The sequence below is a fragment of the Sciurus carolinensis genome, chromosome 8, assembly GCF_902686445.1.
Source record: "Sciurus carolinensis chromosome 8, mSciCar1.2, whole genome shotgun sequence".
In the NCBI taxonomy this organism is placed as follows: domain Eukaryota; kingdom Metazoa; phylum Chordata; class Mammalia; order Rodentia; family Sciuridae; genus Sciurus; species Sciurus carolinensis.
Window position 1 is genome coordinate 66,937,498 of NC_062220.1, and position 72,089 is coordinate 67,009,586.

At 36.5% G+C, this 72,089-nt stretch overlaps 1 protein-coding gene across 1 annotated transcript; it reads right to left on the reverse strand.

Moving 5' to 3' along the window:
* Window positions 1-4,881: 4,881 nt before the first annotated feature.
* Window positions 4,882-37,816, reverse strand: Nampt (nicotinamide phosphoribosyltransferase). The gene is made up of 11 exons (XM_047560596.1): window positions 37,533-37,816; window positions 29,447-29,603; window positions 27,776-27,879; window positions 25,733-25,861; window positions 20,431-20,589; window positions 19,771-19,907; window positions 15,251-15,476; window positions 12,855-12,974; window positions 8,651-8,791; window positions 7,345-7,479; window positions 4,882-5,481 (listed from the first exon to the last, which is right to left on the reverse strand). The coding sequence occupies exons 1-11, from the start codon at window positions 37,587-37,589 to the stop codon at window positions 5,371-5,373; spliced, it is 1,476 nt and encodes a 491-aa protein (XP_047416552.1). The 5' UTR covers window positions 37,590-37,816; the 3' UTR covers window positions 4,882-5,370.
* Between the last annotated feature and the right edge of the window lie 34,273 nt (window positions 37,817-72,089).

Genomic DNA, 72,089 nt, shown 5'->3' on the forward strand with positions numbered 1-72,089 from the left:
AATCCCGAAATAATAGTTGGAGAGAAGACACAGATTATAACACTATTTAGTAGGTAACTCAATAGGACTACATGCCTTATTAAATGTGTGGGGTTAAGGAAAAGGTAGTTTAATTTGTATAGCAGGTCCAAATAAGGCAGAAAATGAGATAAAAATGGTAGGGTGATTTGATAAATTTGGACTTGAGTAGATAGTTAAGTAGAAATGCATCATAGACAGGTGGTGTTTTATTCAGATTTCATCGCTTTGACCAAAAGACCCAACAAGAAGTTTTAGAGAAGGAAAAGTATTAGGGCTCATGGTTTCAGAGGTCTCAGATGGCTCCATTGCCCCTGCTGGGTCCAAGGTGAGGCAGAACATCATGGCAAAAATGTGTGGTAGAGGAAAGCAGGTCAGGACATGGTCATCCAGAAGCACAGACTAAGCTCAGCTCCCCAGGGACAAAATATATACCCCAGAGGCAAAACCCTGTGATCCATCTCCTTCAGCCACATCCTACCTGCCTACAGTTACCAGTTAATTCCATTCGGGGATTCATGCACTGATTATGTTAAGGCTCTAATAACCCAATCATTTCACCTCTAAACTTCCTTGCTTTGTCTCATGTATGAGCTTTTGGGGGACACTTCATATCTAAATCATAACGGTTGAGGGGCAGAGGGCCAGACTGGAGATATGAATGCACTGAGGTTTTAGCAGATAGCTCAAGAGCTGAATGTGAATGGCCAACATCAGCCAAGAAAAACATGGAGACAAGTGGAACATGCCATTTAAGACCAGACAAGGAACTGCAGAGATCAGAAAATACAGCAGCATTGTTGAAGACAAGTGGTTTCAAGGAATAAATTATTAGTAGTGGCAAATGCAAGAGGCCTCAGGAAAGATGAGAACTAAGTTTATCCCATTTGGCAATCAGGAGGTCAATGTTTTGTCTTAATAAGGGTCGAAAACTAGGTGGGAGATGAGTAAACAAGAGTCGAGGCAATAAATGGAAAGAAGCCCAAATTGGAGGAGACAAGAGCTGGTACTATAAAGGGAGTTAGTATTTTTTTAAGAATGCAAGAAACAGGAATATATTTATTGGTCAAGAAGGAAAGGATAGAAAGGGAGGGGTTGAAGATAGAGTTTTCTTCCAGCCTGAGAGATCTGGTAGAACTCTTCCAGCTATTTAGGAAGGTCTGATCAAAATTAAACTTGTAGTCCATTCACTGAGAGCTTGTAAACATAGTAGCTAATCCATTTAAATACAAACTACAAAACGTATTCCCCAATTTGTCAAAGAAATGGCAACTCAGTAGCACATTATAGAATTAAAAAAATAAAGCAATTAGGAAAACTATTTTTTTCTGAAGAATGACTTGCTTTTCTCCGATTGAGCATAAATCAATATAAACCACCTTCAGGTGAGATCCGGCCTCTGCGTCACAGAGATAACTGCACCCATCCTCTTCTTAATTCTACAACAGAAGATGCACCTCCTCCCATTTAAGGCCAGTCCCTCCCTCTCCAGTGCTTTGGATCCTGGCTTTCTCCACCTTGTGTGGAACCCAAACCATCATAGGTCCCCTTTTGCTCTTATTCTCAACAACTCCCTCTTCCCTGGACCCTTTCCAAAGATAAAAGCAGCAACTTCAGGAATGTACTCTTCTCCTTGCCTCCTTTTACACCCCAGACTCTGTTGTGGAAGAGAGCTTCTTTCTGACATCTGCCTCCTCTACTACCTGAATTGTCTCTAAGACATTATTTCCAGGTGGCTAAATCCAGTAGCTGTTTTAAATTCTTCAATCTATCTGATCTCTCCGTAGCATTCAATGCCTGAGCTGAAAAACTCTTCCTGTGGCATTACTCCTGGTTTTCCTTTCAGCTCATTAGCTATTGCTTGTCAGTCTCCATTGCCTGCTCACGCTCTGCCACTTAACCTTCCAGAGTTACCCATGGTTTGGTCCGAGGTCCTCTTTTCTTTATTGCAAATTGGCAGGCTTTTTCTGCACCAGAGAGTAATTATTTTAGGCTTTGCAGGCCATACTTTGTGTTGCAGCTACTCAACTCTGCCAGCGTAGCATGAAAGCAGTCAATGACCATAACAAAACGAATGGCTTGTGGCTATGTTCCAATGAAAAATATTTACAAAAATAGACAGTGGACTGGATTTGGCCTGTGGTCTGGCAACTCCTGCTCTACATCTCCCCAGCAAAGTCTCCTCTAGTGTGTCTCTAATGAGCACCTGTGCAAAGACATACCTTGAGATCTTTCTGGCCCCCAATCCTTTATTTCCAATCACCTATTTAACTACCTAGACTTATGTCTTCAAGGCATCTCAAATCTTAACAGAGGAATTGTGCTCTTGACTCCTAAATGTGGTATCCTCCCCCAGTGTATTCTCCCAGCAAGAGGCTCAGCCATCCCCACAGCTGGGTAAGGTAGGAAACAGCAATCACCCTTCACACTTCCTCCTCTTCCATCCTCTAATTTTCTGAACTGGAAGAAAAGTTAAAAAAGGCAGGTCTGTAAATGGCACTACTTGACGCACACAGTTCAATTTAACATTTCACTAATAGAGCTAAACTTTATTTCCATGTTATTACATGTTTATCTTTGATGTTGAATACATATTAGAATTGATTTAACATACAACTTAGGAGAAAATTTGACATTCTCCTCTGAATGGGTTAAAAAGGAATGTAAAACTACAAAATACTTGTTTAAGTGTGAGTTCTAAATTATGGCAAACAGAACAATAAATACTTTGCTAGTTTTTTCTTTCTAGTTTTCCAAGATGGATTTCATTATAAAAATTTTTCATAACAATTTATCTCAAGAAAGAAAATAAGGGATAATCATAAAAACCATTTTAAGTATAGGGTACAAATAAATTAAAGAGTCTTAACATAGAACTTCTACCTCCTATTTAAAATTATGAAATTGAGGGGGATTTGTTAATGTCAGTGGCAAATCTAATGACTTAAACCCATGTATGTATTTTGCTTTTGTCAGAGAGGCTCATTTAAGGGTGACACCAAGTACAGTCCTATTTGACATTCATGTTAGCCATTTGGTGCACAGAATGGGGATGGCCAAATACTAAGTGCTCAGTGACGGAAATTCAGAATCAATCGGTTTCAAGTGGCTCAGAGATAAGAGAACTAATCATTCCACCTCCCGCTCTACGGTTGTGTACAGACATACAGCCTTTAGCATTCACTGAAAAGACAAAACTCTAGATATTTTGAGCTACGGAAATTCAAAGAACAGAGAATACTGCCTGTAGTATAATTCCAATGTTCAACAGGGACAAAATTATGGTGATTACTGAAGTTACTGGTTATAAATTCAGTTTCTTTCAATTCTCTCTTAGCCCCTTAGCACATTTCTAAAAAAAGGTGTGTGTGGTCTCTAATACTATTAATCTTAAATACATTTTTAAAACGTCATATTAATATTATATCATGGATTACAGAATGAATACTCTTATTAAAAGTGAATGCTTTTGTTTTTCCTTAGAATCAGCAGCAAAAAGCTATGATGCCACTTATAGGACATTGAATAAAAAGAGAACTCACCTTTCATTAGATTTTTTCTAGTGATAAACATTTTCTCATTTGACTGTTTAAGATAGATGATTTATGGCTTTTCAATTTTTAAGATTTCACACTTAATATCATGGTGTTAAAGCTTTTCTATGTCAGTCTTCTAGTATCAGATTCTTAAATAAGAAAGGACAAGAGAGATAAACTCCATAATCAATTATTTAGTCTCCTTTCCTTGAAAATCAATATTTCTCTTAAAATACAAGGCACCCTTCCTTTTCTTAGGACATGGGCCAGCAAACTTTGTCATTTTGTGTAAAGCACCCCATCACAAACATCTCTGGCTTTGTGAACCATTTGGTATCTATCACAACTACTCAGTTCTGTGTTGTAGTGGGAAAGCTGTCCATCAATACAGAATTCCAAAAAAGGGGGCAGTCTACCAAATCTGGCTTCTGGGACAGAGTTGGCCACTCCCCTTGGAACAAACTTAAATATAAGAGAGTTATTTGGAAGAAACTGGCCTCTAGTCAGATGCAATGACTAACTCAGAACCCAGTGGCTAATCACTCTGAAAATTTTCATGTTCACACTTTGAATTTAGCCAACTCTGCATTTAGGCAAAATTCTTTAAACTTGGGTCATCTGCTTTTCATTGGGGATAATTTAGCCTCATTTAAGACTTTTCTTGAGTATTAATTACTGAGGATTTAGTTTAAAATTAATAAATGATGTCCATATAATTTAATATCCAATTTAATTTTTTAAAAACAATGAAAAATAGAATAAAAAATTTAAAATAAGTATACGCACTACCCATTCCAGTAATTCATTTAAGACATACCAACTATAGAATATGAAAAATAAATTCAGAAGTGTAATTACTTTAAAATACACTACTTCCACTTTTGTCAATATTTTACATTTATGTATATATTCTATAGTGGAAGCAGAAATTCTCTCTAAAAACATTATCTCCTTAAAATCTTGAGATGCATATTAGAGCCACAGGCAATATCTGACATATAAAATTGCAGTACAGGCCTTTCAAATTTGGCATTTCACTGGTACAATTCAATGACCAAGGTATATAGCTAACTGTACAGTGCCTAGACATTCCAGTAAGAGCCATTACTTTCTTTAATGTAGAATGATTAATTCATATTCTACAAGGGGCAATGAGGTTAGTAATTCTATAGGGTATTCCTGACATAATTTTCAAATTGTATAATAACACAAACAACTTTGTTAAGGCCATGTTTTATTTGCTGATTAATGGACAAAAGGCAATGTAATTTATTTTCAAGTATTTTCTTGAAAGTCTGTGCTCATAAAAATCATGAAAAGTTGGAAAGACTGTTAAATCACTGAAACTTTAAATATATCTTACACAATCTTGTTTGTACAAAAATACAAGTTAAATATAAACATAAAGCAATCATGATAATTTTATGCAAATCTGTTTTATGTGATCTTTAGTTATATATAAAAGTCTTGGTTCTGTTATCTGTGAAAAGATCAATACCAGATTGAGTTACTATCTATTGGCAAAGGGCCCTAAAAAGCTTACTTTAGCATTAATCTTTTACATGGTTATGTGTGTTTCCTAATTTGAGATCACCTAAACACTGGAAAAAGAAAAAAAAGAAGAAAAAAAAGGGCAGTATGTCCATAAACCAACAAATAATTTGGCTATAATGTATCATAAAACACAAAGAAACCCCACACATCTGTACAATAAACATTATGTATTACATACACACAGGTGCATACATGCATGCACGCATGTATACACACACACACACACACACACACACACACACACTCAGTCGTAAAACAAAGCTTAATGAGGTGCTGCTTCCAGTTCAATATTCAGCTGTGCATTTTTTCGTACTTCATCAAATGAATAGCTTTTTGTCACCTTCCCGTTCTTGAAGACAGTATGGAGAAGATCCTGAAGAAATAGCGGTTTAAGGATTTTATTAATGAGACCATCTTGTAAAATATTTGAATCATGCTGTGATGAATTTACCTAACTAGTTAAACACACAGAAATGTTGATGGTGTTCAAATTACAATTTAAAGATTGTTACAATGTTACATTCCTAAGCCAGTTTTCTTAAAAGGAAAAAGAAAAAAACCTGGTTGACCATTTTTTTTCTTCTGATGCTGAAGAAGTCTGGCTGCCTAGGAGAGCCATGACTGTCATGACAATCATTACTGACAGTGCAGCAAGGAAAGCCTGACACTGCCAAACCTTCCCTGGTTCCTGGCCAACAGACCCAACATTGATTAAACTGGGCAATCCAGAAGTTCAATCAATTGGTTAGTCACTGAATTCTAGCCTGAAGAAAAATTGCAAAAAAATAAAAACCAAACCCAAAACAAAAACAAAAACAAAATCAGATATTGATTTTTTTTTTTTTTTGGTCTCATGTACAGGTGACTGAGTTTTGGGTACTTTCAAGTCACTGACAAATGCCATTCACTGGACACAGACACAGGTGAAAGTGATGACTATATTCATTTGGCTCTGATAAAGCCACTCCTGCCCTAAGGAGTTATCTGTCTCTAATCTATTTTCCTATCTAGTCTGAAGGTACATAATGACATTTGTTGCTTCAAATTATACTGCTCTAGCTATGGTGTTTTCTTCCATAAATTTAAATAGAACTTATCAGGGAATGCTGATTCCTATTCTTTAATCAAAATGCCTGGGGATGATTATAAATAGATCACAACTTTAGATGTTCTAGTATATCATTCACATACTCATGGCTTTACTTTTAGTTGGTCTCAAGTGACGAGTTCATCTGAGATACACTAATTAAGCAAAATCTTGGTAGCTATAATAGTAAAACCCAATCAAAGAATTGACTATCAGGCTGTATCTAAAGGAATCTAATTCTAAGTTTGATATATAAATCTATATTTTTAAATTTAAAGCTATTTCATAGTTCTGGCTTAAAACCTTTAAAAATATAATAAAAATACCATGTTATAAGAAGCAAATTGGACATAATATAAAAAAATCACAGCAGCAGCATATTTATATTTAGTGTAAACTATTCTGAGAATATGAATATTCCCAAGTAGTTTCCTTCTAAAAATGAGGTTTGAAAAAATCTAGTGGCTTAAAAACTAGAACATTTATAACTTTTGAATATGTAAATATGTGTTTTTGTATGCTAAAAGCCATCAGATCATGTAGACTACTTTAGCACACTATAAATTTTTTCCCATTTGGTGAAATGGAATCAGAAAACTATCAGAAAACTTGGTTTAAGGATTCACCATTAATTAGTTATGCAGTCTGAATCAACTCATTGCTTTCACATCTTACACAATACTAAGGTAACCGAGTTTGCCTTTTTTCAGTTCCTAGAGTTGCTATGTGAATCAAATCAGACTAAAGAAAATCATATGAGTTGGATACTATTAAATTAAAAAAAATTACTTTTAAAAACATTTTAGAGTTTGGCTAGCCCCTCCATTATCTATTAAAATTACCAATGCTTAACTACAATGCAGATAATTTTGATAAGTTAGCTTTGATAAGTCAAGAACATCCTTTTAAATATTATTCAGAAATGATTCACTGTTAATTGACAGTAAGAATAAGATCAAATACACACAAGGTTGGTGAAGATCATCAATCACTACCATGATGCTGGCCACTATGTGGAAAAAAAAAAACCTTTCAAATTACTTAAATGTCATAAAACTGCTGTGAAAACAATTTAACAAAAATTAATGTTATTGATTTGGAGAGCCAATTGACTAATGTTAAAAAAAATAAATCAGTATGGATACATACGTGACCATATTCCTCAAGATCTCCTTTTCCTTCCTCAAGTGTAACAAAGTTTCCTGCTGGTGTCCTATGTAAAGATAATCTGCCCTTTTTGGACCTTTTGTTGGGATCAGCAACTGGGTCCTTGAAAACATTAATCTGAAATTCACATTAAGAAAAAGAAGACTAATCAGAAATGTCCAACAAACTCTCACTTAAAAAAAGTATATATTAATTTATATGTAAATTTTAAGGCAGTTTATAGGTATAACTGAGCCAATCCATATCTGGCTTTTAAAGATACAGCTTGTTAGCCTGTTCTGAAGGATAGTCTTCTGTTAGGAAAAAAGGTATGAAAAGAGTCCAAATCTAATATATCCTTTCTTACCATTAGAAGGAATACCTAATACATCTTTGAGAATCCTTAACATGTGACCCTTACATTACAAATCACTTTTAAACTGATGCTAAGTATAGCATACATATGCTATTGAAAAATATGCAACTATGTCACCCCCCCACAACACACACACATATTTATGCACTCTTAAGTTTTTTGGAGAAGGATCTATAATATTACTAAGGTAAAGACTTTCCTACTTTGTAGGCTTTCCATTGTTACTTTTTACTGTATCTGGTTAATGTCATAAGCAAAAGTCTTAGGAGAGCAGAATGTTTATTTTGGGACCAGAAACGTAGGAGGCAAAATAAAATTGATGTAAACAATAATGGCAATAGAATGAGAAGCAACGGATGAGCCAACCCCAGAACTCTGATGGAACAGAGTACACAGGAAACCAACTCAGGTTTTCTTCAGAGTTCTTAGCTTTCCCCACCCATTGCTCCACAGATTCCCCAGCCCTCAAGAAAATATAGAAGACTAGGGGGACAGTTGTTCAGTTGCCTAGCTATTCTATGGCTACCAAACGTGATTATGTCACAAATGGAACCTCCTAAAAGGGTGTTGACCGTGATTACATACTTGCTTATCCTTAATATGTCATGGCCAGGATAGTGACATCCCCAATCAATTACAGTCCACTTCCTGATCCAAAAGTATATACTGAAGCAGAGAAATGACTGATCTGTATTTTCTCTTAAACAATCTTTCATTTTATTGTTCCTTCTTTTTCCAAGTCTCTTTTTCCCTCCTTTGTCATGTTATTACCTAATGTTTTCTTTCTTCCTTGTTTATTAGTCAAGGTCAATAGTCCCTGACAACATATTAATAGTTCAGGACCATATTATCCTTTTGGACTAGTCCATCAAAAACTATTCTCTGCCTAGGTACATAAAAAGGTGCTAACACAGGAATAAAAGTTGAACATACCCCAAGGCCATTGGTTACAACATAGCTACATTTGAAGGAACAATTCAAGAGATCTCTTGTTAACTTCTGCAGCAAAGCTCCACCAGAACCAAAAGAAACATTTTCAATACTCCACTTTTTTTGTTTCATGCCTTCTACGATCTAGAAGATTAAAAACAAACAAAAACCTAAGCAATTTGGAAGAGGTTATTTCCAAAGACCCATGTTAATGAATGAAGCATCCTACAGCTATTTTGAAAATCAACAATTAGGTAGGAATAAGGCCTAAACAGTTATTCTCCACATTCTCTTGAAAGACCTGCCTACCCACCCCAAAAGGCTGCCAAGGCTGCCTGAGATCAGTATGAGTTATCAGGTGGAGATTTCATTTACATTTCATGAATTTGTGTTGCTGCTGTCATTGTGGGGGTAAGAAAACTTACTATAAATATCTAATGAAACTGAATGATCATATCTCAACCACCTCAAGTTACTGCCTAGATGCCAGCCACAAAGGCAATGGTACCAAAAAGCATTTGCCAAATGACTAACTCTGGAATGATTCTAATCACAACATCATGTTACTGAATCTTGTATTGCATGTAAGTCAAAAGTTACTGGTGGCAAAAGAGTATATAGTACTCTCCTACATAAATGGTTGTGATAGTACTAGAATCATTTACCCTGGCTGAAGCTCCAGTGCCATAAACAAAATTATGGACTGATGCTCTAGGTATTATGACTCATTATTGGATCATTTTGGGGAGAATGATTATCAGCTAGAGAGACCAAGTAAGACCTTCGGTTCTGGTGGTTAAAATAGTTCTTTCAAGAGACAAATTTTACAATTGCATTAAAACTTTCTTGTTAATGTCATCTGTATTTTTCTCTTCTGAGTAGGGTTTATTTACACAGCATCTGCCCTCTTATTTAACAAATCCCATCACTTTTATAATAGAAGGCAGTGAAACTTAGTAACCATTCCTTTAATTTCATGAAAATAGCTAAATAGTAGTAAATGGAAGGGCTAGTTCTGTTTTACTTAAAAAGAACTTTCAAAAGTGATTAGAAAATCAGAAACAAGTTTAAAACTTTATGTGAAACATTAAAATGAATTTACCACATTCCCCTGAATAACCAAATCTGAAATCGACCTTGCTTGTTTTTGACACTGCAAAGGAAAAAACAAACAAAAAAAACCCAAGCACCTTTAACAAACCCACATGGAGAAATACCATTTCATTTAAAAATTCCAACCATCTAAATTCTCCACTCTTTATATTCTAGAAGAATGTAGTTTTCAACTAGAAGAATCAAGATGGAAATACATACAAATTAAAGTGATTCTTTTGGCTGTGCACAAATCTAGTCTCATGTCTTTATTATAGTACACAAATCCAAAAGTACTTGAGGCCCCTGAATTCATATTTATTTTTCACTGAGATGACTGTGAAAAAAGAGAATTTCAATATGGAAGAAATGCAAAGAGTAGAGTCGAAAGAGGGCAGAAAAGAGAAGGAAATAAGCAGATAACAGGTAAAATGGTTTGAGTAAAATATAAAGAAAATACTTTCAGATCTGTCACCTGATTTTAAATATGTTTCAGAAGCACAATGGTAAGGAAATGACAAAAAATAGTATCATCTAATGTCATATCACTATATTTCAGGTCAGGTTTCTTCACCAAAAAAAGTTATATGATTTGGAGCTAAAGTGAATTTTTCTGTTAATGTGAAATTATAACTGGGGAAAAAGTACCATTTGAAACAATTTACAAAAACAAATCAGGAAACCTGATTAGAAATGAACTGACAAGATACTACTCTTAGATACTAATCTTTTGTTGAATACATTTTCTTATTTCATACACAAGGTATCTAACCAAAGTCATATTATGCCATTAGGATTTAATTATTTTTTTCTCATCACAACCATGCATCTGAATCATGTGTTACAATCTGCAAGTGCTTTTGCAATATTTTATGTGTGTGTATATTTGAAATATATACTATATATTTTTTAAATATAATTCAAAAGTTAATTTGTTCTTAAGATTTACATAAAACCAATGTCTTCTATTAAATCTCTGAACCAAAATTGTAAGGCTTGGAAATTCCAATAAATGTAGAGAAAAGAGTTCCAAGAGAAGAATAATAGGATAGCTAAAGGGAAACAAAGAAAAAAATGTGACCTATGCATAAGACATCATTGAGCCTGGAAAGGAAAATGTTTAAAACATGTTCAACTTTAGAGAAATATTCCTCTTGCTAACTCAGAATTCAACACTATTTTAATATCATTCCACTCCAATGGAACCACTCCAATGGAGAGATTCCAGTAATACCTGAAGAGAATGAATCCCTAACTGAAACCAAAGACAGAGAAGATGGACAGTACTCTGTATGAAACAAAAGAGATTTTGCCTCTTTTCCTAAATAAGTAGATTCATTTTGGTACACAGTGGAACACAAAGATCTAAAATAGGGGTACAGTGGGATGGATGTCACGGGAGTAAATAGCAAAGTCTAAGGGTGAGGCAGATGGTCAAGGACAAAAGGGAGTTGTTTCAAATAAAGCAGATTTTTCATTTGTCAAAATTAAGGTATCTAAATCAGCGTATGTACAAAGCAAAACTGCTAGATGAATTCCTTTTCTTGCTTCTAAAAACATTTTGATACACCTCCAATATGAAGAAATCAAGTATTACTTTTAGGTTATGCCACAGGCCCTTTTTTTTTTTTTAATTTTTCTTATATCCCATGCTCGCTTTTGTATTAACACAAAACTATTCAATTCTGACTATTCTGTTTAAGGTTTCAACGATGCTAGAGTATTGGTCTCAGTATTCTTGTTCATCTAGTTAAAAAATAAGATAAAGTTTTAAGATGATTCTCTACTTTGTTTAAAAAACATTCAAGGAAAAAAAAGAAGGGAAAGTCAAAGAGCTTTGGTTTTTAGAGGGAAGTTCAGGGTAACTGACTGTATAACTTAGCTTAAACAGATGACTATCATAAGGAGGAGGGGGAGGCGTAGGCAATGGGAAGAACCACTAACTAACAGGTTTTTGAGATGGGTACAGAATATTGCCCATGTTCCTTCACTGGAAAGGGGAGAAGCATGTGTGAAGGTATCTGCTAGGGTGTCTCAAAGGCAGGTATAATTAACAGTAGTTATTCTGAGAAGTACCTGTCAGTTCAACTGAGGGAAGAGGGATAATAGCAATTAAATGGCTGGTTGGGATCTCTATATTCAAGGTTTTCTACCTTTCCACTGCAGACTTTCTTACACATCTCCCCCAACCTTTTCACATGGAAACTTCTAATGTCTTAATGGTCAATGTTTTAGGAAAGTTGAGGGAGTCCCACTTTTCTTAAGCAATTTTGGAAGAGGTAGTGGAAGAAACTTCATTTCTGTTATTGCAAGAAAGATCGATTCCAGACTCCTCACTTTGGAACTCTTAACACACACTGCCCTAGAAACAGTTGCTACACATCACAGGTCTCATTTTTCAAATCAATCTTTGGAAAACTTTATAATTTGTATTCTGACCTTACTCTACCCACATCAAATTTTTTTCCAACAGAAAATTCTCCAATAACTTATGCTACACAGCTGCATACAACCTGAGACTGGAAGACATCAAAATATCAGAATTTTGATAGTATATAGTCCACATGATATACTTAGTGATGGCCTTATTTTTTATGGAGTACTAGGGTGAAATTATAACTCTTAAGTTTATTTGGGAAACAAAAGAGGCAAAAGTTAAGCTAAATAACACCCTAGTTGGCTGCATTCAATAACAACAGTGATGACAGTCAATCCTTAATTTAGAAGAGATGACAAACCATTTTATAATTTCTGAAAAAAGCATCTAAGTTTTATATTGTTAGGGCAGGTGTGACTCCATTCTATGAAAAATGCACACTTTATGAAAGCAATCAAAAACTTCTGTTTTATATTACAAGGAATATTCCTTGACTGACAGTGATCAAGTCTTTAGAATCATTATTGGAGTGGCCAATGAGGACTAGAGGAATAAGTATGCTTTGAATGGTATTTCTATATTTTAAGCTACTGTTACTTCTAAACTTTAGGAAATGTGCAGCAAAGACATACACCACCATAAACACTTAAAATCAAGACTCACAATTATATTTAAATTACCATGTTTATCAAACTAATCAAAGTTTAATTGTAAGGATTTCCTTATTGGAACACATACCTCTTGTAAGGTATTAATATCTACTCCATCCCCTTGAATAACTCTAAGATAAGGTGGCAGCAACTTATAGCCCTTCGAGTTTTCAGTAACAGGAAACTTCTTACCTAAAATATCCAAAACCTGTATGAAAAAACACAAATGGAACACAAATAACTGAAACTGAAAAAAAGTCTAAAAACTTCCCAAAGTTAAAATGATTTTACTTTGTTAGACAATCTTGAGAATATAAAATTAATTCAATCACTTAAAAATTTTTACGAAGCTTTATAAAATTTGGTCCCAATTCCTTTTAATCACATTAGAAATAGGTATGCTATTTCCATCATAAAGTGTTTGTCTGTTATTTCCATCATAAAGTGTTAATCCCACAGTGCTGGGGACTCGAACCCGGGCCTCCAGCATGGGAGGCAGGCACTCTACATGATAGGTTATATCGCCAGCACCATAAAGTGTTTAAAACAAGATTTTTCATTTGTATCTTTTCAAATTACAGAGATTCAAAGAAGAAAATCCTTAATATTAGATTAAAACAAATATTTTTAAGTATGTAAAGCATGATTTAACAAACTTACGACTGTACATTTGATTCAGCCCTTGTCCTCCATATTATGCCAAGATGTTAAAGAGAATGAATATACATACTTCCATATTTGGCTAGGCAATGCAAACATTTGGGTGTTTTCTATGAATTTTAGAAATCATATACCAATGAGAGTAGGGACACATGTATTTTTTATTCTGCTTGAACCCAATAGTTTTGTTTGGTTTAATCTTGTCTGATATAACTTGAATAAAAATCCATTTGAATTAAAAAGTGCAAAGAAATTGTGGTAGACAAAGTTGGAAATGAAGCATATAAATGCATAGTTTGTCTCAAGTTCTCCTTTCCTCTATTAAAGCCAAATCACATAATAGACAAACCATCCTAACTCATTCATTAATTATTCAAAGTTTTGTAGCAAATGAAATACTTAAAATGAGATTGAAAATTTCTTGGAAAACTTGGTCAGAGATAGAAAAGACATACAAAGCAGCCTCCTCACCCTCCAAAATCACTTCTTCCTAAATAAACTGATTTTAATATCCTGGGGCTGGGGAGATAGCTCAGTCGGTAGAGTGCTTGCCTTGTAAGTGCAAGGCCCTGGGTTCGATCCCCAGCATCCAAAAAAAAAAGAGAATAAGTTCTTAATATCCTATAATAAAAATATTTCAAATAGGTGACACAGTCTGTGTGTGCGTGTGTACCTGGGATTGAACTCAGGCGTACCTGACCACTGAGCCACACCCTATTTTGTATTTTATTCAGAGACAGGGTCTCACTGAGTTGCTTAGCACCTCACTTTTGCTGAGGCTGGCTTTGAACTCTCGATTCTCCCACCTCAGCCTTCTGAGCTGCTGGGATTATAGACATGTGCCACCGCAGCTGGTTCAGTCTGTTTTTCTAACTAGTTGTGTACATTTTTATTATGTAATAAAAATGTCAAACCCATTTGGCTTGCTAAAACCAAATATTTCAGGTTAAGACAAGACTTTCAGAATGGCTTATCATTTAATAGAATTAGAAAAGGCCTCCTTGTATCTAAGTCTCCTCTTCACAAGGGGCAATTTATCTTCTGTTCATTAGCTGAAAAACTGGGAAAGTAGAAAGGTGGCAGTCAAAAGACTACAAAGGATAATTGGGATCCTTATTTTTCATGTTATGTGACCTTGAGCAAGTCACTTTAACTATAAGGCTCTGTTTCTTCTCTGGTAACACAGAAAGAATAATGTTTATTATATGATTTTGCTGAGTTTAAATGACACATCTTAATGTAAGGCACCTCACACAATATTTTTCTAGTAGGAGGCATTTAGTAATACTGCTCTTATTAGTGCTTTTTGAAGACAAGTCTTAAACACTGAAAAAAAATGCAATATTGCTATGTTAATAATCAGCAGTATTGCAAAAGAACCACAAGTAGAAAAGTATTTTTTAATTATACTTATTCCACATCACACTGTACATATTTCTGTACTAACAGCTTCAAAGTTGTCTTCAAAAAAACAATAATTTGTGATAAAAGAAAGATACCATATACTTGGTGACTACAACACGGATTAAAATGGTAATGCTATTAACTGATTTTGAAGGTACACAGGAAAAAAATAATCAATTGAGCAGAAACTATCTACTTGACAGTGTATAAGTAACCCATTATTCTTAGTATCCTTTCTCTGTTATTAATGTGTGACCTTGGGCAAATCTATTACTCTCTCTGGACTGTAACTCTTAAAAGAAAAAAAGGAGATTCGTCCATAAAGATCTGAAATGATGTGTATACTAATCAAATTAAGAGTAGTGTTGATGCAGTTGGTCTACAAGCATTTTAATAATCAAGTTACATATTAAAATTTACCTTTAATACAGTGTCAAGAGGATTTCCAGAATCAGGTCTGATTATTAGTGGTGCCTCTGTACTTCTTGATACTATTAAATGTCTTAGATCTTCACCCCATATTTTTTCACACGCATTATAAATGTCATAGCTATCGCTGACCACAGATACAGGCACTGATGAAAACTGTGTTACTATATGTTCAAAAGCATCTTTTTCATGGTCTTTCCCCCAAGCTGTTATGGTACTAGAAAACAAAATGAAAATACAGATTTACTTAGCAGACACATCATCTATTCCTAAAGCACTGTTATATCTTATGTTTACTATCTGTATCATCAACGTCACAGAGAAGGTGAGGGTTTTAATTTAATAAATGCATGTCATAAGGTAAATGTAATATTTGGGACAAACTTCTCTTGGCCAATTTGTTTTCAGAACTTTAAGTAACCTTATTTGGTTTCAGAAGTTATTAAGTTATTTAGCTGTTAAGTCATTTTCGACCAATTAAAAAACATGTTTGTGTTTGTGTTTGTGTGTGTGTGTGTGTGTGTGTGTGTGTGTGTGTGTGTGTGTTATTCTGGAATCTATTCTTTTAAAATCATTAAGCTAAAAAGTTCTTGCTAAATGCCCTCCATACTTTATGCCAAGACAGTACAAAGAATGAATACATACTTCCATTATTTTGCTAGGCAACGCAAGCACTTGGCTCTCTTCCATGAATTTTTGAAACTACCAATGATAGTAGGAACATTTTTTTAACCTCTCAAAAATTTATAGTTAGAGGCACTTATACTATAACATAGTCAATTAACTCTGTCTTGTATCTTCAAATGATCAGTAAGAGGCAGTCATTTATTTCACTTACAGATTATCTACTAATTAATACATGCCCAAAGAATAAGAATTTTAATGTTTATTTGGGGGCAAAACATAATAAGATGGGAAATAAAGTATGAGAGTTTCAAACTATTGGGCAAGAATGACTAGCATGGTTTTTTGCAATGTCCTCAGTAATAGTTCTTCTTATTGAATTGATTTAATAGCTCATATATAATTATAAACATTTGTTGGTTAATATATAATTTTAAGAATTTTTAAACAGAATTTAATAATGAATTTGAAAATTATTACCAGTTTCTTATGTCAATTTTTTCTCTCCCTAATTTTCTAGTCTTGGGACCTCTACCTGTTCTCTTCAGTGAAATAATGGAAAGTGTAAAAGCTCATTCATTATAAAGCCCATGTAAGTGTAAATTTACCTTAAAACTGTTTAAAGAGCTATACTAATTTAAATTTGCAATTACCATTTTATGTAATTCTTTTTCTAAAGGACTAGAAATAAGCATTTTTTATCATACTGTTAGTGGTAAGCTGGGAGTAGCTGAGTGCAGGTCCATGTCAGAACTATAAAGGCCTAGCTACCCAGAGACTAGTCTTGTCTGAAGTTAATTAAGAGTTCATTTATATAAAAACTATTTAATAGTGAACACTCTCAGAACTACAGAGGCTGCCACTTGCTATGATGTTAGCTGTCTACTTCATGCAACCATCTGCAGGCTGAAGAGAAAAGTACAATATGGATGAAGAGAAACCCCTTTTCATATTCAGAATGCTACTGTCCTCTTTCTGAGAGAATTCAGCTCAATAAACACCAACTCTAGAGAGTTTTACAATGTAAGAATAAACTCCCTCAGTTAGAGGTCATTGCTTATACAGCTACTGTTCTCTGAAGTTACATCAATAAAGTCATCTAACTCTGCTACTCATGATGTGTATCACATCTAACAAATAACTGACAATTTTAGTCCTCATGTTACTTGCTTTCTCTATGGTATGTGAACTCAGAAGCATTCTTTCCCCTGAGTTCAATGACGTCTCCCACGTTTAATTTTTCCCACATCTATGGTTCCTTTTTAATCTCTCCCAGATGTTGTGCTCTCCTTCCACCTGACTTGTCAAAATGTTAGTACTTTTCAAGGTTCTGACTTGGGCACTTGTCATCCTCTGTAACATCTGAGTGAAACACTTAAAGGGTTCAAAAATACCCTAGTGTTGAGGGTTTCCAATATTTGTATGGTAGCCCATGCTTTTCTTCTGGCTCTGGATCTACTGTGTGAGGTAGGAGCTTGAGTATCTTCATCTCATCATCCCACAGACATGTCCAATGGCCCCTTCTGCACAATCCCATCATGACACCTCCTCTTCTAGTCAGTATTTCTCTATGAAGATTGTAAATGTTTGGTGTTTGTTTCATGAATTCTACCCATTTTACTACTCCAAATTTCACGCATCAAATTAAAATCAATACCTTTCCAAAGCTGGTAGAGAAAAGTCATGTGACTAAATTATTTCTATGTTTGGATTCTCATACTCTCAAAAAACTATTTATAATAATAATAGTAATGCTGAGTTCTCTTAAGCTTAATTTACATGTGTTTATTCTTGATGAAATTCTGATGCTAGAGATATAATATTTTAGTTCCTCCTTTTGTTTGGTTGGATGAGGTAATAAAGAACAGAGAGATAAATGACTTGCCCAAGGCCACCCCCTGTCAGTTGTAAGGTCATGGGGGGGACGGGGGGGAGGGTTCCCAACGTTCAGTCCAATGCTCTTTTCACTGTACTATGTTGTTTAAAAGATATTTAAGACTATCTGAACTATTCCTATATATCAAGAAGTCAAATACAGTAAGCATTATAGGACCGTAAAAGAAAACTGGATTTTCACTCATATAGTGTCCTTTTCACTTTAACACAAATGCCCTAAAGTAGATATTATATTTATTCTCAGATCTATGGTGTGTTTATGATGTTATCACTATGAAACAAAATCATCAGTGAAGAGTCTACTATATGATTACTACATTAAAATTTTAAAAGATGTTTGTATATGTAAGTTCAAATAAAAATGCTCTAACCCTAAAATTATCTGTCATAAACATCCTTAATTTCCCATTAATTAGTGGTGTCTTGAAACATATATGAAAGTGTTCAACAAGACTTTACCATTACAGCAATGTTCAAAAATGTTGGCTGAATCTACTCTCTATTGAACCTCAACGCATATCATCAAGTGTTAGCAATTTTCTCTCTTAAGTTACTGCTTACATTTATCTACTCCTTCTCAGTCATTTAGGCACCTGGTTCTGGACCTCATCACCTCAAGACTGTTGTAAGTTTCCTTTAAAATCTAGCTTCTGGTTTTTCCTATTTTAAATCCATAGGATATCCTGCTTTCAAAATAATTTCCTAAAGTATGTCTCTGATAACATTGTTTCTTTGCTCAAAAACTTCAGGGACTGCTCTCATTAAAAAAGGCCTAATTAAGGATAAACTAGCATGATGTGCACACAGTTCACATTCAATGTCAAAATGAATTTGAAGGTTCTTATGAACTTTAATCTATGTTCTCAATCTACTCGTATGTTCTCTGCAAAATCTGTTTCAGCCTTTATTCCGAGATCAATCTATACTCTCCTCTTAAATGACGAGGCTTGACACATAGTAAACAAGCAATAACTATTTCTCAGAGAATATCATCCAATATCTGCCGCAAATTTTATCATTCCTTCAAAAATCAAGATCTTACCTCTTTAGAAAAAAGTTGTCTTGATCCTACCAGTGGAATATATCCTTCTTCTCCTTGCCTTGCACCACAATAGCAACTTAATTATACCTCTTTAGAAGTATTTTACCAACAGAGCAGACTGTTACTAGTCTACTATTTTTATCCTAAGGATATGGTCAGAGTTTTGTTATCTTTCTATCCTTTGTAGCACCCAGCAGACTGCTTTGCACATGAAAGCTGATCAGTTATGCATCGGATAATAATAATTATAAAAATAAACAAATAAAGTTTAGCTTTATTCTAAACTCACTGCTAGTTTTAACATCCTGCAATTTTCAAGAACTAGAACTTAATAAACATTTCCAAATGATTAAGTAATTGTTATAAGACTTAATAAACATTTCCAAATGACTAAAATTATCATAAACACCCCTTGATATACATTTTAAAACCTCCATTTACTTTCAATAAAGTTAGCTCTATGATTAAAGTAGCAGTAGCCTGGATTATAATTTCTTCCTAGTTTAACTGGAAATGGTTTGAGAGCAAAAAATCCTAAGAATGTGAATACTCTTCTCTTCATCTACAACTGAAGTTACTGGATCTGGATGGCGATTGCAAGAACAAAGATAAGGGGAAAAGAGTGATCAGTATTCATTTAGTGAAGAAACTCTGTACATGGAAATACAGTAAGCGAAAACACTCCTTACATAAAATCTATATGGCAATATAAGTGTTGGGAAAAAGATCTTAAATTGTTTTACTAAGGTGGTTAAAAGTTCTGAATCTCCCTGATACTAATTTTTATACAAAGTATAAACACTGAATTTTTATTGCTTACGTTCATGAAGGTTTAGTATAACACTATACTCTATAGTTATGCAAAACATCATTGAGTTACAAATACCAAACTGAAAAAGTTAGTTTTAGAAAACAAATGTTTAATAGGAAGATGAAAACAAAATTTTACCTGTGTTCTGCAGCTGGAACAGAATAGCCTGGAACAGGATCTTTTGTTCCATAATATTTTTTAATTAGAGCAATTCCTGCTACTGTATCTGTTCCTTTGAAGTTAACCAGATGAGCAGATGCCCCTATGCCAGCAGTCTGGAAAATCAAAAAACCAAAATTTCAAAAAGAAAACCCATATCTAAGCCCACATTTAGCATAGCTCCCAAGGGAATTACTGTCTTTAGCTATTCTTAAACAGATAGTACGAAGATTCTGTTTTTCCTAAACATTCAAGGAGTCAACTGTTACCTTCTCAAAAAGACCTATTTTTATTAGTTTCCCACCTTTACTTGCCATCCTTCTTTCTTCCTGTATCCTGCCTTGTGCTTCTCTGCAGCATTATTTGACATGTGATGCATTTATTGTATCTGTTTGTCTGTCCATCCATCCCCCCACTTAATATATCAAGGCCTGGGACACTTGTTGGAAGGCAACAGCCCATATGCCTTGAACAGAGGGGGACACATAGTGGGTGCTTAATATATGTTATCTGTTGACTGAATCTTTGGAATTTCAAAAGGTAGTCTATACTAATCCAACTAATGTCCAGCAAAATTTATAGTAGTACTCCACTGGACAATCTACATTTTATTAAATAAGATTTATTTCAGTTTCTTACCTCTTGGGAGGAGACTCCTCTGTAGCCAAAATCATGTAACTTGTATTCCAGACCATCTAAGTTACCAGAAGTTTCTAACAAATATTTGGCCAATATTTTCTTCTGCTCTCTAGAATTTGTGGCCACTGTGATTGGATACCAGGACTGCACAAGAATAGTCTGTAGTAACAAAATTAACCATAAACATTAACACATAAAATACTGGGTTCTTCCTGAGGAAAATCCTAGCTTTCTCTGGAGGAATGTTCTGGACTTCCACACTATTAGGAATATCAATTAGACATTTCAACTGAACAGCAGGATGCCTACCATGTGCATTTCAGATATAATACAAAGCTCAGCTCTCAAATCAACAGCAAAGAAGAAAAGTGCACCAAGCCCTTAACAGCAGAGAATTTCAAGTTACCAAATTTCTATCCAGAGCTCCAAAGAAGCAAATATTTTGAAAGACCATGGTGAAGGACCGATTTTCAATCTGTCATGGACTGATAGTTTTATAAATTACACTCATACTCAGATGTCAAGGCAATGTCAAATTATTGTAAAGTTTCTACATGCTTATTTTTTATTTCTGCATTTAACGTGGGCCTGCAACAAACAGGTCATGAACCAGTACTGGTTTACTACAGACTACATCTTGAACAGTACCAGTTTAAAAAAGTTACTCATTTACCCTTCTAGGTAGGATAGTATTTAAGTTTCTCTGGATCTAACAAGACTACTGGTAGTTCATGTACTTAAGATACTTTAGCACTAAAGAATTGTTTACTATGTTGTGCTTTATATACTTAGCTTTTATCAAAATTTTTTATAAGAAAGCTATATAAAACATTTCTGTATATGCTGTACAATTGCAAGGTCACTGACTTATTTTGTAATAGGGTGACTATAAGTTCTCAAATTAGAAAATGGAAAAATTGCTAGGTCCTTATTCTCTGGTAAGAACTGTTCCTTAGTTTCTTCTTTTTTCTTAGCTGCCAGGAAACATCAAACAAAGTCTGATGCTTAATCACAGCAATAACATTAATTATTTTGGGTAGGGAATTACTTCTTTGCCATTCTAGGATAATTTCTATTTTTATCATATAAACTTGATAGCATGTTATTTGAAGCAGCTTCAAATCTATTTTAGAAAGAGCTGCTAAAATGACAATGCCTAAGCTGAACCAAAAAGATACTTAATTTCTTAAATTTTACAAACCAAGCTTTTACTAAATACCAGCTAAGTGATCAGTAAATAAGTAAAAACAAAAAGATGATTTAATCTTAGACTTGTCAATTTAGCCATCTAACAAGTAAAATATTATAGTATTAGACTTGATTAAATATAGCACTTGCAGCTCTTCTCCTAAAGAAATAATCTATTTCCTTATCTCTAGATTCAGTATGCTTTTGACCAAAAGAGTATAGCAAAAGTCATCTGTGTGACTTCCAAGCACCTGTTAGGTTTTGAAATTTCTACTCTTGCCCTTAGAACTATCTATCATGCTGTGAAGGAGCCTAGGTTATGGAAGCCTAGTAGTGTTCAGCTGTCTGTGCTAAGGTCCCAAACATGGTAGTAAAGCAATTTTAGAATGCCTAGCCCCAGCTGAACCCTCAGCTACATGAAGATGCATAAGTCCAAGCAAGATCAGCAGAGGACCATCCAGTGAACCACAGCATCACTGCAAACAATATTTTTGTTAAGCCACTATGTTCTGGGGAGTTCATTACACAACAGAAAGCTGCTGCAACTCCTAACTTATACTCTAAAATCAATCACCTCTAATCTCTGATCATATTGTTTCTGAAATTCCTCTTTTGATTCTACTGCCAGTGTCCATCATTCTTCTACCTCTAATCTTTGGTCTCTGTGATTTATTCTTCATAATGCCTCTGATTAGCTATCATTCTAAAGCAAGTTTTATTCATGTTGAATCATTCTTTTAAAAACAAACAAACAACTTTAATGGCCATCTACTGTCCATAAGGAAGAAAAGCCAAATCTATAGAATTATGTTTTCTGTAATCTTACAGTATTTATCATCTAAAAGTTTATCTCCTAATATAAGTTGTACCTTTACAATATAGTCCTCAATGGACTGTTTGTTCTAAAAACACTGGTCCATTCCCTCAACCCTACTTTACACTTATTAAAAGCAATCCCTCCCATTTCATGATTCCTTAAACAGAATTACCTATTTTTCTTGTATTACCCCAGCATTACTTCTTCATATTAGTGGTTAGTTAATGAATTACCTCTCTTCCTAAAAGGCCATTAATAAGATGTATCTTACTCTAATTTCTGTGTCCAGCATTTTTTTGGGGGGGGGGGCACATAGCTGGTACTTAATTGATATTTATCTGTTGAGTTTAACTCAATCAACTCTCATTTTAATTCAACTCAGATATCACAATATTATCTAGGAGTATGAGAAGATATAAAACACAATGTGAAAAAAACTCTAGTTGAGTTATAAAGGTAGAAGATTGACCTTACCCCTCGAAAAATGCCAGGGAAGGAGAGAAATAACTATCAGACACAGTGATCCTTCACATCACCATTTCCTTTCCATAGTCCAACAAAATCAGCTTAAATTATACTCTTAATAAAATCACTCCCCTTTTAAAAAGATCACTGTAGGTGTAAGCAAGGGAAAAAAAGGCAAGTTAGTTTGGGTTAATCTGAGGTCTAATGAAGTAGGCCTTGTTGGAACTTTCCAAATAGCAATGTGCCCACACAAATCAAGATAAAATTTTTAGATGAAAACTAAGACTAAGTAAATGAACCTATAAATTTCCTTTCAGAACTGTCCGCTACAATATCACTGTGCAGGATAAGAACTTTACAGAGTGAGAAATGGTGTGGTACAGAACAAGGTGGCACTTTCGCTGTTCACCCGTCTGCTCACCTCCAAGGCCTCAGTTTCCCCATCTGTAAAATGATGACATTTCATTACTGAAATCATTTTAAAATCTTTTTTTACTTTTAATACAAGAAATATTTGGTTTTGATTTTTGGTGAATGAAAGGGGTAAATTTAACCCAAGGTGCTTGCCCCTTAGCTCCCTTATATGTCTGAGACACTTTGCAGAACTCCTAGGTGTGCTTAAATTTGTTTTGAAATCTGATGAGAGGATTAAGATTTCTTTTAGCACCAATACTGAAACTAATCAAGCCATTCAGTAATTTTAGTGTATTTTTAAATTCAGTGTACTATTATCAGGTGAATAACAATCAATGAATAGTTATTAAATACCTAGAACATGCACTGGGAAAGGGAAATGAAAGAAATACTACTTGGTATTATTATTTAAAATGTTTTAAATCTACGACATCTTCAAGTGTGTTGGGTTTGATAACAGATTTCAAATACCACATGATAAAAAGAGGGTTAGAGATTGATAAGGATAGGATGAATTTCCTCTATCCTCACACAAAAACACCCCCCAAAGGATGCAAAGTGACTATGAAGAAGTCTATTCTGGAGATAGAGCATTCGGAGTAAACTTTAAAAAAAAAAAATTTAAAAAAAAGAACTTATCAAACTACAAGGAATAGAATTAGACCATAATTCTTGTGCCTTAGATAAAAGTATTTGCCTGTGACTCAAATGATTTAAAATAACATATATTAAAGGTAAGCTCAATAAAAATTGTTTCAGGTTATAAGCTACTAAAAACTAGGGGTTATATATATTTCTTAACCAAAATTTAATGTTGGATTCATATTTAATAATTTCTTTTATTAAAAAGGATATTTATGTATTTGTTAACAAACTACCACTCTAAGATGTCTGACATAAAACTTTTTACTTTATGGCTTTCCAGTGCCCAAAATAATAATAGTTATTCAACATTTCTTTTTAAGGCATATTTTTCACTTTCAGAAAAAAGATACAGGAAACTGTACATGAAGCAAGGTAGAATGGTAACTAATTCATTACTTTCATAAATACTTGCTTTAGGGAAGTTTAATTAGACATAAAGAACTATCTATTGATGAAATTCTTGGTCAGAAAAACTAGAAAGAAAAAAAAGTCTATCCACAGATTATGAATTTTCTTCCTGTCTGGGATCCTTGGGCTTTTAAGATAGAAAGTTAGTCTAAGTGATATATAGTTAAGAACTCTTCTACCCTGATAGTTCAATAGCATGATGTGTGTGTTTAGCATGTGAAAGGCCCTGAGTTTGATCCCCAGCACTACCAAAAACAAAACAAAACAAAAAACCCAAACCAAACAACAAAAACTCACCAAAAAACCCCTTTTCTACTCTTGTGTTTTTATAATACTATTCTTTCAAAATCAAAATTTGACAGTAAAAAACTAGTAAGATACAATTTCTTTTCATAGTTAACTCAAAGTTAACTTTATTTTAGTTAATTGTATATTTTGACTATTGACCTTTAATGAGTTTATGGTCTGTCAAGATTCTAACAGTGTTTTAAATTTACTATCAACTTAGTAAAAAATGTTATTTCAAACATATTCTTGGATGTCTTTTCCAAATTTTCTTCAGTCTTTAAAAAGTGAACTTCAAATATATTATTTTACAATATAACCAATTAATTTAAGCAATAAAATAACTAGAGTTAGTTGTAACAATGAAGTAAACCGTCTCTTGGTAAGGTGGTACTTCTATAGTTACTTGCTACAGTATTTCCATTTATAGATAAAATTCATATTAAAATGTTATGAACCTACCATCATTGTAACTGCAACTATGTGAAAACATGACTACTTAGGTATACATGCAAAGAAAACAAAAAAAGCATTATAATGTAGACTAATAGTTCATAATGTGCCTGTCTCTTAGTTTTGGAAATTAAACCATATGAACAGTGAATCTTATTTGTATTTAGATGAGAAGCTGAGAAATACCAGAGAGTAGAACCTGGTATATAAACATCAGAGAAAATAAAGTAATTATTAAAAGCTGAAATAAAATTCCACTAGTCTGAATGGAACACAATATCTATGAAATGTCTTAGGTATACCTGTGCTCCTTTTCTAATTTTGCTCTACTATACATTTAGAATTACAATAAATAAAATGGAAGCCAACTGAGCTTTAAAAATAATAATTATCTATGATTTTATTTACATAAAATCTCAGCACATTAGAATTCAATGGAAAGAACCTTAGAAAGCACTTAATCCAACTGTCATTTTATAGATGAGGAAACTGAGGCCTGAAAAAGTTAAATGAACTGTAGGAAATTACATAACTTTATTAGTAGCAAATTCTCAACTAGAATCCCAATAGTCCTTATCTTCAATTACTATTAAGTAAGAATTTTTTAAAAAACTAAAAGCAATTCACCTCAATCCAATTTGTAAGCCAGTAGCACTCTGGATCTGTGTTTTCCACTGTGAAAAGAACGTTTCCTCTGGGAATGACAGACCCTTCAGGAACAGCCTTTACTTCTATTGGAAGATGCCCATCGTACTTCTGGTAGGAGACATAATGCATTCATTCATTCAACAGATGATGCTCAACTGCCTGTTTTATTAATGTTCTTTACATTTTACAGAAGCTAAATTTATTGTCATGGAAATTGCAATCATAGATGCTGTTATATTGTTAGCAATAATCCAGTTTGACTATTTCTAGCCTCCTGAAATAAAATTGGTTAAAATTATTAACAACTTAAGCACAGACACTATTTTTAAGTTTATGCTGTCAAGTATTTCTTGACATCTACCACTAAAAGAGGTAGGTATTTCCAAACTAATCAAAACCTGTCTCCCCCCTACTCTTTCTGAAAACAAACAAACAAAAAACCAAAAGGAAGGGTTTATTTTAACATTTGAAAAATATTCCAAGGACAATAACTTTATTTTATATGGGTCATTTTCATAAAAGAAAGGCAAAAGACAAAATAAAGGACTGCTACTAAAGGATAAAAGAAGGCAGAAGAAGAAGCTGTGAGGGTGAGAGAGAGGGAAAAGAGGCAGATTCTGCAAAAGAACCTTAAATAAATTCTTCATTCTAAAAGACCTGAAATCACGAGATAGCTAATTTCAGCACTTGGTGATCAATACCCACATGTGACTTAAGGAACTTCTTATTACTACAATAATTCCCTCCAAAATTATGCTGAGGGTTAGTGTGCTACATGGTATGTCACTAGGTATTAAACTATATACCTCCCCAGCTTTATGCTCAAGGTTGTGGTTAACTTTTGGCAAGGAAGGCAAGTTATTTCAGAAGTCCTATTAATTTATGTGATTTGGAACAAGGTAATTGAATGAAAGAGAAAATATTCATAATAAGAAGCACATGACATAGCAGAAAGTAAACTGTTTTACAAGTCCTGCCTTGGACTCAAAAGCAAATGGGAGACCTTAGGCAAGTCATTCAACAGCTCTAGGTCTCAAGACTGTAAAATGGGGTAGATAAGATTCTCTCTAGAGAACCTATGATTCTCTAAGATTTCCTGAACACATAACACAGAGGAGATGTACCACTATGAAAGTTATAGTAGTAAGTACAGGACCTAACTGATTGCTGTATTTTGTGCAGGAGTTTGCCCAAAAACTTTATTGACCTAACTTAAGATAAGCAGCATAGTGTGCTTCCCTAACTTTTACAAAGACTCATAATTACCAAAGAGTAAAACTATGTATTTTAACAGGCATGCAAAGTTAAAGTATTTCTGATTATTGTGTGTTTAAGTCTGGTATAATGTAAGAAAACTTTCATTTTTGAGATGTAAATTAACACAACATTGTGAGATGCCAACAGATTCTATTCCCAGACTATCTGCAAAAATACAAAAATCATTAGACGACATTCAGTTCTTACAATTCAATTCCCATTTCTTAGCATTTCAGAATTTTAAGCAATAAATTCAAACATAGTAGATATTAATATTGAAGTATAATAAAGAATAAAAACCAACTTAGTGAATCTATACTAAACCATTCTAAACGTTCAGAGAAATTTCCCAGAATTATCATGTAGTGATATAGCACCTATTTTCAGTCAAAAAACAGAATTAAAATTTGAAATTGCCAAATAGTCACACCCTTTCTTATTAATTTACTTTTACAAATAATTACATGTTCTTAGGTATAGTTTCAAGAATGGATTAAATTACATTTCCAAAAAAGTTATTTAAATTATAATTCATTTAATATAATGAATTACCTAGACCTACTATAGACTGTATGCTAATGATTTACATGGGAGGGGAATCAATGTTAGGAGTATCTTTTAACAAGAATGTCCAATACAGCAATTATATTCAGATCTCAAACAGAACTCTAATCACACTCTAATCTTCTATTCATATTCCTTTGTAAGAAATTTTGAACTACATATAAAACAGAAACAGATCAAAACACAAAACCACTTTTTTACCTCAAGAATGTAGTTCCATCCCTTTTCATTAAATACATCATCTTGGAAATGTTCTTTGTATACCTCTTTGGCTTCCTGGATTTTCTCTTTGGTCACTACTTTACCTAAAAGGATAAACATGTCCTGTTTATATTTCTAAACACATTCTGTGAGTTGCTGAATTGTCATTGAATTAATGTCTTTAACTATTTCACTCATTTCATGGATTAAAAAGAACAACAGGTTAAATGACTCATGCCTTGTCAACAGCAGTCAGAAAGAAATTTATAATTCTTTTTTTTTATTGTAAATAGAAATTTGTAATTCTAATCACTCAAAGCATAAAGGTTAATTTATTTTAAAAGCAGATGGGCAACAGAAAAAAAAATTACTACTTACACTGTATTTTTAAAAAAAATCACAATAAATTAACTATTATTTTAGATACTTTTTGAGATGGTTCAAACATTTCTTATGTTTTTCCAGGTGAACATTCTCACTTTATTCATAAAGAATGTGATATCTTCAGGACCAATAACCTAGTAATTTTTGCCCACCCCCATATACATTTCTTCTCTTGGCTACAAAGTAAGGCTAATAATAGTAGAGTACCTACTTATAGGATGATTGGGAGCTAAAAAAGACAGAACGATTTACAATAAGGCTGGTCTAGAGTTAATCATATATATATATATTCTATACAGTTTTCAAACTAAAGAACTGAATTGAGTATACCATCGATCTTTGAAAACTATACAAATTAACTACTAAACTCATTTAATATACCTTGGGCAACCTTGCCACAAAGAAGTACTTCTGACACCTAGCTAGGTTTTCAATAGCATAGCACATTTGAACTGTCTGATCTTCAAATAACCTTGCCACAAAGAAGTACTTCTGATACCTAAGCTAGGTTTTCAATAGCATAGCACATCTGAACTGTCTAATCTTCAAATAACCAAGAATAATGGAAAAGACTTATCATTTGTATAAAATTAAAACAATCTATATTCATTTTTGAGATTATTTTTATTACAAAATTTGCAAGATGTATAAGGTCTTTGGGAACTGTTTTCTCCCATTATAAAATAGATAAGAAATAATCTTTCAAATAATAAGGCACAGAAATTCTTGGGGGATTTCCTGGCTTTAAAACGCATTTGAAATTAAGTCCACAATTATAGGTAGTTTTGAAAAATAAGTCTTATAGGTAAAACTGAGCAGTATATTCTAGTTATAATTGCTACCATAATTCAAAATGAGTTTTCAAGTCAATAAATTCTATACTGTGAATTAATGAATAAAGACTATTAGCAGACCAGATTAGCCTCTGAACATTACTTTCAAATTTTATTCCAAAACTTATCCGTTTCAGAAAACTTTTCTCATACTGAGGACACCAAGCATAAATGCTAAATTCTAAGATCTAATGCATTCAAATTAACACTCAAAAAAAATTCTAAAAGAACCCCTAAAATACTTGTTTAAAGTAATTAAGGACGGGGGATATAGCTCAGAAATAAAGCTTTGCTTTGCATGTGCATGCCCTGGGTTCAATTCTCAGCACCACAAAACAAAAATAAAATAATTAAATATCCAAAATTCGACTATTAAAAATTACTTCATAAATAACATAACAGAAAAAATACACTACATAAAAGCAGTATTTTAAAGTACTAGGAAAAGTAGTACCTTTTAAGTACTTATTAAGAATGTACTGCAACCCATAAAATACTGTTTCTTCGTATTTCACCTTCCTTACTTTGGAGTTTTCAGTCTTCTTTTCACGGCATTCAAAGTAGGAATAAACTTTACTTGTATTGGGTGGGTACTGTTTGTAGTGAGTAACCTATATAAAGAAAAACACTTAAGTTAGAAAATACTAGAAAAAGGCTAAGAATGTAGCTGCATGGTAAAGTGCTGGCCTAGCATGTGTGAGGCCTTCGGTTCAATCCCCCACTCCACCAAAACAAAACAAAACCATCAGAAGAATAGAACATAAATTATAACAATAACAGAAAAGGCTTGAAGTTATTTCAAAACCAGAGAAACGACTCTGTACTTGCTCTTGATCAGCTTCTTTTCCTGGCCATATAGAATTAAAATAAGTATGTTACTTAAGATAATTTTAATAGTTCAGTATCTTAAAATCAAAACGCAAATAGGCTACTAAATTTTATAAACAATGAGTCTGAATTCAAGTAGGTACAAGGCTTCTAAGTTGGAAAAGGATTTCACTTGTTCTGGGGAATAGCCAGCTGTTTAATCAAAAAACAGAAGCAGCTGCCGGGGGAGCAAACCATCAATACAAAAGAATGAACTGAAACTTAGCAGATTTGGACAGATAATGTATTTGTATTTCTTATCTGAAGCACTTGGGACCAGAGGTACTTCGGATCTAGTATTTTTGAATATTTATATATAATTATGAGATCCTGTAGACAGAAACAAAATCTTAACACAAAATTCATTTGTATTTCATATATACCTTATACTGCGCACCCATGTTTTGAGTGCAATCTGTCACATGAGGTCAGGTGTGGCATTTTTTCTTTGTGATGTCATATTCATATTCAGAAGTTGTAGATTTTGGAGCAGTTTGGATTTCCAGATTAGGAACGCTCAATCTGTACTGCTACTATCTAAATGTGGTATGTTGTTAAGTCAGTGACTTCTTATGACCACCTCTTCATTTATATGTAATGAGGTACCGAGGATGATCCCATCCAGGTTTCATAGCAACACTATGAAAACCTGTATGAAAGCAGCAGCAATAAATAAATAAATAAATAATAAATAAAATCCTGCTTTGTAATCTTTATCTTCAATTACTAAATTGAAAAATAAATTCCTATACAATGTAACATCAAATCGTCATGAGTTTAAAAATATGAAGAGATCTCAGCACAAATTTCTAAGAACTTGGGTAAGTGCCACACTGAAAATTTATCTGTTTTTGTTTAAAGAAAATAAAAAGTGTCATAATTTGAGTCTGTTTCAGTTTTTACCACATTAAAACATGTAACTAATAAAAAACAAATAAGTGGAAGAATAACATGTTTTTGCCTGGTTGAAAGAATATGAATAATAAAGTTTTAAAGTTTACGGTATAGGGTGAATCTTGGCAAAGGTGGAAAAAATTTCTGTGGACCAAGTTTCACAGATGACCACTGTAAATAGAAACCATTTTTCTTGTTTAGCTCTGGTCCCAAGTTTAGGAAGGTCAACGTCTTATTTGGTTGCACGATCTCAATCTCAGTAAATCTTGGCTCTATCCTGTAGATAGCTTGGCATAAGCATTCCAAAATGAACCCAAGTCCATGGCCACTTTCGGAATGGCAATCCTCTGTTTCCTCTCCAGTGTAGTCTACTTACAGCTTCCTTTCTGTTGCACACAGGTAATCTTGGGCCAAATCTTTATAATAATATGTGATCTGAGAGCTTAGGTTCTGCAGGAGGCTTAGAACCCTGTCTTGCTAGCTATAAGAGATATCTGGGTCTCGGCAAAACCTAAACATGTATGTTTGGGCTTTTTAAGGTCAGAACCCAGGGAATGTTATCACTGTCAGTTTAAGTAGTTAAGTGGGAGAGTTAATACAGAACCCACAGCAATTAAAACAAATTTCAAAATGAGATAAATATGAGTGATATTTTAGAAATAAATACTGCAAGGTCATTACTTCAACTACTTAAACTACTGATCAGAAAAACCTCTATCTAAAAATATACCCAAGGTGTATGTAAAAATGAAATGTACAGCTTACAATCTAATAACTCCAACTCTTTTAGTGGAGGTAAGTAGTGAGACAGAAGAAAAGTCACCCATGATAAAGTCAAATTTGAAAGCAAGGTCTGGGTCATAGAGTGCAAGTTTATAAAAGTCAGATCCACAAGTGTGATTTCTCAATAGTTTGACCTTCTTTATTGTTCAGATACTTAACAGTGCATCTTACCATGGATTTAAAAGCATTACAAGGCTAATTATTTGCCTCTTTTGAGAAGATTGAGCAGTCAAAAATTCAATGAAAATATCTTTAAACTAACTCTGTCAGGATCTAAAATTATACTAAAAATGTTCCATCAGACAAATACAGTTCTGGACAATAATTACGTTTATAATTTTAAGGTCTTAACTTAGGCTTTAAAATCCCACCTTTGCTTAAGTATGAAAACAAATTATAAGTACAAAATTAGTTTCTAAGCTGCTTAATTAGAAATGCAGTATGTTCTAAAATCTTAAAGAAACTTAAGAGAACTGTTTCAGAGAATGTAAAGAATTTAAACTGTTTAGGCAAAGTCACAAACTGAAGCATTATTTACTATTAACCATCTGCTAACACCTCTAAAGGCCTTAAGACTAAAGAGCATATTTAGATGTATTTATATGGTATATATACATTGTTTTAAGGGGAAAAAATTTTTTTAAGCAGTTTTTTGGTAAATATTCAAAGAATAAAATTAGTAGATGGCACCTCTAGTTTTGCTAATTTACTAACCTCTTCATTTTATTTTCTGCTAAGCTAGACACTGAATTGTCACCAGAAAATGGGATGATATGACATAAATCAAGAAATTGTTATAAACAGTTAATACATTCACAAATATATACCCTGTACCTACTATGTATCAGCCATTACTATGTTTCAGATGCAGAGGATTGGGAAGTGAAATAGACATGGTCTCAATTGTCACAGGGCTAATGAAGGTTTAACCGGGGGAAGAGAAAAATAATATACAAAGAGAATAATTTCAGATCAAGATAGAGGTTATGAGAAAGTAAAAAGAATGATGAGCTGGGGGACTTGATAAGTCTTCTCTGAGGTGACAGGAGCAAGGCCTAAGTAATAAGACAGAAAATGCTTTGGTATAAGGGACATAACAAAAGAAAGGCTGGTGTGCTGCGTTCTTGAGAGTATGGTAAGATCAGAGGTAGGCAGAGACAGAGATAAGATCATAGGCTAAAGAGGCTACCATGAGGAGTTTTGATTTTATATTAAGCTGGGGTGAATATGATCTGGTTCACATTTTATTTAACTTTTTGATGTTGGGGATTGAACCCAGGGCCTTGCCCATGCCATGTACATGCTCTAACACTGAATTACATCACTAGTCTGTGATTCACATTTTAAAAGGATCAATCAGCTTGGTGGTACACACACAATGGATTACAGGATGCTCAGAGTGAAAACAGGAGTTAAGAGACTACTGCCCAATACTAGACAAGATGAAAGAAGTGAACCAGTATTTTTGAAGGAAAAAGAACTAGGCTGAGGGGTTGGATATGAAAAATAATGATAGGGAAGAATTAAAGATTTTTTTAGATTTTTGGCTTAAGCGACTAGATTAATAATGGTGCCATTTACTGAGTCAGGGAAGACAAGACTGGAGGAATGGGTGGGGAAATTGAGAGCTCAGTTTTATATACTGAGTAATCCTAACAAGAAGTTTATTCAGAAAGACAAAAAGGAAGCTCTTAAAGTGTGTTAACTTTTTAGTACTGCTTTAACTTCTATCATTAGAGAAGGTTCTACAATAAACATAAAATTCTTCACTATATAGACAAAACAGAAGATATCTAATAATATCCTCATCCGACCTTACCATTAACAAAATCTCCTAAACTGACATGGTCCTCCTGTAGGTAATAGAGTGCTGCTTATATAATACACGTATGGTAAATACAGGAACACAGGAAGATGTAGCTTTTTAATAGAACTTAATTTCACAGTTATGTGATTGATTTACCTAATAAACGTTAAGCTTCTAAAATTTACTATACTTGGTAAAAATAACTGATCTTATTTCAATGCCTAGAATTAAAAGGTTCTAGCCCTGTATTTATAATAAATGGCAGTTTTTCCACTAGGAAGTGTTGGCCAAGCAATTAAATTAAAAAATGGTATTCTCAAGGTTAAATATCCTTGTTCCAAGTATGACAGTTGAAAAAAATTATGAGGCACATTTAAGTTGCATACAATCTTTCTGAAAGGTGTAATTTTCTCTAGATGTTTCTCTAGATGTCTCATGAGGTTGTCTTTCTATAAGATGTCATTCCAAGATCTTTCTTCCCACAACAGGATCACATGATCAAAGGCAACTACTACTAACCTGTGGTTCAATTATTCTTGTATTTTTGAGAAGTCATAACAAAGAACCAACATTTTTTAAAAAAGTTATGTATACAAAAGCAGAAGAGGTAACATATCTAAGGTCACACAGCAAGTTACGTTACCTATACAACATCTAAAGGCATCAGAAGAGAACGTACTAGCCCTGCATTGTGCCTCTCCAAACCTAATGTGCTTGCCAGGCACAGTGGCTCACATCTGTAATCCCAGAGACTCAGGGAGGCTGAGAGAGGAAGATCACAAGTGTGAGGTCAGCTGCAGCAACTTAGTGAGACCCTGTCTCAACTGACAATCTTCCTTTAATTTGCTCCAAAAAATAAATAAAAAGCAAAACAAACAAACAAAAGACTAACATGCTTGAAACAGCAAAAGTCATAAATGATTCTTCTTTTCAGTACTATTTACGATTTCTCAAGTCCTGGAAATCTGTCTGTTGCCCCTGAAAATAATTCATTGCTCTTCAGCTCTGAAGCACTAACCGTAAGTATGGTTTAAGGATTTGGGGGTTATATTATTTGAAGGAAAGAATGAAATTCCAAAGACATCTACATATGATCATTATATTGCTTTTCTTAACCCTGATGCAAAATTTTTAACCAATTGTACCTCCTTTGCCACTCCTTCAAATCAAATTTCATCAGTTCATAATGGAGGACACCAGCTTCCTGTACTTTCGTAAATTATTTACTAACCGATTTATTTACTATAAAGTTATTTACTAACCGGTTTATTTACTATAAAGTAAATCCTTACTTGTATCATTTTTGTTGCCCAATTTTCCCTTATAAAACTTACTGGGAAAACTGAAATATATGCAAAATAACACAAATATCTTTAAGAATCCATCATAAGAATGCACAGATAAGTTTTCAAACTGAAGCAGGTTCCTCTTCCACATGAAGCTCAGGCTGTCATGGGTGCTGCTATGCCAATACTTTAATATCAGTTCAGAAACAGCGAGACAGAGGCAACTATGAAAAACAGGTACATCTCAGCGGAAGACAGTGGGAAGCTTAAGTTCTAGGCAGAACTAATTTGCCTGTATGATAATTCTCATGTGTCTCCAAATCTTTTCCTCAAAAAAGCTCAAACTTCTAAGGTTTGTTAATTCAGTCATTAGAGGAAGTAAAATCTTCCTGAATGTTTGTTTATTCAACTCCTGAAAATTCTCTAAATTTCCAGCATTTAATAAATGAATAATTGAAAATGTGCTCAGTTTTAGATAAACAGCTTATAAATGGTCTTCTGAGAAGCAAGCTACACTGGATAGCACATTTTATAACCATTGTAAGATGTGATTTAAAGTGTACAATGCCTAAGGATTAGTTTTGTGTACTATCTGTCCTTTCCAACTACAGTACAATTGACCAACTAACTATTCCATTAATTTGCTATAGGAAAAATGTTCAGAAATGTTAAAGCTATTTTCTGCTGTAGTTTTTTACAAACAATTACCAGGAGTGGGGATAAACCAGAAAAGAAACTAGAAGAAAATCAACATATTTTGCTGTCTTCGTCAACACATTTAGCTACTTAGTTCCCTACTTTAATTGGCCAAGAGTTTTTAAGAAACTGATATGGACATGTAACATTCTTATATAATTTCCAACTAAAAGTTTTATTACTTTTAACCTCAGTATTATTATTTTTGTTTCTTCTTTACCTAAGGTAAAAAGGCAAAAACAGAAAGCAGGCTACAAGGACCACTAAAAATTTAAGGAAAATGAAACTTAAAGACTAACTGTTACTGTGGAACACACTATCTATTTTAGTGTACGGCTAGAACTTCCTGATATAAAACAAATCAATCTGATCCTCTTGAGGGATTTTTTTTTTTTAGGGCGTGGGGTGGGGAATGAAAGCTAGTACTAAGAAGAAAGTCTTCTGGAAAGACTTCATATAAGATGGGAAAAGATATAGCAACCTGACTTGAAAATAGGCAGGATTGAAATTTATTTAATGAGTGTAAATTCTAATAGTGTAGATAAGTATGACTTGGCAATAGTGATTAAGGTAATTCATTATTCTAATTGAATGTATCCCAGAAAACTGATGTTAAACCAGTTTTACATTCTTCATGTATAATGCCTAGAGGAACAGCACTCCCTTTTGTTTTTAGGATAGACTTAGCTTCCATGTACATTTCTCATTTACGATTCAATCACTGCATAAGACAAAATGTAACAAAAAATCTGAAAATTATTTTAAAGATTTAGTTAAGACAATAATTATTCTACAGAACCATGAATGAGACCATTCTGAAATCATTACTCAGGATACTAAAAACATTACTTTTGAACTAAGAGAACACAAGAAGGTTTTAGGGTCAAGTGAAGGACCATACTGGATATTACAATGATCTTGCAAGTGTATACTTTCACTTTAAAATTTCATTTGAAAGATTACCAAGTTGAATCTTAGCTCTATTTAAATGAAAACGTATCTAAGTACTATTAACATAATCTTAAGGCAACTGCAGAGAAATGGACAAAACAGAACTTAAGTAAAATGGAATTCTCTAAAATACTCTCAGAATATTGAAGTGTTAAAAACAAAAAGAAAACAAAAACATGAAAGTATAATGCTTTATCACTACATTCCAACCCCCACGTTAAAAAGTACATACTAAAATTTAAAACTAAAATTTATTTTGTAAAAGTGGGTTTTCTGGTCTGACATCTCATCTTTTAGGTGTCTTGGCTAACAAAAGCTGGTCAAAGTATAATCCAATGTATTTGATATAATTTGGAAACTAAGAGAAAGAGTATTTGCTAGATTTTTCCCTAGTTGTTTTCAAATAAAATAAATGAGACAGTTACACATAAAAGTGTCCAATAGGCATACCAAAGCAATGTTGTGTCATTTCCCTCTCCACAAGTTCTCCAGTGTTAAAACTCCAGTTCCTCTAGAATCTCCTCGTGTTTTCACTTTCCTTTTTACAGAAATCGTAGTGACCTCAAAGGTGCAAGAGCACACTGGCTTCTGCCACAAGGGATCAGGAGCGTGAGCGATCACTAGGTGCAAAGGAGTTTGAAACGCAGCCCAGTGGAGTGGGATGGGGAGAATCCAGCAAGGCTACCGGACACAAACGTGTCTCCCGCACCGGAGCCAAAGGGTGGGGAAAACGGCTGCTCCAGCTGCCCTAGCAGGACCTCTCCCACCTCTTAGTCTGGAAAAGGACTTACCTGCACAGCACAGGGCGAGAGCGCGGGATCCGGTTCGGCGGGGAAAAGCCCGCTCCTCCCTCCACCGCCGTGCTCCAGGGGCCGTTACCTAACTGGTCGGGTCCTCCGGCGAGCCCTCGCCCAGGCCAACCCAGCCCGGGGCCAAGAGGCCCGCTCCAGGGGAGGCTGAGGGCTCCGGCACGCCGGCGCGCTCCTTGGGAGCCCCGAAGCCGGGAGCCCAGACCCCGGCCGCGCCCCCCCACCGCACAGCCCCAGGCCCCGCCTCCAGCCGTCCATCCCTCCATCCCTCCTCCACCCACCTCTACTCCACTGCGGCGCCAGCTCCACCTGCCCCATCCCGCTGCCGCCGCCGCCGCGCCTTCCCGCGGGGCCGCCTCGCGCTGCGCCCCCAGACCCGGCCGCCGCAGCCTAGCGCTCGTCTCTGACGTGCCCCCAGTCCTCCCCTGCCCCCGCCCCGAACTCTACCTTGTAGGAGTCTGTGGCCAGGAGGATGTTGAACTCGGCTTCTGCGGCAGCATTCATCTCGGGCCGGAGCAGAGGGGGCGCGCGCCGCGAGCTCCCCGGCGCGGCTGCGAGGAAAGAGAAAAATGGGCTTCACCGCGCTCCGTTGCTTAAGTCACCGCTCGGTCTGAGGAGGAGGGAAAGGGGGGGAACCGAGCTTGGGGAGGGGCCAGGGAAGGGCGGGCCGGGAGTCGTGACGCGACGGGGGCGGGGGCGACGGCGGCTAGCACGTTAGGGTCGGCGAGGTCCAGCGACCTCCCCTCTCGGCTCCCCGCCCCGCCCACCCCAGCGGGGACGAGGGGTGGGGCGCTGCCGCGCGTGCGCAGGGTGCAGGGGGCGGGGCGGCGGGGAGGACGTGAGGCACGCGCTCTTCCTCCTAGACGCCCGGCCCGGGAAGCCCGAGCGGCCTGCCGCCGCGGCGCGTGACCTGAGCGCTCGCCTCGTTTTCATTTCTCGGCCAGCGCGAAGGGGCGGGGCCTGGGGGGCGTTCCGAGGCTCGCTCCTCCTGCAGCGAGCCCGTCGGCCCGCGCCGCGTGGGACCTTCCTGACTTGCTACCGAGTCCTGGCAGGTTCTCCGAGTCCTCCTGAAGTCCGGGGGGGCCCTGCCACTGCTCCCGCCGGGTCTCCGCACACGCTCAGTTACTTTTGTCTCCCTCTTGGGTCAAGGATGGAGCCCTTGGCCCCATCCCTCCTGATCCTCCTAGCTCTCTGTTTAAAATCCGAGGAGCTGCGGTGAGGAAGGTCTGAGGGCCCCCTTTAATTTGACGCTTGGACTCCACTTTCGTCGACTCGTCCATGACTGAGGTCTTTGATCCTGTGAAGGATGCTTTGACTTTCCTGGAGAAAAGAGCCCATTTCGTAAGGCGGAGGAGGAATTCAGCCCTCACAGATTTTGAAGGGACGTGACCTAATTGAATCAAATATTGCCAGGAAGTAAAAGGCAACTGGCCACGGCTTTGACAGGGTGCGAAACTGACTTTATTACCCTTATACTTGGTAAATCCTGGAAAACGAGTCAGCGACCCCCGCAGATAAGTGAAATGACGTCTGATGACTTCACCCAAATACATGAGACCATCCACTCACTTCTCATTCGTAGTCGCATTTTGACATGATATTGAGTCCCTTTACATGCTCATTAAAAACATTCTAGATTTAGGTTTATAGGCTATAAGCAGAGAAAAGCAGCTTAATGAAAATCTCCCCCCTCTTTTTTCTCCCTGGGGAAGGGGATGGTGGAACTTTTGAATGGAACATTTAGCTCAGGGAAACTAGGAGCATGGGTGATAGATACTTCTTCAAAGACTTTAGGTCCAGACTGTCTTGAAGTCAATACATATTCTTGCCTTTATTTATATAGGTAGGTAGAATATAGGGCAAAGATAGAATTGGAAAATATCCTCAGGCACTTACCAAGGTAGTAAATACTGCAAATACATTTCGATTATTTTCAGTAACAAGGTTTGAAACGAGGTTTCCCTTTTTTTATTATTATTATTTTGGTTGACCCCATGTTTACTGGGGGAAAGTTATTTAATTTTTTTGTTATTAATGCTTTATTGTTAAAAATAATTAAATTCTCTGCTGGGGAAAGTTAATTTTAAAAAATTGTAATTTTTAAAAACGATTTGGAGAGATTTTGTTATAATAGTTCAGGCAGTGGTTCAAAGAAAGAAAAAGATCCTTTTGCCCCTCTTAATTTGGTGTTTTTTTTCTTCATTCACTTATAATTTACATAACCTACTTACAGGACAAATTCTTATTTGTTGAGTTTTCTGGAATCCAAGTATCTACAACTGAGCATTGTTCTATGCTGTTTTATGCAGAAAAAAATAGGATTCTGATTACAAAGTAGTCTTTGTTTATGGTAGCACTTCTTTCTAAAAACACAAATTTGATCTTGTAATCTTTGAGTTGAATTTGCAGTTTGAAAATGGAAAAGACAAATATCAGTACAAGCAAAAAAAGGTTAACCTTGCATGTGTACTGACATAACTTGTTAAATGCAGGAATAAGGTCTGCACAAGTATGTTGATCTCAATCCCCATAGCAATCTCTAGAGGAAAACATGGCAATAAAGTTGTTATTATGTGGATCTTAAATGTCTCCCAAAGACCCCTATGCTAAAGACTTGGTCACCAACCTGCGGTGTTATTGGGAAGTGGAACATTTAAGATGTGGGACCTCCTTGGAGGAAGTTAGGTCACTGGGGAGTGCCCTTGAAAGGGCTTTTGGGATTCTGACCTGTCTCTCCACTGTTTTCTGGCCTCCTGAAGTGAGCTGCTGCCTCTACCATATACTTCTGCCATGATAAACTATTGGTCCTGTTGGCCCAAAGCAACCATTGACTGAAATCCCTGTAACCATGGACCAAAATAAACCTCTCCTCCAGAGTTGATTATATCAGGTATTTTGTTACAGCAACAGAAAGCTGAGCAACACAGAAGTCATATTACCAATAGAAAATCACATTTGCTGAAGATAGAATTAGGCACATTCTTAGGTGAGCTACATGGTTGCACCATAACAATTTTGAATTAATCAGGGTTTAGAACTGAAAACTTATCACCAAATATGAAGCCAGGATTTCATTTTGAAATGACCTCTCCTGAAAGGCAATTTAAGAATCAGTTGTGTTAATCAACTTTATGTTGCTGTGACCAAATACCTGACCAGAACAACTTAAAGAAGGGAAAGCTTATTTTGGCTCATGGTTGGAAAGGTTTGATTCATGGTCAGTCACATCCATTGCTCTGGGCTCAAGGTGAGACTGAACATCATGGCAGAAGGGCAGTGGTGGAGGAGAACTGCTCCATTCATGGCAGCCAGGAAGTACACAGGAGGAAGGGCACACCCCAGTGACTTCCCTCCTCCAGCCACATCCCTCCTGCCTACAGTTACCACCCAGTCCATTCAAACTAGGATGGACTGCTGGTTACAGTTCTCAAAAATCTAATCATTTCACCCCCAAACATTCCTGTATTAACACAGTGCTTTTGGGAGAGACCTCATGTCCAAACCATAACACTAGTATTTAGTATCTTTGGTGGCATGTAAAAGATCTGAGAATCTGTTTCTCTCTGGTCACCACATCACTAATAATAACTAATAATAACATTAGTAATAACTAATGTATAGATTCAAATGCCCCTCCCCGTATAATTCAAAACTCTGGATTTTTCTACCATTTTTACCAAACAGCCAATCAAGCACAGCAAATTGGTCTACCAATTCCTTGTTTTTAATCCCCAGAGTGCTGTGAAAGACCTGAGACTTACATTTGATTGAAGTGGGTATTAACTGCTACACTCCTGTTTTCTACACACCCTACTAGACAGCCTGTGGTGCACTTTGGTATTTCAAAGTTGTCTTAGATATTCCAATCTAATTTCACTTCAGTAAAAACAAAACAACAACAACAAAACACCAAACCAAAACAAAAGACTCAGGTAGGTGTGGAATTCACCCACTTGCAACTCCTGACAGTGGTCCTATCTATCTCCCTTTTTACTTACCTTTAGAAACCCCATTTAGCAACAGTTGTCACAAAGACAGATGTAAAAGATAAGCTATTAAAAATTAAACTTAGTTCTTTTTCTTACTCAAACTTCCAAGGTCCTCTCGGGACCTCCTAGAGCTCTAATTTCCTAGGAAAAGGCCTTGTCTACAGAAAGACATAGGTTATCTTCATAGATTTAATTATTTTTCAGCCTAGCACTCTAAAATGACTCAGTCTGCTGAGACTTCTACAACCACAGAGATACAGAAAACTACTGAGTCTTAGTTTAAAAGTACAAAAGGTGTTGAGTAACAATAATTCACAGACAATAAAAATTGGTGCAGATGTATAGATTTTTCCACAGGCTTTCTATTGCAAAGTGGTTTTGTACCTTTTTATGGAGTGTTTGACATCTAGCTATGCTATACTCTCCTCACCCACTATTTTCGGGGCAGTGCTGAGGTGATCAGTAATCTGATGTTAAACTCTTCAGCAAATCTCATATCCTGCAGGATATCTTCCTATCCTATGTATGCTACATGACAAGTCTCAATTTTCCCATCTCTGTTAGTTGTATTTTTGTTTTCCAGTATATCTAAACTAATTTTTTTCAATTCCAATCAAATAAAATGGAAAATAAGGTCAGAAAGCAAAAATAAAAGGTTTAAATTCATCTTTAAAGTAAATAAATGTGCATGTTGTGATGTCATATGTGGGGATTTGGTTGCCATCATCACTTATAAATTTTGCAGATGGCCTCTTGTTTAACCCAAATCAAAGACTAAAGGAATGACTGTTATAACTATAAAAAGATGTCAGGATCTTTTAATTCAGTGTTTTCTCAAAAGGAGGTATGCTAATCAGTGCGAGTATATTAAATAAGTATTCAATGGCACCTAGGTATACATTTTTAGTTTTAATGCTTATGTATTTTTGCTGAATTTCAGAAAAATGTAGGTAACACAAAATGATTTTTCTTGGACATTTTTATTTCGTCCGAAACCAAAGTAGGTGGACACTGACTGGTGAACCTTACTATTTTCCTTTCCTTTCCTTAGCCTATAAATTGTTTTCAAATACTTCACATATGACTGGTTTTCCTAAAAGAAACTGAACATGAATGACAACATGCTGTATGATTTCACTGATAGGAAATTTGAGAAAAGATAAAATTATTGTGAAAGAAAGCAAACCCAAAGAGGAGCTCAGACTGAGGGAGGAAGATTGACCCAAAAAGGAGTATTAGGGGAATTTATGGGGCAATGGAAATGATATAGAGTACATTTGTCAACATTCATTGAATTCTGTACTTAAAATTGGTGAATTGTATATAAATTCTACTTCAATCAAATTGAACTAAAAAGACCTTTCTTCTGAAATGATTTAAATTTTTTCTCCCATTCTGTTTACTTATGTTTCTTTTTCCGCATCTGATTGTTTCCACCTTGCTTTGAATGATTGGGTATGAACACTATTTTGTCCTGTTCAGAGAAAGATGTTCTTAAAGTTGCTGAATGTTTATAAAACTCCAATGCCAAAGAATCTGAATATTCCTGCTAGTGAGTAGAAAGCAGGAAAAAGAATCAATCCCAATATGATTCTGTTCAGAAGGTATGTATAAACACAGTACACACAGTGCTATACAAAGAAGCTCTGAGGACTTTAAGAAGAAATGTCCGATCCTTGGTTCTTTCTCAAAGTAGCTATGAAATGACTGGGATCTGGAGTGGGAGTAGACGGAACAACAGAGGTAATTCATTATCTCCAGTAAGTTAACAGTTGATTGTGAGATCAATATAAAACTGCAAGTGGATAGAACCCTTGTTTCCAGGGACAACTTCTGAGGAACAATTAAAATTTGGATAAAGTTCAGTCAGACTTCACCCAGTTTCCACACCCTCCATTCTTCTAGACTAAGAGCTGCTCCACCTGTAAAGCTTAAAAGGGTAGCAAGTACATTCCCTGATCTGTACATCCTGCCTTTCTGTTTCGCTTACTCTCCTCCCAGTTCTCCTGACCTTAACCCTCAAGACCTTTGTGGTCTGGCCCAGCATTTTCTCATGACTTGACTTCCTTATAACCTTGCCTGGACCCTACTCCTTCATATTGCCAAAATCAGCTCTGGTCCCTTGTCTCCTAGCCCTCTAGTCCTAAGTTCCTCACCTTTTCTTAGCTCTTAGCATATCTGAGCTACTGTGTACTGCTGGGGAACACCACTCAGCCACGAGTCAGCCATCCACAGAAGGACATGTATGCCAGTAAGAAAAACCAAAGCTGGCAGATAGGAACTCTGTAAACCGTAATATCTGCGAGAGCAGAGGTCTGACTTATGTGGAGGTTTAGTCTTAGAAGAAAGTGTAGTGGCAGGCTCGTAAGTAGGGGCTTAGTAAATGTTTATTGAATGAATACAGGAGCATTCATCGCCATCAAAAGCAGGATGGGGCAGTGTGCGAATAGCTCATCCTGGAGAGCCCTCGCTGAGCGTGTGCACGGACCCGGCACCAATGAGCCAAAAGCCTGCCCTCCCTCCCTTGTGTTGGTTTTTGGGCTGGGGAGATAGCTCAGTTGTTTGAGTGCTTGTCTTGCAAGCACAAGACCCTGGGTTTGATCCCCAGCACCGCAAAAAAAAAAAAAAAAAAAAAAAAAAAAAAAAAAAAGGGCAGGATGGTCCTCTGTGGGTTGTGTTGTTTGCCCCTTTTCAGAGTGCTATTGTACTGTTCACATGTGTGCACAGCCCCACCTCAACTTCCTGATCTACTGAACTCATGACATGGTCATGTGAGTTGCTTTAGCCACAAAATGTGGTCTGAGATGATGTACATTGCTTTCCAGGAGCAATATTAAGAGTGGGTACATGGTTTGCCTTTCTCCTTTTTCCTTCTCTCACAGACTGCAATATTCAGATAGGGACTGATATGGTCCTCTAAATTGTGAAATGCAAATAGCACAGAACCAAGGGGCATGGGACTTGTGGTGTGAGTGAGAAATAAATCTTTCTTATTGAAAGCCATGGAGATTTCAGAGTTGTTACCACAGTGTGCCCTGGTTAATCCTGATAGATACAGGCCTCCACGCATGCTTTCTTTGCCAACCTCGGAAAGAGATGTCTTTCCTTGTGTCCCGGGTTTTCTCATCCGACCAGTCTCTTTAGATCCCTCTCATCTGTCATTCCCTTCTTCTCTGAACCTTCAAACCCTCCCTTTGGGCTGATATCTCCTTAACATATAAACATTTTTTAATCTCTTGCATCTTAGAAATCAAAGCCAAACAACATTCATCACCAGTGAAAGCAGGATGGCCCCTGGTAGATTGTGTTGTTGCCCACATGCAAAGTTCTATTGTAGAACTTTGTCCCTTCCTTCCAGTCATCACGACTTCTCTTTCCTTTGCCAGAAAAAGGGGCTTCTGCCTCCAACCTCTACTTTCTTTCCTCATTTTACCTACTTTGGCCATATAAGCTGGCAGAACCAATGGTTGTATTTCACAGATATTGGCTAGTAGCGTCAATGAAAAGAAGAAAAGTTTGTTGTCTTTGCTGCTGTTTTTTTGTTTTTGTTTTTGGTACCAGGGATTGAACTCAGGGGTATTCAACCTCTGAGCCCCAGCCCCAGCCCTATATTGCATTTTATTTAGAGACAGGGTCTCATTGAGTTTCTTAGCACCTTACTGTTGCTGAGGCTGGCTTTGAACCATAGATCCTCCTGACTCAGTCTCCGGAGCTACTGGGATTACAGGTATGTGCCACTGTGCCTGGCTTGTCTTTGCTTCTTTTAGAGACTATCTCTCATCTACCCCTCAGAAACCAGGGTGAGAGTGTTTTCTCCAAATGAAGGCTAGAACTATTAATTCACTATTCCTTCTGCCACAGAACTTTGTACTAGGTCCCAGAGGAAGATCCCCTACACACCCAAGGAAGAGTTCCAGGTCTAGCTCAGATAGCTCTTTGCTAGTGGTGAGTTTGCTATTCACCTGTGGCACTTGTTAGTCAGAAGCTTGGGAACCTTGTGTATCCCATCTTTATCCAGGGTGTCAATCATACTGTCCTGGGGTCCCACTATCAGTCTGAAAGAACTTTATTTTTCATAGGATGGTAAGGGTTCCTCATGCAAAGAGGGAACCTTGTGACCTGATGTGAAATTCAGGATTATAGTCTGAATACATGGACTAGGTTCCACTCAGATACTTCATTTGACCTGGTCTTCAAATTCATCCAAACTCAATAAGAATGAAAATGGCCACTACTTTGAAAACTCGGCAGCATGTCTGTACATACTATTTAGTTAAAATAATCCAATAAAATTGAATTGAAGTGAAGATAAGTGGTAGAGTGCTTCCTAGCAGGTGCAAAGTCCTAGGTCTGAAAAACCAAAACCAAAACCAAACCAAACAGAAACTACAGAACTCTAGTATAATTAAAGTCCATGGTCCTTACCAAGTTTTTAAAACGTATTGTTCTACTGAATCACACCTATGATACTTTAGACACTCACATAATAAATCATCATTCTAGATTTTCTTTTTTTTCTCCAGGTCATAGCAACTTTTGGGGCTTATCAAAATACTGAAACAAACAAAATGGTTTAGGGCTTAGAGTCTTCTCTTCTTCCAAATTATCCCAGCTCCTACCTTCCCAAGGTCTTTAACAGACTAATTTCAACACTTCGGGTACTCTTGGATTTGGGGGCCATTCTCACTGCTCTTTGCTCTGATGCATGGTGGCCTTTTCTAGCCTTCTGGGCATCCTCTGCAGTCACATGTCCTATAGCTGTGCTCCTTTGGTGACTTCACGCTTTGTCACTTGTAGTGCTAGGTAAGGCTCTTGGCCCAAGGGTAATTTTAACTTTTAGCACACCTTTCAAAAAAATTCTGGCTTCCATACTTCTCTCATCTAAAATACTTAGGACAGCTTTCTGAGGCCTTATCTTGTATTTGAATGGCATCATTCTGTTTTAATTAAAAAAAAAAGTCTCTTCACTTTTCTCAGGATGTTTTTGGTTGCAAGTAACAATGTAGCCTAATTAAAAGTGGCATATATTGGCCAAATTATATCATTCTATTGTGTGCATGTATGACTATGTAATAACAAAGCCCATCATTATGTACAATTATAATGCACCAATGAAAATATGGAAAAAAGCAAAAAAATTTTTAATAATTTGAAAAAGGGGGAGTTTAAGAAATAGGGGTTTAATTTCATCCACAAAAGAAAGTCTTAAGTAGGCTTTTCTAGGGTGAGTTGAGTAACTGAAAAATATCAAGAGTCCTCACTCCTCCCCATTATCTTTAATGTATTGTGAAGATTCAAACCTGTGGGGTCACAAGTTGCCTGCCACTGCTCCAAGTGCCCTCAGATAAAAACACAGAAGTGGAAGGGAAAATGGGGTTTTATTTTGTACACATATCTCTCCTTTTATTAGATGGGAAAACTTTTCCAAGAAGATCGTGACAGACCTTCCTTGGTCCTTCTGTCCAGAGTTGGTGGCATGCCCACACTTTAGCTGCAAAAGAGACTGAGAAAGTGAGAATGCTGGCACATTTGGTGTCCACAAGGGGAGGTCAGCTCCTCCAGCAAGGAGAAAGGGCGTCAGGAAAGGCAACCACAATGATCACCCATCACTGCCAACTAGGAGCCCGGCTGTCTCAGAGTGAATTGTCTACATGGAGGAACCTGCACTTGGATTTGACATACTCTCCTTTGTTAGGGAATAATAATCTCACCATTCCAGTATCTCCATCATTAACAGAGATTTTGTAATGATTTTTTCCAATAGCCCAAGGCTGTTGTAATGCTAATAAAACGCCAATGGTCTTCCTGATATCCTAGAATCAACCTAGGCAGAAGATGTAGATCGATATTTCATTCCTTCCCTCCCTCCTATTCCTACCCCAAACAATTTTTGCTACTTTAAAGCAAACAAAAGACCATATTTACTCCCTCTGCAAGATCCAAAAATTGTGTATGGGCTAGTAAGTGTTTGTACTTTTTTCCAGAGTGATTGGTAGTATCTCTAAGGAGTAAACCCACAATGACTTATTCTCATATATGCTTATTGAACTAATCTCTTTTCTTTATAAGCTTACATTACTGTGCTCATGATATCATTATACTGATTCTAAACAAGCATTGGTACTCAGATTGTCAATAATAGTTCTTAGGTACAATCTAGAGACTTTTTAGTGTATTGGGTTTAGACTTTTAAAAATTAATGTGAGTATTTTAAAAATAAATTGTCATTACTATCATCTGAAAGCATTTGTTGGGCACTTAATTTCATGCAGTGCTGGTCTAGCTGGTATATAAACACAGCAAAGAAACACATTTTGTCTAGAGATTTGGAATTAAAATGTAAGGACAGTAATTGATTGAATAAAATATTCACAATTACCATTGATGAAGAGGAAAGTCAGGCTTAGGTTGGGCTCAAAGGGATGGCTGCATTCTCAGAAAGGCCTTTATTCATTTCCATTAACACTTAATTTACTGCTGTGGTTTGGATAAGTGATCCCCAAAGGCCCATGTGTTAAAGAATGGGTCCCCAGCTTATGGTACTATTGAGAGTTGGTAGAACCTTTAAGAGGTAGAGCTTTGTGGGAGACATTTGGAACAGCTGGAGCATACCCAAGGGGACAGTGGGACCCCAGTCTCTTCCTCTCTTTCACTTCTGGTCATAAGGTATAGTCTTTCTCTGCCATGCCCTCTTACCATGATATGCTGCCTCACCATAGCCCAAAGCCATGGGCTAATTGACCATGGACGAAAACCTCTGAAACTGTGAGCCAAAACAAATCTTTCATCTTTTTAAGTTTATTATATCAGGTACTTTGTTATAGTAAGGGAAAGTTGACAAGCATACCTACTGTGCTCAAGATCTTGTTGGATCTATAAGGAATGATGTAATACAATCTTTGCCTTCTAGGGTCAATTCATGTTATAGGGAAAACGTACATATAATACCCAAGAATTAGCTTCCCTCCTTTGAAGGAACTCTCATGAAGTATGTATTAGGATGCAGTTAGACATATTAATGGCCACAATCCCCCTGCCCACAAAGCAGTGCAGGAATAATATGATGATTCAGGAATCCCTGCTCTTTCTGTATTCTTGAGACTCTGATGCTCTGACCTAAACCAGTTGCTCTAAAGCTGCCCCCTCATTTTTGCATCAGTATGGCTGCTGTGTGCAGAATAGAACATAGTGGGTCAGTGTGCAAACACAGGATCCAGTTAAGTGGTCACTGTAGTCTGTGAGAGAGCTGATGGTGGCTCAGAGTAAGAGAGCAGGTGTGGAGAGAGAGAGAGAGAGAGAGATATGAGTGCATCTGAGGTACCTAGAAGCATAGTACAGAGAACTTGTTGAGGAATAAGTGGTGTGTGTGTGTGTGTGTGTGAGAGAGAGAGAGAGAGAGAGAGACAGAGAGAGAGAGAGAGAGCAAGAGATTGGAGTGGGGAATAGTCATGAGGGTTTTGTGAGGAAAGAGTAGGATTAATGGTGATTCTTGGTCTATATCTTTAACTATCAGATGGTTCCACTAAATGAGTTGCAGACAACTAAGGAAGGAAACATTTAGGAAATCAAATCAAGAATTCATGTTGGGCAGTTTAATCTGGAGGTTTCAGTTAGACTTCCAGCAGGTCTGAGGCTCCCTGTTCTCTGCTGAATTTCTGACTACTCTCTGGATTTCTTCTTTCTTTGTATTGATGTCTAAATGGATGCCTGGTCCCAAATGCTTACATACTTCAGAATAAGTCTGTGCCCCTATCCATTCTTCAGTTTCATTTATGAAATTCTTGGCCATTTGTTTTTAGTAATCTTTGTAGATCTCAATTTCCCCAACTCCTTTCTTCCTGTGCTGGTTTCCTATTCCCCTCTAACCCAATTCTGTGTTTCTGCAATCACAGGATGCCTTAGGACAAAGTCTATACAAATAAAGCTTTTGTGAATTTTTTTTTTTTTCACATGAAAGAAGATCATGAAATGATGTTGGAAATTTTTGTCTTTGTAAGTTTCTTCTTTTTTGTTATCCATTTATTGGGTATACGCAAATAAACAAAATACATTTTATTTATTTGGAAAATGACCAGACAGTAAATAAATATTAACGAGTTGGGTATTTATTACTGCCATTTTCCCATTTTGAGAATAAATATTTATTCCAAATGAAGACAGAAGTAAAAACAAAAAAAGTGACTATATTCTTCATGTAAAAAACAGGGAGCTGAACCTCAATATTAAAAAGGTTATATATGACAAACCCAAAGCCAAAATCGTAATTAATGAGAAAAAATGGAAAGCATTTCCTCTAAAATTAGGAATAAGATGTGGATGTCCACTCTTACCACTTGTATTCAATATAGTACTCAAAATTTTAGTCAGAGCAATTAGGCAAGAGAAGGATATAAAAAGGGTGCAGTAGGAAAGGAAGAAGTCAAATTTCCAGTTTGCAGACAATAAGATTGTATACATAGCAGATTCAATAAACTGCACCAGAAAACTTGTAGAACTGATAAATTCAACAAAGTAGCAGTACTCAAAATCCACACACACACAAATCAATAGATTTTCCATATACCAACACTGAATCAGCTGAAAATTAGGAAAACAATTTCATTCAAAATAGCCTTAAAAAGCAACAATAACGACAAGGACAACCAACCCAGGAATAAATCTAACCAAGGAGGTGAAAGACTTCTACAGTGAAAATTAGAACGCTAGAGATATAAACTGAAGAAAACACCAGAAGATGAAAAGACCTGCCATATTCATGAATAGGCGGAATTCATATTGTTAAAAGGGCCATATTACCAAAAGAACCATATTACCAAAAGACTCAATGCAATCCCCATCAAAATACCAATGACATGCTTCACAGAATTAGAAAACGCAGACTTAAAATTCATATGGAAGAATGACCAAAGTAATTCTGAGCAAAAAGAGCAATGCTAGAGGCATCATGATACCTAATCTCGAATTATACTACAGAGCTATGTTATAAACCAGCATGGTACTGGTGGGGAAAAAAAAGATGAATATAAGACACAGAGACAAATCCAAACAGATATAACAGATAGAGTCATCTGGTCCTTGATAAAGGTGCCCAAACATCTTTTATTTTATTTATTTATTTTATTTTAATTTTTATTTTTTTAGGAAAAGACAGCTTTTCAAACAAATGGGGCTTGGAAAATTGAACATTGTATGTAGAAGAATGAACCTAGATCCCTATCTCTTACCCTGCAAAAAAGTCAACTTGAAGTGCATCAGAAACTTAGGAATTAGACCAAAAACTTTGCAGATACTGGAAGAAAACACATTCCAACACATGGGCACAGGAATATATTTTCTTAATCAGACTCCTAAAGCTCAGGAAATAAAACCAAGAAGTAATAAATGGAATGACATCAAATCAAAAAGTTTCTACACAGCAAAGAAAACAATTTAGAATGTGAAGAGAGAGCCAATAGAATGAGAGAAAATCTTTGCCAGCTACTCTTCTGACAGAGGATTAATATTCAGAACATAAAAGAAGTTCACACAAATAAATTAATAGAGTTAATAGATGTGCATATGAACCAAGCAGACACTTCTCAAAAGAGGAAATATTAATGATCAACAAATATATGGTAAAGTGTTCAATATCCTTGGCAAACAGGGAAACACAAATCAAAACTATACTGAGATTTCATCTCTAGTTAGAATGGCAATCATCAAGGATACAAATAATAAATGCTGACCAGGATGTGGGGGAAAAGGAACACTTACACACTGTTGGTGGGATTAGAAATTAGTACACCACTATGGAGATCAGTATGGAGTTTCCTCAAAAGGCCAGGAATGGAAAGCTCATATGACCCAGCTACACCATTCCTCATTATGTATCTTGAAGAACTATAAGTCTGCATACTATATTGACACTTGCATACCCATATTTATAGCAGCACAATCATAATAACCAAGATATGGAATGAGTCCATGTGCCCATCAATGGGTGAATGGATAAAGAAATGTGGCATATTATACAGCAATAAAGAAGAATGAAACATCATTTGCAGGTAAGTGGACAGAATTGGAGAACATCATGTTAGTGCAATAAGCCAGACTCAGAAAGCCAAAAGTGAAATGTTTCCTCTCATATGTTGAAGCTACAGAGAAATGGGGGGAAAAGGGATTTTTATGAAAATTAAAGAAAGAGCAGTAGTGCAGAGGAGGGGAAAAGTGGACAGAGAGAGGAGGTACTGAGCAATGAAATTAACCAAATTAGGTTATGTACATGAATTAATGCATTACAATAAATCCCACTATTTTGTGTAGTTAAAATGCACCAATTTGAGGGAAAAAAAAAAAAAAAAAAAGACCTCAGAGCATCTTCATGGTCTTTGAGCTAATGCTTAGCTTAGTAGATCCAGAAGAAATTCTAGTCAGCTGCTCAAAAACAATCAGGCTGTAGAAGACTGAGAAATACTAACTAAACTGGCAATCCACTAATTGATCTTTTTGTGGGAAAATTTAATAAATTGCAATATGAAATAAACCAGACTTGACAATGAGATTCTGTTATCTATACAGCAGTTTTCCTCTGAAAACCAGTTTGCATATCACTAATTTTCTTGGCAGGTTCTTGACAGAGTGTTAGATGTCCTTAAAAGATATCTTGGTTAAGCCATTCAGGTCTGGGAAATTATCTTCCTTTACCCCAGGGAAATTTCTGTCAACATTATTGCTATTAGTCTTCTAGAATTAGAGCAGCCTCCTCGTGGACAGCATCAGATAAACACTGACAAATTTCACAGGTACCATATCAATGGTACAAGTTACAAAATGCAATTGGAGAGGGAGCATACTTTCATTTTACGGACATTTGAACCATGTGTCTTGATACAAGTATTGGTCATGTTCCAACTCTACCAACAAATTTTTTTTTGGGGGGTGGAGCTTTCTGTGATTTATTTTGATTCACTCTTTACTAAAGATTGTGTTAAGAATTCAAAACTGAAGTTGGCCTCTTACAGACATGGTAGAAAGAAAACCAAGTGTTTAAAGCAATTAAAGAAAAGTAAATTACAACTTAGAAACATCTTTTTTTTAAATTTAAATTTAAATTTTTATTTATGTATTTATTTTTTATTTTTACAGACTGCCAACAAATTTATAAGCTGTTTCTTTAGGTTTTTGTGTTGTGATTATATTGTTTTCTGTTTTCACTTTCAGAAAATGATCTTTTTCTTCTTCTATTCCCACATTCTGGATACACTGGTATAGTCCTTCTTGTACCAGTACTATTCATGTTCCACGCCTGACTTTAAAGCTTCGTACCAGAACCATTAAACTAAGATTTACAAGTTTTTCACAATGAAATTATTTGAACTTATTAGGAAGGAAGCCAGAGTTAGAGGAGGACCCAGTAATGACCATGCACTAGGCCCCACCACTTAAAGGACACATCATCTCAACCCTGCCACACTACAAACCTCCGGCACATGAACCTATGGGGACAAACCACATCTGTTATGATGTGGATGTAAAGCGTCCCCCAAAAGCTCACATGTGAGACAATGCAAGAAGGTTCAGAAGAGAAATGATTCCTTTGTGAGAGTCTTAACCTAATCAGTCAATTAATCCCTGGTGGGATTAACTGAGTGGTAACTGGAGGCAGGAGGGGTGTGGCTGGAGGAAGTGGTTCACTGGGGGAGTGGTTATGGGGTAATATTTTGTGTCTGGAGTGTAGAGTCTCCCTCTCTGCTTTCCGATTACTGTGATGATGCAAGCTGCTTTCCTTCACCACCCCCTCCTCCTCACCTAAGCACGGAGGAATGGAGCCAGACTTCTATGGACTAAGACCTCTGAAACTGTGAGCCCTCAAACTCCTCTTTTATAGTTGTGCTGATCTGGTCATTTTGTCACAGCAGCAAAAAAGCTGACTAGAACATCCACAGCATAGAACCACCTTTATTTTTCAAATGTAGACTGTCCCAGTATGCTAACCTTTCCCCAAAGCCAGTAAGGGAAAGAGAGTCTTCTGACATCGTACGTCACGTGATCCTGCACACGTACCCACATACATCATGTCCTCTAATTCCTGGAATGTGCCACATTCTTTTCTGCCTCAGGTCATTGGCATAAATTATTCTTTCCTAAATGCTCATTTCTTTCTCCCCAAGTTGACCTAGGCAATTCTTTACTCCTTTAGATTTTAATTTAAACAGGCAAGCAGTCTCAGAACTATCAGCCCAGAGCCGAACAGTGTTTAGGTACTGTTACAGCCTCTTGTGGCCTTCTTTCACACCACCGACCATGGCTTGTCATTCAGCGTTTGACCACTCTCCATCTTTCTCCCTAGACCATACGCTCCATGAGAGCAGGAATAGTGTCGATTTCTGCATCGTCGTTGAAGCCCCAGCACCTAGTACAGCACTTGGCACAAAGTCGATGCTAAATAAAAAACAGGTCAGTACTGATGTTCTGCTGTTTAAGGCAGCTGAAACAAGGGAAAGGAAGATCACTTATACTTTAGTAGAAGAACTTCACGATTTCTTGGAAAGGAATTGTGGAAGTTTAAAACTGTTGTTACGGTTCACTTCCTCTAGAGCATTTTTTTAGCAGCAGATTTTTAAAAAATTGTTCTGTTTAGTTATACATGACAGTAGAATGCATTTTGCTTCGTTGTACACAAATGGAGAACAACTTTTCATTTCTGATTGTACATGAGGTAGTCACACCATTCGTATAATCATACATATACATAGGGTAATGTTTGACTCATTCTACCATCTTTCCTTTCCCCTGCCCCCTTCCCTCCCCTCATTTCCCTCTACACAATCCAAAGTTTCTCCATTCTTCCCTTCTACCTCCCCACCCCCTGTTATGTATCATCAACCACTTATCAGAGAAAACATTTGGCCTTTGGTTTTATTGGGATTGGCTTATTTCACTTAGCCTGATATTTTCCAACTCCATCCATTTACCTGCAAATGCCATAATTTTATTCTTCTTTGAGGCTGAATAATATTCCATTGTGTATATACACCACAGTTTCTTTATCCATTTATCTATTGAAGGGCATGTAGGTTGGTTCCACAATCTGGCTATTATGAATTGAGCAGCTATGAACTTTGATGTGGCTGCATCTCTGTAGTATGCTGATTTTAAGTCCTTTGGGTTTAAAACGAGGAGTCGGATAGCTGGGTCAAATGGTGGGTCCATTCCAAGTTTTCTGAGAAATCGTCATACTGCTTTCCAGAGTGGTTGCACCAATTATAATTCAGCAAATTTTTTGAAATTTTTCAAATTTCTGTGGTTTTTAATCTGTTCAAGTTATGTTTCTTTCTGTCTTTAAAAGTTCATTCACTTTATATATATATATTGGTCTTTAAGGATCTTCAAAAGTTCAAATAAATCTCTTCGATCTCTAGAATGTGTCCCTTCCCGATATTTTTAAATTGTTATTTCTCTTTATCATAATCAGGATTGCCGAAATTCTCTTTATTTCATTGTTATTTTCAAGGAAAGAACTTATAACATTGCTGAACATGTCATCTATTCTATTAAATTTTACTTTTAATGCTTTATTATTATTTTACTTTTTAAAAGTTATTTTGTTTTTCTTTCTTGAGTTAATTTGCTGTTAATCTTTCTTGTTTTTAGATATATTATTTAAGCTGATACACTGGGCCCTGAACACTACTTTGACTATATTACTTTCATTTAGGCAATTACTTCTCATTTTTAGTTTCTTTTAAAATAGCTTCTAATTTTAGTTTTAATTTCTGAACAGTTTGAGAGTTGTTTAGAAACATGACAGTTTTATTTTGATTCTCTTGCTAATTTCTAATTTTACATAACAGATCAGAGAAGACTAGGTGTTTTCTGCTTTCAAGAATTTCTTAGAATTTGAGATTTTTCTTGACTTGATTTATGTTCAGTTTTCATAACTATCCCATTGGTATTGGAAAACAATGTACATGCTCTTTTTAAAACAAGAGGAGGAATATAAATCATATAAAATTAACAAAGATAAGTCTGTTAATTGTATTATCCAAATTCTTTACATTCTTCTTTAGCATTCTTTACATTTTAAAGATATATTCACTCGGTCTATCACTTTCTGATACACTTATGTTAAAATTTCCCTTTTATGTTAATGCAATTGTCAATTCTTTTTGTATTAATATTTTCAATTGTATTCTTATTAGAGCTGGGTGCAGTGGTACATGCCTCTAACTCCAGTGACCCTGGAGGCTGAGGCAGGAAGGTCACAATTTCAAAGCCAGCCTGAGCAACTTAGGGAGGTACTAACCAACTCAGTGAGAACCTGTCTCTAAACAAAATCTAAGAAAGGGCGGGGGATGTGGCTCAAGTGGTTAAGTGCCCCTGAGTTCAATTAAAAAAAAAATTATATTAGTCTAAAGTTTTTGACAATTCTTTTTTCCTAGTTTCTTTTTTTCAGTATAAAATGTTCCTTTTTCCATTTAATTATTTTTCATCTTGAATTTGAATGCATGTTAAATTAATGTTGCAGTTTTGCTTTCTTTTTTATCAGCATTGTCTCAGATCTCTTTTTTTTCCAAAACTTTATTTCAATTTTTCTTGTCTTTTTCTGTCTAGAGAATCTTAATCCATTCCTATTTTTGGGCCACATTCTGACATTTTCTTTTTATTTTTTCCATTTACTATTTTTTAAAATTTGTTGTTGATTCCCTCCCCCAATCCTCCCCCAACCCCAAGAAAATCCTATATAATCCCAGGCTATTTAAAAAAGAATAAGAAGCAGAATGTCAATGGACTTTGCATTGGCAGCACAGGACACTGGAAGAGCACATTATTTTTAAACTAGAATTTGATAGTCAGCCAAACTTGCTAAGGGAAAAAAAGAAATTTTTGAACGTGATTCTTCAGGACTTGGGAAACACCACTGCTGACCGCTGCTGAATCTGGAGTGGGGAAACCATGCCGAAGGTCAAAGGTCTCCTCTGGTCCAGCTCCCTGCACTGCAGTTTTTTATTCTTGCCCAATCCTACTCCTTGAAGTTGGGAGCATGGTCAGCAAACTATGGTCTTTGGACCCAACCCACCCTGCTGTCGGATTTCTGTAAATAAAGTTTGATGGGAACACAGTCCTGCTCATTCATTTGCATATCCATGGCTGTTTTCCCCCAGCAGCTCAAAAGCCTAAAGTCCAGGGTAGGACTAGAGGAGGAAAAAGAGGCACTTGGGGTGCAGTATGTAGGAGGTGCTCCTTTTTAAAGCTGACTTTGCACTCAAATGACCTTGAACATGAGCCCTGTCCTAAATTTTACTCATTAACCCATTCTCTAGCCTCACCCTGGTCCCTACTCTGCCTAGATATTTACTATGTGGCTCTTCATAGAAATTGTTCCCCAGCACCTGGCTTAAAGCATCTCTGAAATTGTTTTTATTTCTGGGACAGTTTCTCTTGTTCTCATGTAGTTATCTACATTTTGCTTCCAATCTGATGAGACATGCTTTTTATTTTGTGATTCATCTTTTTAAAGTACATTTTCCCTAGGTATTTGAGGAAGGAGAGGAGGTGGATCTATTTTACAAAGAAATCTAATGACAATTTAGACTAAAATATAACATTTTAATATAAACTGTCATTCTTCTTTTGTTTCACTTTCCCCCTCTAGTTTTCTTACAGAATCTATTATTGGGAATTTTATATTTTCAAAATAAATCTGACTGTGCCACAGAGGACGTGGCATAGAGTTCCCAACTACTTTTTTGGTCCAATTCCTAAAAGGTTCATAAATATGTCACTAGAAATTTTATTCATATTGATTTTTTCCTTCTCTACATCCTTTTATATTTATTGCCTGAAGCATAGAATTAATATCTTCCTTTACCTTTTATTGGCTGCTTTGCACAATAAAACCATTACTGACATGTTATTTATTCAGCATCTACTTTGTGCCAGTGCTGTGCTGGGCAGGGGGGCTGTAACAGTGAGAAAACTGACACTTTTCCTGCTCTCATGGGATTTCAGGTCTGGAGCGGGAGATGGAGATTGGTCACATATTGAATTACAAGCCATGGTCAGTGGTGTGAAAGAAAGACACAGGAGGCCACAATAGTCTCTAGAGGTGGACGAGACTCAGACTGGTAGTTCCAGGAATGCTTCTTTGAGAAAGTGATGACTGAGCTGAAATGCAGGGAGAATAGGGATTTACTAGGTGAACCTGTGGGGAAGAAAAGAGTATTTGAGGGAAAAAGGATAATTCAGGCAAATGCCCTGAGGCTGGACAGAACACGGTACATCCTAAAAACTGGAAGAAAGCTTAAATGATGGAGGGCTGACAGTCATTCCCATGAGGGAAGGAATGGAGAAAACAAGCCTGGGAAAAGGGGGCCACGTACTATACATGATGCGAATTCTGGTTCCTGATCTTTATAGCAATTGGAATCCATTGACAAACTTTTATTTTTTAAACTTTTAAAAAATATGTATATTTTTCAGTTGTAGGTGGACACAATACAATTTTATTTTTATGTGGTGCTGAGAGTCTAACCTAGGGCCCCATGAGCACTAGGTGAGCGCTGTACCCCTGAGCTACAACCCTAGCTCCCATTAACAGACTTTTAAAATGGAAAATGACATGATCATATTTAGATTGGATTTAAAAAAAAAAAGTTTATCCCTGAAGTAGAAAACTGGATGTAGGATTTGAGGTGAACTTTTGAGAGATGGAAGCAGCAGGGTGCAGTGGTGCACACCTGTCATTCCAGCTACTCGGGAGGCTGAGGTTGGAGGATCTCCAGTCAGAGGCCAGCTGGGGCAACATGACAAGATCCTGTCTGAAAATAAATAAATAAATAATGAATGAATAAATAAATAAATAAATAAGAATTTAAAAAGCTGGTGCAGTGGTCTAGGTGAGAGTCAGGCTAAGTGAGGAGACAAAGGAAATTAATTGCTTCAAGAGATACTCAAAAGGTAACATGGAGAACTCTGTGATGGTTTGGATATGGGACATGAGAGAGTAGCAGTTGGCAATGACTCCCAAGCTACTGGTTTGCTTAGTTGAATGAATTTTAGGGCCATTTACTGAAGTTTAAAAACATATAGATGAACTAACAGAGGGATAGATTGAGTATTCAATTTAGGATATCTTAGTGTGATATGTATACATAAGTATGGACTTCATATCTCTGTCTTGGTCCTGAGAGCTCAAAGAAGAGGCCCAGATAGATGGCCTATGCAAAAACCGCGGGTGTGTCTACATTGCCTCAAGAGTTAGTCTAGAGGGCCTGCAGTCACCTTAGGAACTCACAGGATGGATAGAAGAGGATGTGCTAAGAGGACTAAGAACTAGCTGAGAGGACTACGAACCAAAAGAACACAGTCCCATGGAAGCCAAGAGAGAATCCAGAAGGAAGGCATTGACCATCACTGTGCTGCTGAGTTAAATAGGGACCAAAAGGTCTGTTGGATTTGGCCCCACAGAGATTCTTAGTGATCTTCATGAAAACAGTTTCATAGCTTGGGAGGGACAGAACCCCGATGGGAATATGTTGAGAAATTGGTGGGAGGTGACAAAATGCTGCCAGAAAAATGCAACCAATACCTTTTATGAGTCTGGTAGTAAAGCGGAGTCCCTAGAAAGGGAAGTAAGTTTAAAATGTTCTTCCTTTCCTTTCTTGCTTTCATTTTTTTATTTTAAATGGGAGAAAATTAAGTATGTTAGAAGGATTCTAAAAAATTAGTAAACTAAAGAGTCTGGCTAGACAAGAAATAATCAAAATATTATAGCAAAGAGCAGAGTGTGAGATCCAGAACACAGTGAACCTTAGAAGGAAGAGCGACCCCTCTGCAGTACACACCAGGGAGAGCAGAGAGCAGGTACAGGCAGGCACTTATGGAGTGGTGATTCAGAAAATGGATGACATTCCTGACTCAATGACTTCTGCTTTACTGATGATGTATGAATCAACGTTACCTGCTCAGAGTGCAAGGGCAAAGATGGAGAAGGAAGATTTGGAATAGTTGTAGAACACAGGGAAGGAAGGCGGCCAGAGGAATACTGGATTTGGGACTGTGTTGAAGGCCCAGTGAAAGTCAGTTATCAGAAATCCGAAGGAGCATTAATATCCTTTCTTCACAATTTTCTCAAGCAGCCCTCTGCTGACTGAGTGTAAGCATCTTGAAAGGGAAAGCTGCCTGGCAGTGATTGAAGAGTCCCTTTTACTTCTTATGTGTCACAAAGCTCGCAGTACAACATTAGGTTGAGGGTAGGACCTAGTAAATATGTGTCACCTGCTCTTCTTAATGCTTTTGGCAAAGTCTGGGTCAAGCCTCTATCTACCCCTCATTCCGCTTTGAAAAGCCCTTGACGTCTCACATCTCAACGTCCTTTCCGTGCTTGGTAAAGTTCCAACTTCTGATATCTTGTTCAGGTGATGTCTGTTGATGACTGTTTTTTGTTTATTGTTTTTGGCCCAGTTTATGAAAATGAAATGGAGCAGGACCATCTAGGTCATTTGCTCTTGACATCATTGTACTAACATTATGCACATGTCCTTTGTCTTTTTAAAATACATTTGTGGCGTGTGCTTTTTATGGGATGAAGTCCTTCAAGTCAAGGACTCCTTGCCAATGCCGTTTTATATCTCCCTTAGCTCTCTTTGTGGGATTCAGCGTTTTGGCTGCAGTCTGGTTCAGATTACAGATAAGTGGGGAAGATGAGGTACAGGCAGTTCTCACTTTTCATCTTTGCTACTGGCTCATCTGGCACTACCAGTACTTCTCTGTCATCTCGCAAGCAGTGGTTTCCGCATGGGTCCAAATGGTGAAAACCAACAGCACATCAGCGGTTGGAATAACACTCACCATAGTCAAGGGTGTATCTTACTTCAAGGTGATGGAAAACATGGTTTTCAGAATAGATTACATCTAAAGGCGAGCCAATCTGTCACTGAAGATTGGTATTCCACCTTTTATCAGCCAGTAAGAAATATAAGGGCCCATTGCATATCAACAGGATAAGATATCCTAGAATTAAGTAGAAAAATTTAGCACTTATTGTCACTATTATGAGTTTTTGCATGTTATTCAGTGATATCATTTCACCAAGGGTGAACACACACACACACACACACACACACACACACACACACAATGAGATTTAAGAAAAGATAAAACTAACCCAGTAGTAAAATTACTTACAATTTTTATAATCATTTTTTTACAAAAGAGATCTTAGAATGTCATTTGTTCAGCAGAACTGGAAGGCAATAAATTCAAATTAAAAGAGAAGGTCAGTATTCTTTAAGAAAAAAAAATGGAATGAATTCCAAGTAATAGCTTGAGTAAGAAACTGGAATCCATTTATAACAATGGAAAAGAAGAGAGGTATTTCTTCTAATAAGATAAAAATTAGGGCAATCAGGAATACTAGGTAAAATAAAAAGTGATTACAAGAAAATCAAATATGTGATCTAAAATGTATAATGATTTTTCAATAATTCATGGACAGGAAGAAAGAAAAATTGTTAGAACTCCAGAATATTCTTTGAGTGGCACAGGTTTGTAGTGATGGCCCTAAACACAAGAAGACACACCTTCTGTATAAAAGGTTGCCTCTCCCGAAGGGTAGTGCCCTCAGCCACAGCTCTCCCTGGAGGTTCTGAACTCCTGCCTCTGTTGTCACCTTTCACCCAGGTGTCGCCATCTATGGGGTGAATTACCTTCCCTTACTGGTTTCCCTTAATCCTGCTCACACTTTTGCAAACAGTTCTTCATTAGCCTCTCTTCACGTATGCCTTCTGAAAGAATCTGTCACTTCCCTGGTATGAAGAGAAAGAGAATGAGACAGTACCTTAAATTCCACCCAGTAATGATTGCAGGCAGAGACATGATGTGAGATGAGAGACAGGCATCTCTGTTCCGAGCGCGCTACTCATCCTGTGCTTGTTTTGCTGTGCTAAGTATCATTCCAATGTTTGTTTTTAGGTAAAATGTCTCCTAGGTGTAAACGAACTGCCTTGGGCTTCAGTGAGTAAACAGAAATAAATCCCCACAATCACTGTCCATGCACTTAGGACTGTGGTGAAAGTTACTAAAAGCTCCTCTCTTCCATCTTGACAAACAGAGCGGGTCAAATCCATCCCCACTAGCCCTGGCCTGGAATGCTGGTGCAGGCAGGGACGGCCCCCACCATCACACACTGTCACCCTACCTGACTACACTGGAGGGAAAGCTGCTTTATTGGACTCACTGAGAAAATATTCAGCCTTGAGATTTATGGACTGATGGAATAAAATGCTGACCTTTCTTAGCAACCCCAGCCCAATCTTCCAAGTCCTTGTCTTCTCATGTTGGGTTATACTGTTCTTTTCTTTTTATTTCTCTTTTTTCAAAGTTTCTTTTCTTATAAAGTTCCTCGAACTTGCTACTCAGTTCTTTCTGCTTCTCAAATCTTTGTTCACTTCCTCAAAAATGTTCTAGGTGACATTCCCCCAAGATCCCTCCCTGATCCTGTGTCTTAATGGCATTTTAGAATTGTCAGCGTCTTAGGTAAGTTCCCATAGCTGATTCCGACTTCCTAGAACAAGCTCTTTTCTTTCTCTTTTATCTCTACTATTTTTTTTCATATTTTTCATATCATCAATTGTCTTTGTCATGTGTTTAATTTTTCCCAATATTTTGTTCTAATCTTCTAGTGTTGTAATTTTTTCTGATCCTTTGGTTGGTAGACTGAATAGACCATTTCTGCTTCTTGTTTTCCATATGATCCAGATTAAAGAAAGGATTAATTTTAAGCCTGATCCCCTTTTCCTTCCAAGGTTGGAGGTAGGCTCCTTTTGGCTTATAGACCCTGCTTCTTCCTGTGTGATTTCAGAACAATGGTTATCACATTGACCTAGAGATTTTTCCCAAATAAATATGTCTGATTTTCCAACTGCTTCTATCTCCATCCTGATATCCTGGGAGTGGGGTGGTTCTAGAGGGTGAAAAATAGACCTTTTATTTTATTTTACAAAACTCTACATATGATTTTCCAGTTGTAATCTTGTCCCTCCACTGATTGAGAGCCTCCACTCCAGAAGCTTCCACTTCCTGGGTTAGAAATACATAGGTACAGCAATACCTGCCAGTTGATGCATTGGCCTCTGGTTTAGCAAGCAGTGGGTGAAGAGTTTCTGGGACAAGTTGTGAAATTCACCTAGGGTTGAGCCAAGATGCATGCAATAATAATCAATAGTAATTCCACACACTGCAACAGAACTTAACTTTTGAGTGAAAAACTTACACAATTTTTTTTTTTCTGAGTTCATATAAGACTAAGCCTTTGACACACAGAGAGAGTCTGCCCCATTCTCTAAGAACTCACAGGCCACTGAATCCAAAGAAAATCACCGAAACAGTCTTCGAGCAAGTTTTCCTGACTTGGACTCAGATCCTTGGATGAAAGTGGATAAGAGTCATTGTCTATCTCCAGTGAACTTGAACCTGATGGGACATCAAATCAACTATATCTTCCAGAGAGGAAGAATAAGAAAAACTTGATTTTTCATTTGATAAAGACATGCAACATATAGAAGGACAACAAAGCATGTTTGTTGACTGGTCTGAAAACAGTTTACATTTTGAAACTGATGAACAAAATTTAAACAGGATTTTGATTATAACTCAGACAACATCTTACCTGAGAAAACATCCTGGATGAGTCTCAGGCAAAAGTTACATCAGAACTTGCTAACGCATCATACTATATGAAGAACTTACATATTTGGATACATGTTAGGGGTTATTTGTAAAAGATAAAATAAGAAAATTGGCAAAAGACTAAACCACAAAATATAGTATAGGACTGAACATCCGAATGGACTAAGGGGTCCTAAGGAGACCAGAGTGAACTGGCAATAACTTTCTGGGCAAGACAGGAAAAGGTTTGTGGAGAGAAATCAAAGAGGAAGTTGAGTGGGGAGAGTAACTATCCAAGTTTGATCATGTTGAACTTTAAGAGTCAAAACAAACACAAAAACAAAAACAAAAACTCCAAGGAGCTTGATAAAGCATGTGTAAAAATAACACTGATTTCACGAATCTGTTGCTACTTGAATATATGTGTGTTGGTGTTTTTGTTGACAGTTACTTATTTTTGTGGACATGCCTGAACAGTAAGGGAAGGTGAAAATGATATCAGTCTCTTCTGGTTCAAAATTCCTGACCCAAGTTTTACTCTATTAATCCCACAACTGGAGCAGACTACCACACCAATGTTTCTAAAACGAATCTTCAATATATACGTGTATATATTTTGAGAAGTCAGTATAAGTATTTTGGAAGATAACTCCGTACAGTTAAAGTTGCAAAGTTACAAAATGATGTATATTCACATAAAATATGATCCAGATTACTGAGGAACATGAAAAAAGAATGATAAAATGACTAAGGTCGAAGAGTTTCAAGATGGCGGCCTAGAGGGCAGCTGCATTTCACATTGCTCCAGGACGCAGGATTCAAAAGAGGAGATAGTGAGAGACTTGGGACCAACTCAAAGTCGCTGGGTGAGTCTCTCCCATTGGGGAGGTGTCCCGGATGGGGCGGTAGCCCCGGAATGCAGGGAATTTGTGAAGTAGAGTTGCTTGGCGAGATGCCCCTCCCCCCACTGGAGCGGTAAACACGGACAACTGGGATCATCATAGAGGAGGTGGCTCAGCACAGCGCTTGGACTAGGAGCAACCACTGGGGCTCCAGGTGGCTGCCTGAGGAGGAGCTGCGTGGTGAGCTGTTTAGACTCAGAGTAATCGCTTCTGAACACCGGGGGGTTGCCCGGAGGAAGAGGAGAAGCCCGGCGGGTCGCTTGGTCTAGGAGTGACTGCATCAGAGCCACAGGCGGTTGCCAGAGGAGGAGGCGAGTGGTTTTCCCACAGGGACGGTAAAACCAGAGACACAGGCACAAACAGGACTTGCCTCAGCCCGCAGCCTAGTTCCCCGTTGGATGACCATTGGTCAACAAGTGGAGACACCTCTGACCACTAGCAGGGAATATACGCCACCTGAGGGTCACCACCCTAGAGAGGCAGCTTCTTCGTGGAGCTCTGCATTATCAACTTCCTCCAAGACTTCAGGCTACTGAAGGATAAGAGGGGATATACTAGCAATCTTTAGGGACATTATAAAGCGATAGAGGAAATCTGCAATATCTTAATGACCCACTGATTCCTGAACAATATGAGAAAACAAGGGAAGAAAATGCCCCAAACAAATCTAGATGTTACATCAATAGAATCCAACGACAGCATGGCAGAAGAGATGACAGAAAGGGAGTTCAGAATGTACATAATTAAAATGATTAGGGAAGCAAACGATGAGATGAAAGAGCAAATGCAGGCATTGAATGATGAGATGAAAGAGCAAATGCAGGCATTGAATGATCGCACCAATCGACAGTTAACAGAGCAAATTCAGGAAGCAAAAGATCATTTCAATAAAGAGTTAGAGATATTGAAAAAAAATCAAACAGAAATCCTTGAAATGAAGGAAACAATAAACCAAATTAAGAACTCCATAGAAAGCATAACCAATAGGATAGAACACCTGGAAGACAGAACTTCAGATATTGAAGACAAAATATTTAACCTCGAAAACAAAGTTGAACAAACAGAGAAGATGGTAAGAAATCACGAACAGAATCTGCAAGAACTATGGGATATCATGAAAAGGCCAAATTTGAGAATTATTGGGATTGAGGAAGGCTTAGAGAAACAAACCAAAGGAATGAACAATCTATTCAATGAAATAATATCAGAAAATTTCCCAAATCTGAAGAATGAAAAGGAAAATCAAGTTCAAGAGGCTTATAGGACTCCAAATACACAAAATTACAACAGACCCACACCAAGGCACATTATAATGAAAATACCTAACATACAAAATAAAGACAGAATTTTAAAGGCTGTGAGAGAAAAGAACCAAATTACATTCAGGGGGAAACCAATACGGATATCAGCAGATTTTTCAATCCAGACACTAAAAGCTAGAAGGGCCTGGAACAACATTTTTCAAGCTCTGAAAGAAAATGGATGCCAACCAAGAATCTTATACCCAGCAAAACTTACCTTCAAATTTGACGATGAAATAAAATCTTTCCATGATAAACAAAAGCTAAAAGAATTTACAAAAAGAAAGCCAGCATTACAGAACATTCTCAGAAAAATATTTCATGAGGAAGAAATAAAAAACAAAGAAGCAAATCAGCAAAGGGAGGAATTATCCTAAAGGAACTGTCAAATAAGGGAGGAACCAAATTGTGTCAAAAAAATAAATAAATAAATAAATAAAATTTAAAATATGAACCAAATGACCGGGAATACAAATCATATCTCAATAATAACACTGAATGTTAATGGCCTGAATTCATCAATCAAAAGACATAGACTGGCGGATTGGATTAAAAAGAAAGATCCAACAATATGTTGCCTGCAAGAGACTCACCTCATAGAAAGAGATACCCATAGACTAAAGGTGAAAGGATGGGGAAAAACATACCATGCACATGGACTCAGCAAAAAAGCTGGAGTATCCATCCTCATTTCAGATAATGTGGACTTCAAGCCAATGTCAGTCAGAAGGGATAAGGAAGGACATTTCATACTGCTTAAGGGAAGCATAAATCAGCAAGATATAACAATCATAAACATCTATGCCCCAAACAGTGGCTCATCCATGTATGTTAAACAAATCCTTCTCAATTTTAGAAACCAAATAGACCATAACACAATAATACTAGGTGATTTTAACACGCCTCTCTCACCACTGGACAGATCTTCCAAACAAAAATTGAACCAAGAAACCATAGATCTCAATAACACAATCAATAATTTAGACTTAACAGACATTTATAGAATATACCATCCAACCAAGAGCGAATACACTTTCTTCTCAGCAGCACATGGATCCTTCTCTAAAATAGACCATATATTATGCCACAAAGCTAATGTCAGCAAATACAAGAAGATAGAGACACTACCTTGTATTCTATCAGATCATAATGGATTGAAGTTACAAATTAATGAAAGAGTAAAAAACAGAAACTATTCCAACACCTGGAGATTGAACAATATGCTATTATATGATGAATGGATAACAGAAGATATTAGGAAGGAAATTAAAAAATTCTTAGAGGTAAACGAGAACAAAGAAACATCATATCAAAATCTCTGGGACACTATGAAAGTGGTACTTAGAGGAAGATTTATTTCATGGAGCGCATTTAATAAAAGAAGTAAAACTCAAAAAATAAATGACCTAACACTACAGCTCAAAGCCCTAGAAAAAGAAGAACAGAGCAACACCAAAAGTAGTAGAACACAGGAAATAGTCAAACTCAGAGCTGAAATCAACGAAATTGAAACAAAAGAAACAATACAAAAAATTGACAAAATAAATAGTTGGTTCTTTGAAAAAATAAACAAAATTGATAAACCTTTAGCCACACTAACAAAGAGAAGACGAGAGAAAACCCAAATCACTAAAATTCGGAATGAACAAGGAAATATCACAACAGACACGACTGAAATACAAAACATAATTAGAAGCTATTTTGAAAATCTATACTCCAACAAAATAGAAAATTTCAAAGACATCAACAGGTTTCTAGAGACATATGAATTGCCTAAGCTGAACCAGGAGGACATACACAATTTAAATAGACCAATTTCAAGTAATGAAATAGAAGAAGTCATCAAAAGCCTACCAACAGAGAAAAGTCCAGGACCAGATGGGTTCTCAGCCGAGTTCTACAAAACCTTTAAAGAAGAGCTCATTCCAATACTTCTCAAAGTATTCCATAAAATAGAAGAGGAGGGAACCCTCCCAAACTCATTCTATGAAGCCAATATTACCCTAATACCTAAACCAGACAGAGACACATCGAGGAAAGAAAATTTCAGACCAATATCCTTAATGAACATCGACGCAAAAATTCTCAACAAAATTTTAGCAAATCGCATACAAAAACATATTAAAAAGATAGTGCACCATGATCAAGTGGGTTTCATCCCAGGGATGCAAGGTTGGTTCAACATCAGGAAATCAATAAATGTCATTCACCATATCAATAGACTTAAAGTCAAGAATCACATGATTATTTCAATAGATGCAGAAAAAGCATTTGATAAAATACAGCATCCCTTCATGCTCAAAACACTAGAAAAAATAGGGATAGTGGGAACATTCCTTAACATTGTAAAGGCCATCTACGCTAAGTCCACGGCTAATATTATTCTAAATGGTGAAAAACTGAAAGCATTCCCTCTAAAAACTGGAACAAGGCAGGGATGCCCTCTTTCACCACTTCTATTCAATATCGTCCTTGAAACTCTAGCCAGAGCAATTAGACAGACCAAAGAAATTAAAGGGATATGAATAGGAAAAGAAGAACTCAAACTATCCCTATTTGCTGATGATATGATTGTATACTTAGAGGAACCAGGAAATTCCACCAGAAAGCTTTTAGATCTCATAAGTGAATTCAGTAAAGTAGCGGGATATAAGATCAATGCACATAAATCTAAGGCATTTCTATACATAAGCGATGAATCTTCAGAAAGAGAAATTAGGAAAACTACCCCATTCACAATAGCTTCGAAAAAAATAAAATACTTGGGAATGAATCTCACAAAAGAGGTGAAAGACCTCTACCATGAGAACTACAGAACACTAAAGAAAGAAATTAAAGAAAACCTTAGAAGATGGAAAGATCTCCCATGTTCTTGGATGGGAAGAATTAATATTGTCAAAATGGCCATACTACCAAAAGTGCTATACAGATTCAATGCAATTCCAATTAAAATCCCAATGATGTACCTTACAGAAATAGAGCAAGAAATTATGAAATTCATCTGGAAGAATAAAAAACCCAGAATAGCTAAAGCAATCCTTGGCAGAAAGAGTGAAGCAGGGGGTATCGCAATACCAGATCTTCAACTCTACTACAAAGCAATAGTAACAAAAACGGCATGGTATTGGTACCAAAATAGAAAGGTGGATCAATGGTACAGAATAGAGGACACGGACACAAACCCAAATAAATACAATTTTCTCATACTAGACAAAGGGGCCAAAAATATGCAATGGAGAAAAGATAGCCTCTTCAACAAATCATGCTGGGAGAATTGGAAATCCATATGCAACAGAATGAAACTAAACCCATATCTCTCACCATGCACGAAACTAAACTCAAAATGGATTAAGGATCTTGGAATCAGACCAGAGACCTTGCATCTTATAGAAGAAAAAGTAGGTCCAGAGCTTCAACATGTCGGCTTAGGACCAGACTTCCTCAACAGGACTCCAATAGCACAAGAAATAAAAGCAAGAATTAATAATTGAGATAGATTCAAACTTAAAAGCTTTCTCTCAGCAAAGGAAACTATCAGCAATGCGAAGAAAGAGCCTACAGAGTGGGAGAAAATCTTTGCCAATCATACTTCAGATAGAGCGCTAATCTCCAGAATATATAAAGAACTCAAAAAACTCTACACCAAGAATGCAAGTAATCCAATCGACAAATGGGCTAAGGAAATGAATAGACACTTCACAGAAGAAGATCTACAAGCAATCAACAAACATATGGAAAAATGTTCAACATCTCTAGTAATAAGAGAAATGCAAATCAAAACTACCCTAAGATTCCATCTCACCCCAATTAGAATGGCGATTATCAAGAATACAAGCAACAACAGGTGTTGGCGAGGATGTGGGGAGAAAGGTACACTCATACATTGTTGGTGGGGCTGCAAATTAGTGCAGCCACTCTGGAAAGCAGTGTGGAGACTCCTTAGAAAACTTGGACTGGAACCACCATTTGACCCAGCTATCCCACTCCTTGGCCTATACCCAAAGGATTTAAAATCAGCATATTACAGAGATACAGCCACATCAATGTTCATAGCTGCTCAGTTCACAATAGCCAAATTGTGGAACCAACCTAGATGTCCTTCAATTGATGAATGGATAAAGAAAATGTGGTATATATATATACAATGGAATATTACTCTGCCATAAAGAACGATAAAATTATGGCATTTGCAGGCAAATGGATGAAACTGGAGAATATCATGCTAAGTGAGATAAGCCAATCTCAAAAAACCAAAGGAAGAATGATACCGCTAATAAGTGGATGAGGACACATAATGTGGGGTGGGAAGTGTTAGTGTTAGGGTTAGGGTTAGGGTTAGGGAGGGGGGCAAGAATGGAGGAAGGAAGGACTGTATAGGGGGAAAAGAGGGGTGGGAGGGATGGGGGGAAGGGAAAAAGTAACAGAATGTATCAAACAACATTACCCTATGTAAATTTATGATTACACAAATGGTATGCCTTTACACCATGTACAAATAGAGAAACAACATGTATCCCATTTGTGTACAATAAAAAAAAAATGTTAAAAAAAATGACTAAGGTCAAGACTATCAGAAATTTACTCCTGAGGCAATTGAATTTGCCAACTAAATTACAGTAATTAAAAAAAAACCCTTTAAGATTAAAAATTCAAGACAATATGAAGGCACTAGCTCTCCAGCTTTGTTAGAGTCATTTTATCCCCTCTACGACTTCAGTTTCTTCCTGGGCAAAATGAGGGAGTTGGATTAGAGGTTCTTGACATTTTTTGGGGAAGAGGTTAAACTTCTTTCATAAGAAGTTTCCCTGAGAAAATGCTCAGGTACGAAACATTTTCCATGTGACAGGAAAGGCTCAAGATAAGGAACCCATATAGTCTCTTGACTTCAGATTTAAAACTCCTGGATCCTTCACTCTCTCTCTTATTCTAAATTCTGTGATCTGGAGTACAAATTTCACATTTGCATAGTTTTAGAAGGGACCTCCCTGAGTTCACAACCAATACTTTGACTCGGGGCCAGTTTCAGGAGACGTTTGCTATGCAATTGTGTAACACCCTGTACTCAGAGGGTCTCGCACTTAGTTTAATGCTCTGCTGTCATCATGTTGACATTCTAAGTTATTTTTGGACAAAGGACTCACAAATGACGTAGCTCGTTCTGCTCTGGCCACCCTCTGTGTCTTGACCTTCCTAGTTCAAGATCCTGGTAAGTGGCAGCCAGTCCCTTCTAAGTGTGAACTCAGAGGGCAAAGAGGAACTTGACTCTTTCCAAGGCAGTCCACATTCATCCTAGGCAGACCAAATGCTTAGGAAATTTGTTCTTATGCTGGGCTGGAAACTACCTCTTTATAGTGACACTCTTTCCATACAAGAGTGTTTTGTGTATTTGAAGTTAGTCACCATTCCCCCATTGAAGGAACTTAAAAGTCAAAGAATTTATTAATGTTTGATTGGTTCAAGGAAAGTGAAAGGCCATAGTAAGCTCACATGAGATGAAAGATCATCTGAAAAAGCCAAATATACAAAGCAAATAAAATTAGGACCAATTCCCCAGATGAAATGTTAGGAAAAAGTTAAGAACAGCAAGCTTCGTCCTCCTGAAATAGAAACAAGCCTGAGTTTTGTTTGCATCATAAAAAAAAAATCCCCAATGTATGAACAACGCTTATGAAAGTTGCTTTCATTTTGAAATTAGTGGTGCTGTGGAACAAACCTATTTTTTTTTTTTTTTTTTTTGGCAAGGAAATTGCTGATTTTTGGGTTATTTTCCAGGTTTTTAATTTTAAATAAGTATGTGAAACAAGAAAAGAGCTCATATAAACAGGGTTTAGAATTGCCATGACAAAATGTTTGTTTATTACACATCCTGACAGAATGTGACCTTCTAGGGGAAGGACTTACATTTTATTCATCTGTATACTCTGGTATGTAGTGTGTAGCACACAAAAAGCTGTCAATAAATGTTTGCTTCTATAGTGTATGTTTCTGCATCTGGAAAGAGTGTGGCCTTCCTAAGACATGGATGTGCAAACGTGGTTCTCAGCATTCAGATGGAGGTGGAGGGACCAGTCCTGACTATCATGCACCGACTAGCTTGTTTCACCGGGTATTAGTGTTGACAAAGTGGGAGGCTTTGCAGGCCAGAGAGCTGGGAGGTTGTCACTGAGACAGCACTAGCGGTGATTGTTTTCTTTCTACAGAGTCCTCATTACAAAGAGAAAGGCAAATCCGACTGTTAATATGCCCATTGACAGTGTTTCTGGGAATATAAATTCGAACTAGTGTTTTAAATTGCACTATGCTTACATTCAGATGATGAATTTTTTTGTAATGATTTCCTTTCTATATAAAATTTACATACAGAAGATCTGATCAATAAATTGTTTCTCATTTACTCTTCTTTCCAGCTATGTATTAATGATTTCATCATTTTAAGTTGCTTTAATTAATTTTATTTTATTTTTTTAGGTATTATATATGTCAAAATGTAAAAAAAAAAAAAATCTAAACAGGTATACAGTGAAAAATCTCTCACCATTGTACCCTGGACATCTGATTTCCCCACAGGTAACTGGCATGATCAGTTTCTTGTATATCCATTATTAATCTTTTGTGTAGGCCTGAAGAGTTAAATCTCAATTCATCTCCATTTCATTGAGAATGGGTCATTTATTTGGGGGGCTGGCTGGGTGGGAGGAGGGTAGGGACTTAGTCTTGTCTTCCCTCATGGTTTTCTGTTTTGAGTTCCCCTCTTCAGACGTGCAAAATTATCCCTGGGCAGCCAGTGATCCATTCCCATACACTTTCTGTCCTTCTGTCCCCAGAGAGCATAGTTGGCAAAGTATCAAAGTCTTTTCATGAAGCCACAATAAAGCAACTATTGCTGTAGTGGGGCAGGACCCCTTAAAGCTATTTTCTATCCCTCTCTGCTATTATTTATGTTCAAAGTTACTCTGGCCAACAATTTCTCTGACCTGAACCTCTAAGCTCAGTCCTTCATTCTAGTTAGTGGGATTTGTGTCCCTACTATTTCTCTCTTCTTTGTAATCTGAAAGAATGTTAGCTTTTAAAAAATACACTAGGAAAATATAATTCAGGGCTCTTAAAACTTCCTTCCTTCCTTCCTTCCTTCCTTCCTTCCTTCCTTCCTACCTTCCTTCCTTC

Excerpts from the sequence above, each read along its gene's own strand:
- Nampt (XM_047560596.1), bottom strand. The coding sequence starts at position 37,589 with ATGAATGCTGCCGCAGAAGCCGAGTTCAACATCCTCCTGGCCACAGAC. Across the intron at positions 27,880-29,446 it reads TCTTAATAAGTACTTAAAAG|GTAAAGTAGTGACCAAAGAG; the intron begins GTACTACTTTTC and ends TTATCCTTTTAG. Across the intron at positions 5,482-7,344 it reads ATCTTGAGGAATATGGTCAC|GATCTTCTCCATACTGTCTT; the intron begins GTATGTATCCAT and ends CTATTTCTTCAG.